At 44.9% G+C, this 72,089-nt stretch overlaps 1 protein-coding gene across 2 annotated transcripts; it reads right to left on the bottom strand.

Annotated features, from left to right (window-relative positions):
• Nucleotides 1–22,577: 22,577 nt before the first annotated feature.
• Nucleotides 22,578–65,220, bottom strand: AGR3 (anterior gradient 3, protein disulphide isomerase family member). Of its 2 annotated transcripts, none has more exons than XM_044293844.1 (8): nt 65,130–65,220; nt 47,003–47,140; nt 46,859–46,922; nt 42,931–42,983; nt 24,500–24,576; nt 23,853–23,916; nt 23,370–23,453; nt 22,578–22,764 (listed from the first exon to the last, which is right to left on the bottom strand). In XM_044293844.1, exons 2-8 carry the CDS (start codon nt 47,106–47,108, stop codon nt 22,715–22,717), a joined length of 498 nt encoding a protein of 165 aa, XP_044149779.1. In that variant the 5' UTR covers nt 47,109–47,140; nt 65,130–65,220; the 3' UTR covers nt 22,578–22,714. The 2 variants fall into 2 exon arrangements, with proteins under 2 accessions (XP_044149779.1, XP_044149780.1); XM_044293845.1 differs by lacking the exon at nt 65,130–65,220 and adding an exon at nt 57,834–57,857.
• Between the last annotated feature and the right edge of the window lie 6,869 nt (nt 65,221–72,089).

The raw sequence follows: 72,089 nt of genomic DNA, 5'->3' as shown, positions 1-72,089 counted from the left end.
CCCAGACTGTGTAATTGGGCTCGTTGGTAAATACCGTATCCTTCATACATTCGCTGTAACTGGGGGCATTAAGTGATTACAGATAAGTCACTGGAAGACGAGCTGGTTGTACTGGAAAGGCCAGGATGAAATGTGCAGATAGGATCACGTAATAATGGTCAGCACACAGACCAGACCGGGGGGACGTAATCTGCGAGGATCAGGGGTAAAGCCGCTCATACAGGGAATGGTGAATAGGGGAAGGCATATACTTACTACATGGACTGATATACTCAGCATTACATACAAATGCCTATATGTATTCACAAGTAACTACATACACACATTATATACACATACCTATAGACACACGACATACACATATCTACATACACATGACATATCCCTACACACAAACCAACACATATAACATATACCTACATAAACATACATGCATAGACTTTTACACACATGACATGCCCATGCCTACATTCATACACATATACACACAACATTCATATACCTACATAGACACACATGATATAACCATGCCTACAGACAGACTTTGCATTTGCTTACACATATCTACATAGCTACACATGCACAGTCCTACACACAGGCTGATACCTATACGCACACACATACATACACTCACCTAAAGAGTTATTAGGAACACCATACTAATACGGTGTTGGACCCCCTTTTGCCTTCAGAACTGCCTTGATTGGCTCAGAGGCTGACAGTCTGATGTCTCTACCAAAAAGCAATTACAGACACAGGCAGCTATCTTACAGATTAGGGACATACTCAGTGGAAAGTTTATGTATGAACTGCAAATTCTACAATCACCAAAATCCTGCACCAATCAAATTTTTCTGTACATAAAGAACCAGCCTTTTTTTTAAAACTTACATTTCTACAATTCATAAGTGTTTTATAGGCTTTTTCCCACCACTTCCAGCACCAGCGGGATGCTCCCAATTAAAAGGTAGAATTTTTCAGGCTTGTTCAGAACCAGCTACTGTTTCTTCTGGCAACTAACACCTGTGTGTGTCATATGGGCAGTCATTCTGACCCCGTTAACACATACATTTTGGACACTTTGTCCCCCAACAAGACAGTGTTTTTTTTCCATAACGCTGTGTGTGTTTAAACATCATCTGCCGATAAACATGTTGTTTGTTAACACCGTAAAGTGTGCGTTTACCCACAGCTATGTATGTCAGTGTCTTCTATCTATCTATCTATCTCATATCTATCTATCTATCTATCTCATATCTATCTATCTATCTATCTATCTATTATCTATCTATCTCATATCTATCATATCAATTCATTATTTCTCTATCTATCTATAACTCATATCTTTCTATCTATCTATCTATCTATCTCCTATCTATCTCCTATCTATCTATCTATCTATCTATCTATGAACATTCGGTAATTTGGCAGATGTCCCCTCTCATGATGAGGTTACATTTGAGCGTTCCATGAACCCTGGCTCCGCGCCGCTGGTAAATATTGAACGCGCGGCAGTATAAGGACTCTTTATTGGAGCAGCCTCTGCTTTATTCTGACGGTTTGTAGATAGTGTTTGCAGGAATGTAATAAGAGGTAAGTGGGTGGTTTTCCCTTAGCGAATTGTACACCATTCATGGAGCCGGCAGCTGATGAGATTAGCATCAAAAGTGTTAAAAGACCGGCGCCTCTTGTTGAATGAAAATCCTGATGAGATTCCCATAAATTGTTATGGAAATACATTATTCTTACTGAGCTGCAGTACCAGGCAGAGCCACTACTAAAAGCATGGCGCTATTTCTCAGACTCTCCATTGCATCTAACCCTGGAATTTCAGCTTGGCGGCTCCGGGCACGCCGATCCCTCATGTGGGCCACCAGAGAGGCCTATCTGCGCTGATACCGGGAGCTGTAATGTAGTTCCTGATGCAGGGTTAATAATTGACAAGTCACCCAACCCAGAATTGTTCAAAGTGCACCCAGACTCCTGGTGTGTGTAGATCCGAAGCAGCCTTAAAGGGCTGGTCCATGTCAATGCCGATTCATCACTGTATAATGGAAAGTTTTACAACTTTCTTAACTTACCTTATGTTATCATCTTTAACCTTGTTCAAGATCTCTGTTTGCTGTCAGTCAATTCAAAAGCAGAAAACCTATACAGTCCTAATACTTTGTCCACAGCTGAAGGTTTGTTACAATTGTATGGAGTCTAGACAATACTCTCCAGACTCCATACTGATACATTGTAACAATCAGGGCAGGATAGAGATTTGTGGGGATGATGTGATCGGCTCACAGTGGATTTTTGCACAGATTTTGCACAATCTGCAACATTTGGGGTTCTGTTTTAAATAAAAAAACTGGCGCGGTGCTTTGACTAGAAGCAGAGGGGGTGCAATGCCACAGTGATATGACCAGTGATGCAAGTGCTGGATTCCCTATGCAGGGGAGGTTAGACCTTTCTGACTGCAGGTGCATAACTATTGGGGGTGCAGCAAACGCCCCCCCTGCCCCGGTGCCTGAAAGTGACGACAATCCCTCTACCACATAAGAAGACCCCGGTATTATAAAAGGACACAGAAGATGGGGGCCACATTACACATTTTGCACTGGAAGCAACACCAGCAACCAAAATGTACCTCTCACACTATCCTTAAAGGGTTTTTTCCGGGATTTTGATATTGATGGTCTATCCTAAGGATAGGTCATCAATATCAGATCGGCAGGGGTCCAACTCCCAACACTCTCTGGTGAGCTCCGTGGCCTTCTTGCAGCACAGCGCCGTCTATTGTATAGTGGCTGTGCTTGGTATTGCAGCCTGAATGGGACTGAGCTGTGCCTAGGCCACGCGACCGATGTATGTTACCGAATGTAACATCACTGGCGTCTCCCTGGCCTTGGTCACAAAGTGCGGAGCTCCTCTTCGTCTCACCTCCAATCTGATATTGATGACCTCTCCTGAGGATTGAGCCATCAATATCAAAATCCTGGAAAATCCCTTTAATCACACGTCCTGTATCAAAACGTTACTGAGAATTCGCTACATAAATAAATAATGTAACTAAAAATAAGATACATTTTACAAATGTAATTTTTTTTTGCCTTTTTGACTTTTATTAACACTAAACACAAAATAGATCGCTATATAAATGGTATAAAAAAACTTAAGTATCCGGATCTTTTTGTGTCACCATGTGCAGAAAGATTTGTATCTTCTACGGGATAGTATCTTCTATGGAACATCAATGGAGCAAGTGAGAGGATAATCTGGATGCTGATGGGGGAAGGGGGTCTATGAGTTGGGACCCCCTGATTGGTAGAATGATCAGACCCAGGGATTCTGGCAGCAGCTGGGTTCCACATGACATCCTCATATGTTATGTATCCAGGAGCAGTGACTCGTCATCACTAGGACAATCGCTTCTCGAGCGCTGATTCATCAGTAGGTGTCTCCTCTCTTCCACCCGGCAGATTCCTGGGCTGAAGTACATCCGGGAAGCTATTTTCTGCTCACAATAACTGAGTAAATACGAGTAGAGAGTCTCAGACGAACACTTAAAGGACCAGAAAAGTCAGGAGGAACAGATAAAGCCGCTATTTACTTGTGGGTTAGGCCTCATGCACATAACCGTGCCTTTTTTTGTGGTCTGCAAACCGCGGATCCACAAAAACGGAACCCGCCGTGTGCCTTCCGCAATTTGTGGAACGGAACGGGCAGCCCATTGTAGACATGCCTATTCTTGTCCGCAAAACGGAGAAGAATAGGACATGCTATATTTTTTTTGCGGGGCCTCGGAACGGAGCAACGGATTCGGACAGCACACGGAGCGCTGTCCGCATCTTTTGCGGCCCTATTGAAGTGAATGGGTCCGCACCCGAGCCGCAAAAACTGCGGCTCGGATGCGGACCATAACTACGTTCATGTGCATGAGACCTTACAAAGCAATTTTCACACTTTTTCTGTCCTATAAATAACTAATAATTGGGTGTCCAGCTGGGGGGACCCCTAGCAGTCAGCTGTAATCTGTGGAGGAACCCAGAAATGTGCTTGATTTACCTACAGCGCCACCAAAGGAAAAATAAAGTATTATACATTTGTCCCTGAAATCAATGACCTGTGTCCCCTGGAATGAGAAGCACATAAAATTTTTTTATTTGGGAGACCCTGAGCTGCCTGCTGATGCCCTCCACCAACGCCCAGCGGATTCCCAGCCTCAGTCCACCTCAGTAGCCATCGCCTGTGGCGGTCCATCCTACTGCACCCCTTATCTAATACATGATGGAAGCTGTGGAGGAGGAAGATGGGTGCAAACAGTCAAAGGCCTCCGACTAAAATAATCCAGACCCCAGATCAGACCACTAAATTAACACAGACCCCAGACCAGACCCCAAGATTACTGCAAACCTTAGACTAGACCCGTAAATAAATCCAGCCAGCAGACTTAACAGTAAATACAGACACCAGATGAAGCCCCTACGTTCAGATCCCTTAAACTAATGCACACCCCAGACCAGGCTCCAAAACTAATGCAGACTCAGACCAGGCTCCAAAACTAATGCAGACCCCAGACCAGACTCCAAAACTAATGCAGACCCCAGACCAGGCTCCAAAACTAATGCAGACCCCAGACCAGACTCCAAAACTAATGCACACCCCAGACCAGGCTCCAAAACTAATGCAGACCCCAGACCAGACTCCAAAACTAATGCACACCCCAGACCAGGCTCCAAAACTAATGCAGACCCCAGACCAGACTCCAAAACTAATGCACACCCCAGACCAGGCTCCAAAACTAATGCACACCCCAGACCAGGCTCCAAAACTAATGCAGACCCCAGAACAGGCTCCAAAACTAATACACACCCCAGCCCAGGCTCCAAAACTAATGCAGACCCCAGACCAGACTCCAAAACTAATGCAGACCCCAGACCAGGCTCCAAAACTAATGCAGACCCCAGCCCAGGCTCCAAAACTAATGCACACCCCAGACCAGGCTCCAAAACTAATGCAGACCCCAGACCAGACTCCAAAACTAATGCACACCCCAGACCAGGCTCCAAAACTAATGCAGACCCCAGACCAGGCTCCAAAACTAATGCAGACCCCAGAACAGGCTCCAAAACTAATACACACCCCAGCCCAGGCTCCAAAACTAATGCAGATCCCAGACCAGGCTCCAAAACTAATGCAGATCCCAAACCAGGCTCCAAAACTAATGCACACCCCAGGCCAGGCTCCAAAACTAATGCACACCCCAGACCAGGCTCCAAAACTAATGCAGACCCCAGACCAGGCTCAAAAACTAATACTGACCCCAGACCCAGGCTCCAAAACTAATGCAGACCCAAGACCAGACTCCAAACCTAATGCAGACCCCAGACCAGGCTCCAAAACGAATACACCCCCCAGACCAGGCTCCAAAACTAATGCAGACCCCCAGACCAGGCTCCAAAACTAATGCAGACCCAAGACCAGGCTCCAAAACTAATGCAGATCCCAGACCAGGCTCCCAAACTAATGCAGACCCCAGACCAGGCTCCAAAACTAATGCACACCCCAGGCCAGGCTCCAAAACTAATGCACACCCCAGACCAGGCTCCAAAAATAATGCACACCCCAGACCAGGCTCCAAAACTAATGCAGACCCCAGACCAGGCTCAAAAACTAATACTGACCCCAGACCCAGGCTCCAAAACTAATGCAGACCCCAGACCAGACTCCAAACCTAATGCAGACCCCAGACCAGGCTCCAAAACGAATACACCCCCCAGACCAGGCTCCAAAACTAATGCAGACCCCCAGACCAGGCTCCAAAACTAATGCAGACCCAAGACCAGGCTCCAAAACTAATGCAGATCCCAGACCAGGCTCCCAAACTAATGCAGACCCCAGACCAGGCTCCAAAACTAATGCACACCCCAGGCCAGGCTCCAAAACTAATGCACACCCCAGACCAGGCTCCAAAATAATGCACACCCCAGACCAGGCTCCAAAACTAATGCAGACCCCAGACTAGACCCCAAGATTTTTACAAACCCCAGATCAGACATTCTGAATAAATCTACCCACCATACTCAAAAATAGAGAGCCCCCAGACCAGTGCGGCAGCAGCTAGAGGTGAATGGACTGCAAAGCTATGAGTGATGATGGCATCTGCATGATGCAAATCATAACCCTGTTACAAAAAAAAAAATCTTCAGGACATTTTGGGAGAAGGCGCGACTCATCAGACCATTGGCAGCGCCTCCTCCATTCTGTGTGTGCGGCCATTCTGATACATGGATTCTCAAAGCAAGAGGTGTTTGTTAGCGGTTCTCCACTCTGAAATATGGAGGGAGGTCCTAAGTGGGTGACATAATGCGGGGGCGACATAATTAAGCCCCAAACATAATGTCCATTTACCCTAATAAAACAAATAGAAAAGAGCACAACCCCTTTTGTGCCCTAATAGGGTGTTTGAAAATATTTCCTCTATGGTTTGTGAATTTGCAAAAAGAGACTCAAGTTTTAGACAGAATTTACAATTGAAGACGTTAGGGAGTGATCATGAAACTTCAAAAATGTCTATGTCTGAATCTTGTAGTGGAACAGGTTTCTATCATTTATATGTTAAAGAGCTGCAGCAAATACCCCTGCCCAATATGTTAATACCCTGTCTGCTGGTGGGGGCGTAAAATCATCTCCATTTATTTTATGGATGTGGTTTACATAGGGTTAGGGGTCACAAACCCTTCCAATAATCTCCAAAATGGTCAATAGACAATGCAAATCTATACTGTAAGTCTAATTAATCACATCAGTAATTGCTGCACCAGTCTGCACCCATAACATCTATCAGACAATCTAAATCCTTGTAATTACAAGAGCTGTTTCATACTACTAATTAGTATCCCAACACAGAGCAATTACAGGAGATTTCCCGTGACAGGTGACATTAGTGTCAATCACACAGTAAACCGTCCTAAATGACATTATAGAGTATTCAATAGATTTTCCTAAATGTGCTCCTATGTACAAGAATATAACTACTATAATACTGCTCCTATGTACAAGAATATAACTACTATAATACTGCTCCTATGTACAAGAATATAACTACTATAATACTGCTCCTATGTACAAGAATATAACTACTATAATACTGCTCCTATGTACAAGAATATAACTACTATAATACTGCTCCTATGTACAAGAATATAACTACTATAATACTGCTCCTATGTACAAGAATATAACTACTATAATACTGCTCCTATGTACAAGAATATAACTACTATAATACTGCTCCTATGTACAAGAATATAACTACTATAATACTGCTCCTATGTACAAGAATATAACTACTATACTACTGCCTCCTATGTTACAAGATATATAATACTATAATACTGCTCCTATGTACTAGGAATATAACTACTATACTACTTACTCCTATGTACAAGAATATAACTACTATAATACTGCTCCTATGTCAAGCATATAACTACTATAATACTGCTCTATGTACAAGAATATAATACTATATACTGCTCCTTGTACAGAATATAATATATAATATGCTCCTATGTACAAGAATATTACTGCCAACTACTGCCTTCTCTGTACAAGATATAACTACTATAATACTGCTCCTATGTACAAGATATAACTACTATAATACGGCCTCCTATGTACAAGAATAAACTGCTATAATACTGCTTCTAGTACAAGAATATAACTGCTATAATACGTGCTCCTATGTACAAGAATATAACTGATATAATACTGCCCCTATGTACACGGATATATACTATAATATGCTCCTATGTACAAGAATATAACTACTATAATACTGTTACTATGTACAAGAATATAATTTCTATAATACTGCCTCCTATGTACAAGAATATAACTACTATAATACTGCCTCCTATGTACAAGAATAAATCTACTATAATACTGCCTTCTATGTGCAAGAATATAACTACTATAATACTGCCCCCTATGTACAAGAATATAACTACTATAATACTGCTCCTATGTACAAGAATATAACTACTATAATACTCTTCCTATGTACAAGAATATAATTACTATAATACTGCTCCTCTGTACAAGAATATAACTACTATAATACTGCCTTCTATGTGCAAGAATATAACTACTATAATACTGCTCCTATGTACAAGAATATAATTACTATAATACTACCTCCTATGTACAAGAATATAACTACTATAATACTGATCCTATGTACAAGAATATAACTACTATAATACTGCTCCTATGTACAAGAATATAACTACTATAATACTGCTCCTATGTACAAGAATATAACTACTTAATACTGTTACTATGTACAAGAATATAATTTCTATAATACTGCCTCCTATGTACAAGAATATAACTACTATAATACTGCCTCCTATGTACAATAATAAATCTACTATAATACTGCCTTCTATGTGCAAGAATATAACTACTATAATACTGCTCCTCTGTACAAGAATATAACTACTATAATACTGCCTTCTATGTGCAAGAATATAACTACTATAATACTGCTCCTATGTACAAGAATATAATTACTATAATACTGCTCCTATGTACAAGAATATAACTACTATAATACTGCTCCTATGTACAAGAATATAACTACTATAATACTGCTCCTATGTACAAGAATATAACTACTATAATACTGCTCCTATGTACAAGAATATAACTACTATAATACTGCTCCTATGTACTAGAATATAACTACTATAATACTGCTCCTATGTACAAGAATATAACTACTATAATACTGCTCCTATGTACAAGAATATAACTACTATAATACTGCTCCTATGTACAAGAATATAACTACTATAATACTGCTCCTATGTACTAGAATATAACTACTATAATACTGCTCCTATGTACAAGAATATAACTGCTATAATACTGCTTCTATGTACAAGAATATAACTACTATAATACTGCCTCCTATGTACAAGAATATAACTACTATAATACTGCTCCTATGTACAAGAATATAACTGCTATAATACTGCTCTATGTACAAGAATATAACTACTATAATACTTCTCCTATGTACAAGAATATAACTGCTATAATACTGCTCCTATGTACAAGGAATATACTACTATAATACTGCCTCCTATGTACAAGATATAACTACTATAATACTGCTCCTATGTACAAGAATATAATGTCTATAATACTGCTCCTATGTACAAGAATATAACTACTATAATACTGCTCCTATGTACAAGAATAAACTACTATAATACTGCCTCCTATGTACAAGAAAATATACTACTATAATACTGCCTCCATGTACAAGAATATAACTACTATAATACTGCTGCCCCCTATGTACAAGATATAACTACTATAATACTGCTCCTATGTACAAGAATAATAACTACTATAATACTCTTCCTATGTACAAGAATATAATTACTATAATACTGCTCCTCTGTACAAGAATATAACTACTATAATACTGCCTTCTATGTGCAAGAATATAACTACTATAATACTGCTCCTATGTACAAGAATATAATTACTATAATACTACCTCCTATGTACAAGAATATAACTACTATAATACTGATCCTATGTACAAGAATATAACTACTATAATACTGCTCCTATGTACAAGAATATAACTACTATAATACTGCTCCTATGTACAAGAATATAACTACTATAATACTGTTACTATGTACAAGAATATAATTTCTATAATACTGCCTCCTATGTACAAGAATATAACTACTATAATACTGCCTCCTATGTACAATAATAAATCTACTATAATACTGCCTTCTATGTGCAAGAATATAACTACTATAATACTGCTCCTCTGTACAAGAATATAACTACTATAATACTGCCTTCTATGTGCAAGAATATAACTACTATAATACTGCTCCTATGTACAAGAATATAATTACTATCGACCCCCCCCCCCCCCCCCACCAGATATCTGTCTGCACAGGTTATTGGTGTTCTGAGTTATGTATGCCACCATTGAGTTGTACTGTGCATACTGATTAAGCTTATACCCAGCTGCGTCTGGTACATGAGATGTATGTTCTTTTACATAACTTTGTGCCTTTCTCAAATAAAAAGAAATTTGATAAAGAATATAATTACTATAATACTGCTCCTATGTACAAGAATATAACTACTATAATACTGCTCCTATGTACAAGAATATAACTACTATAATACTGCTCCTATATACAAGAATATAACTACTATAATACTGCTCCTCTGTACAAGAATATAATTACTATAATACTACCTCCTATGTACAAGAATATAACTACTATAATACTGCTCCTCTGTACAAGAATATAACTACTATAATACTGCTCCTATGTACAAGAATATAACTACTATAATACTGCTCCTATGTACAAGAATATAACTACTATAATACTGCTCCTATGTACAAGAATATAACTACTATAATACTGCTCCTATATACAAGAATATAACTACTATAATACTGCCTTCTATGTACAAGAATATAACTACTATAATACTGCTCCTATGTACAAGAATATAACTACTATAATACTGCTCCTATGTACAAGAATATAACTACTATAATACTGCTCCTATATACAAGAATATAACTACTATAATACTGATCCTATGTACAAGAATATAACTACTATAATACTACCTCCTATGTACAAGAATATAACTACTATAATACTGCTCCTATATACAAGAATATAACTACTATAATACTACATCCTATGTACAAGAATATAATTACTATAATACTACCTCCTATGTACAAGAATATAACTACTATAATACTGCTCCTATGTTCAAGAATATAACTACTATAATACTGCCTCCTATGTACAAGACTATAACTACTATAATACTGCTCCTATGTACAGGAATATAACTACTATAATACTTCTCCTATATACAAGAATATAACTACTATAATACTGCCTCCTACGTACAAGAATATAATTACTATAATACTGCTCCTATGTACAAGAATATAACTACTATAATACTGCTCCTATGTACAAGAATATAACTACTATAATACTGCTCCTATATACAAGAATATAACTACTATAATACTCTTCCTATGTACAAGAATATAATTACTATAATACTGCTCCTATGTACAGGAATATAACTACTATAATACTTCTCCTATGTACAAGAATATAACTACTATATTACTGCTCCTATGTACAAGAATATAATTACTATAATACTGCTCCTATGTACAGGAATATAACTACTATAATACTTCTCCTATGTACAAGAATATAACTACTATATTACTGCTCCTATGTACAAGAATATAACTACTATAATACTGATCCTATGTACAAGAATATAACTACTATAATACTGCTCCTATGTACAAGAATATAACTACTATAATACTGCTCCTATGTACAAGAATATAACTACTATAATACTGCTCCTATATACAAGAATATAACTACTATAATACTGCTCCTCTGTACAAGAATATAACTACTATAATACTACCTCCTATGTACAAGAATATAACTACTATAATACTGCTCCTATATACAAGAATATAACTACTATAATACTACCTCCTATGTACAAGAATATAATTACTATAATACTACCTCCTATGTACAAGAATATAACTACTATAATACTGCTCCTATGTTCAAGAATATAACTACTATAATACTTCTCCTATATACAAGAATATAACTACTATAATACTGCCTCCTACGTACAAGAATATAATTACTATAATACTGCTCCTATGTACAAGAATATAACTACTATAATACTGCTCCTATATACAAGAATATAACTACTATAATACTCTTCCTATGTACAAGAATATAATTACTATAATACTGCTCCTATGTACAGGAATATAACTACTATAATACTGATCCTATGTACAAGAATATAACTACTATAATACTGCCTCCTATATACAAGAATATAACTACTATAATACTTCTCCTATGTACAAGAATATAACTACTATAATACTGCTCCTATGTACAAGAATATAACTACTATAATACTGCTCCTATGTACAAGAATATAACTACTATAATACTGCTCCTATGTACAAGAATATATCTACTATAATACTGCTCCTATGTACAGGAATATAACTACTATAATACTGCCTCCTATGTACAAGAATATAACTGCTATAATACTGCTCCTATGTACAAGAATATAACTGCTATAATACTGCCTCCTATGTACAGGAATATAACTACTATAATACTGCTCCTATGTACAAGAATATAACTACTATAATAATTGCCAGCTCTGTGGAGTCCCTGGGTTGAGGTGAATTATAGTGTATTTTCGGAGAGCTCTGTGTTTTGCTGTAATATAGGGGTGTTCGGGCAGTGACGGGTCCAGCAGGCGGTATTTGACATGTTGTGTCACGTGACTGTATTGCACTTCGGGTCCTGAGTATATTTGTCTTAGATACTTGTTGGCTTCTAGGCCTCGTCCAGCAGTTCAAGTCATTGGGAAGTACTGGCTCCACGTTTAAGGGATTATCACATTTTTACTCCCATTATCTGGAGATATCTTCCCTTTCTGTGGGTGGGCAGCAGCTCATCGGACACCTGCTTCTCCCAGGAAGAATTGTAATTAGCTCCTGTTAACCCCTTCCTCCTCTGCATACGGTCCCTCTCATATAGCCCAAGAGATTCATGGTGTATAATGCCTTTATCATTTCTATCTCCCCTGTCTAGAGAGAGATAATAGAGCTATATATTTCTATGACACAGGATAAACAGCAGGTAGTACTAACAGGGGAGAATATAATGTGCCTAAAATAAAAAATATTATTATTGTATGTATATTCCCAAAATACTTTATTGGGAAACAATGCAACAATGCCCTATCTATTGCATAGTAATACTTTTCCAAGGATAGCCCCTTTAACCCCTTCCCTACCGCTGCCATACATGTACAGTCAAAGTTGGGTCTTTAAATGCTCTAGAGCAGAGATCGGGGGAGCTGTTTGTGTGGTAGTCTCGGTCCCTCTGAACTATCTGAGGCTACCACCACAGCAGTAGTTCCTATAGAGCCCTGACAGTGGGACAAACGATCTAATGACTGCATGTTCAAGTCCCCTATGGGGACTTAATATGTGTTAAAATAAAATAAAATAAAAAATGATATATATATATAATGTAAAAATTCAAATCAACCCTTTATCCATAATAAAAATAAATAAACAGCAAAAAAATAATAATGATCATCTGCACCACCAAGTCCCAAATCGTCTGTACTATTAAAATGTAAATGTATTCGCTGTATAAATGTGTCCTCGCAGTTTTTTCATCACTTCACCCAAAAAATGTAACAAAAAGGGGTCAAAAAATCATACACTCTCCAAAATGGTATTAGTGAAGACTACTGGAAAAAAATTAGCTCTCACACAGCTCCATAAACGTAACTATTAAAACGTTATGGGGGTCAGAGTATAACAATAAAATAAAAAAAATCTATATTTTTATTTTATTTATTAAAACACAAGAAAAACTATACAAATGTGGTATCACTGTAACCGTACTGACCCAGAGAATGATGAAAACCGCACAGGGAACATCTTAAAAATGAAACCCATAAAACGATGGCAGAATAGCATTTGGATTTTTTTTCCATCTTCCCACTAAATTGTATGCAATATTAATTTAGTAAATATTAATTTCCACAACCCCCCCCCCCCTCCCCTTCCCCCTGCATTTCCTCCATAAACCCTTATAACCCATATAGAAAATGCTTCATTTACATGAAACCAAGAAACAACAAACCCATGTGCAGTATAATGAAAAAATATTTAACTGTTTAAAAAAAAATTCACATTTTTCAAGATCTCTGCTTGCTGCGCGCATCCTTGCTTACATATAGAGACAAAACCTAAACACCAAATAACTCTCATAGCTGAGGGTTTGTTACATTGATATCCAGTCTAGACAATCCTCTGAGATTCTGTATATAACCCGACTGACACTTTTTACCTGCACTGATACTTTGTAGCAGGAGAGAGATTTGTGCTGATGATGGGTTTAGCTCGCAGAGGATTAGACTTTGTAGGGTGTACTGTATGGCGGTGTACTGTATGGCGGTGTACTTTACATGAGAGCGTCACCACATCAGGTTCCAGCTCTCGAAGTCCTGCGACAGGTGACTGACCACGAATGGACTGCGAGGCTTTTCTTCTGGAGGCCCTCAGCCAGCTACAGGGCAGAAGACTCGGGACAATGGTCCCCCTGTAATGCCGTAATATAATCTGCAGGGAGAACCACTTGTCACACGGCAGCTTCCTATAAATCTCAGACCCTTCCCCCTACTATCGGTCTGCGTCCTGGGAACCTGGAACCAAAGCCAGAGGTTGACCAAAGTGGACAATTCCCATTATAGAGTCTCTGGAGCCACTTTCTTATACTATGGAATTGTATTACGAGCAATTCTCTACCATAATGTTAGTAATCAGGGTTGGCCTAGGCTGAGATATCAGGACAACGTTGCGTATCCGGAGGTTGGGTGAGCAACGAGGAACTGAAATAACAGCAGGAGGTGCACAGAGGAGAACCTCTGCACGGATGTATCTACTGATTAGAAAAATGGTGCATAGTGATCCATTCTGTGCTGCAAGTGAAATGGACATCACCTCCCAATCCTAGGGCGGCAAACTGTGTCTACACAAACCATCAGAAGACATCTACACAACATGAAAAGGCCTTCACGAGGGAATAGGTCCTACTCCTGCGGTTATGGTGTGGGGTGGCATAATCTTAATCTCTAATCTTTATTTCAGTTACTAACATCTCTGCGTTACATTGATTTGGTCATGGAACCAGTGGTACGGCCTTTTTTCCACAGTGGCCCAGAAGCCAATTTTCAACAGGATAACGCCAGGTCGCATGTTGCTGGTGCTACTGTGAGCAGTCTCCATGGTATAAACGTGCTACCATGGCCCACAGGGTCTCCAGACTTGTCTCCCATCGAGCATGTCTAGGATGTCATTGGTCGGCAATTGTAAAGGTTGCTGCCAGCAGCGGATCTTGATGATCTGTGTGCCCAAGTGCATTCAGCTTGGCAGAACATTCCTCAGACAACCATTAATAACCGCATTGATAGCAGCCAAGGAGTGGAATGTGTAGATCTCTGCGTGGAGCTCATACTCCATACTGAATAAATCAAGAGGGGCGTTCCTGTTATAACATTACGGGGGGCATTGCTATGATAATAATATAGGGGGACATTGCTGTGATAATAATATAGGGGGCATTGCTATGATAATAATATAGGGGGCATTGCTATGATAATAATATAGGGGGCATTGCTATGACAATAATATAGGCTTTGCTATGATGACTTTATAGGGGGCATTGCTATGATGACATTATAAGGGGGCGTTGCTATAGTTACATTATAGGGGGCTTTGCTATGATGATGTTATGGGGGGCATTGCTATAGCTACATAATAGGGGGCTTTGCTATGATGACGTTATAGGGGGGCTTTGCTATAGTTACATTATAGAGGCATTGCTATGATGACATTATAAGGGGGCATTGCTATCGTTACATTATAGGGGGGCTTTGCTATAGCTACATTATAGGGGGCTTTGCTATGATGACGTTATGGGGGGCATTGCTATAGCTACATTATAGGGGGCTTTGCTATAGCTACATTATAGGGGGCTTTGCTATGATGACATTATGGGGGGCTTTGCTATAGTTACATTATAGGGGGGGCTTTGCTATGATGACATTATAGGGGGGCATTGCTATAGTTACATTATGGGGGGCATTGCTATAGTTACATTATGGGGGGCTTTGCTATAGTTACATTATTGGGGGCTTTGCTATGATGACATTATAAGGGGGCATTGCTATCGTTACATTATAGGGGGGCTTTGCTATAGATACATTATAGGGGGCTTTGCTATGATGACGTTATAGGGGGGGGCTTTGCTATAGCTACATTATAGGGGGCTTTGCTATAGCTACATTATTAGGGGCTTTGCTATGATGACATTATGGGGGGCTTTGCTATAGTTACATTATAGGGGGGGCTTTGCTATGATGACGTTATAGGGGGGCATTGCTATAGTTACATTATGGGGGGCATTGCTATAGTTACATTATGGGGGGCTTTGCTATAGTTACATTATTGGGGGCTTTGCTATGATGACGTTATAGGGGGGCTTTGCTATAGCTACATTATTGGGGGCTTTGCTATAGTTACATTATAGGGGGGCGCTTTGCTATGATGACGTTATAGGGGGGCATTGCTATAGTTACATTATTGGGGGCTTTGCTATAGTTACATTATAGGGGGCTTTGCTATAGTTACATTATTGGGGGCTTTGCTATAGTTACATTATAGGGGGCTTTGCTATAGTTACATTATAGGGGGGCGCTTTGCTATGATGACGTTATAGGGGGGCATTGCTATAGTTACATTATGGGGGGCTTTGCTATAGTTACATTATGGGGGGCTTTGCTATAGTTACATTATAGGGGGCTTTGCTATAGTTACATTATAGGGGGGCGCTTTGCTATGATGACGTTATAGGGGGGCATTGCTATAGTTACATTATGGGGGCATTGCTATAGTTACATTATTGGGGGCTTTGCTATAGTTACATTATTGGGGGCTTTGCTATAGTTACATTATAGGGGGCTTTGCTATAGTTACATTATAGGGGGCTTTGCTATGATGACGTTATAGGGGGGCATTGCTATAGTTACATTATGGGGGGCTTTGCTATAGTTACATTATGGGGGGCTTTGCTATAGCTACATTATAGGGGGGCATTGCTATAGCTACATTATTGGGGCTTTGCTATAGTTACATTATGGGGGGCTTTGCTATAGTTACATTATAGGGGGGCTTTGCTATAGTTACATTATAGGGGGCATTGCTATAGCTACATTATTGGGGGCTTTGCTATAGTTACATTATGGGGGGCTTTGCTATAGTTACATTATAGGGGGGCGCTTTGCTATGATGACGTTATAGGGGGGCATTGCTATAGTTACATTATGGGGGGCTTTGCTATAGTTACATTATGGGGGGCTTTGCTATAGTTACATTATAGTACAGAACATTCCTGAACCTTCTACGCTGACTGGATGCTATTGTAATGAAATCTCCGGAGTGTCGTGTCCAGCCACAAATGCTGAGGTGTCCTAAGCTCCGCGCCCCACACGGATTTCTCACCCTCCTTTGTCCTCATCTTGAACAAATATTTACTGTGTCAGGATAGGAAATACATGGAGGTTGTCAGAGTTAACATCTGCTGAGGCGGTCACACCCTGCTGCCCCATGAGACGGATTCCGCGCAGATCCTGTTCCGCCAGTTCACCTGAACACAGATTATGGACATTTCTCTACATTTACAGGATTAGTTACCTGGTTTACTTCAGTGCAGATTATGTATCACATCCAGGAGCATGTGATGTGCAGGGGTCTGGGAAAGCTGGGTGACAATCCGATCCTCACCCCCAATAATAAAATGTGTACAGAAGCCAAAGTGAATGACGATCTGGGCAGAGGCTGCTCCGTCTGATAAAGGAGACGAGACAAGATAAGCCACGTCTCATCATCTGAAGATGGAGGAGACCAAGAGGAGTGAGAGCAAACACCCCGGCCCATTGAGTATATTGTTATGGGGATGAAACACTGTTATGGGGGATCTGCGGATGACACTGTTATGGGGGATCTGTGGATGACACTGTTATGGGGGATCTGTGGATGACACTGTTATGGGGGGATCTGTGGAGGACACTGTTATGGGGGGATCTGTGGAGGACACTGTTATGGGGGGATCTGTGGATGACACTGTTATGGGGGATCTGTGGATGACACTGTTATGGGGGGGATCTGTGGATGACACTGTTATGGGGGGATCTGTGGATGACACTGTTATGGGGGATCTGTGGATGAAAAACTGAATGATAAGACAAAAATTTAAGAAGGTGGAAGAATATAACCATCCAGAGTCTTATTTCAGCTGTTGGTTCTCATCGATGTTCTCCTTTGTAGCGACAGAAGGAGCACCTGGGGACAAAGGGGGTCCAAAGGACCCTCTAGCACAGAGGATGACACCAGTATCATAAATGGAACATGGAAGGCAGGGGCCCAGGAGCTACAAATGACTCCTTGGCTTGGATCATGGCTCCACCTCCAGGCATAAATCCCAAAAATTTAACTCTTCTCAGGAACAATCAGAATTTCTTCAGTTATAGTCAGAAAGAGAAAGAAATTAATTCTACAAATAAAAAATTAAAAAGAATAAAGACAATAAAATCATTTATACCGGAATATTTTTTAACAATTTTATTTCTTTAAATGCATTTTTATTTATTTTTTCCCCACCAAATTTCACACCTTGCAATCAGCGCAGAGAAGGTGCAGAGGGTGGTGTATGACCAGAGGTTAGTGCTTACTACCAACTATTTGAAAAAACTCAATTGAATTAATTTTTTGAAAAATCTGATTACTAGAACTGACAACAGAAGTAGAGATTTTGCCGAGCGAAGCTTTCAGATCTTTCAAGACCTGATCTGACATGTTGAAGTCGAAAACCATTTCTTTTAGTCAGAGATCTGCTTAAGTGGAACAAAGCTCCAAATCCCCTGCACCGACATAGTTACCTAAAAATATTATGTGATCCTGCATCCCCCACTAGAGGGAGCTTATTGTTTATACATCGGAGTCAATAAAAACACAGTATGCAGTAAGCCTTGAGCCACCTATAGTGCTGACTGTATATATCTGTATGAAATAATCTCCTGAGCTCCCTCTAGTGGTGGCTGTATATATCTGTATGAAATAATCTCCTGAGCTCCCTCTAGTGGTAGCTGTATATATCTGTATGCAGTAATCTCCTGAGCGCCCTCTAGTGGTGGCTGTATATATCTGTATGTAGTAATCTCATGAGCTCCCTCTAGTGGTGGCTGTATATATCTGTATGTAGTAATCTCATGAGCTCCCTCTAGTGGTGGCTGTATATATCTGTATGTAGTAATCTCATGAGCTCCCTCTAGTGGTGGCTGTATATATCTGTATATAGTAATCTCCTGAGCTCCTTCTAGTGGTGGCTGTATATCTGTATGACACACTAGTTGAGGAAATAGCTAAAATGACCTTGAAGGGGGAAGTTATCATTATGGGAGACTTTAATCTTCCTGATGTAAACTGGAAAACCAAAATAGCTAGTTATGCCAGGAGTACAGATATTCTAAATTCCCTACTGGGATTATCTCTACAGCAAGTAGTGGAGGAGCCAACCCGGAAGGAGGCCATTTTAGATTTAGTATTCACAAATGGGAATTTGGTATCTGATATTACTGCAGGGGAAAGATTGGGATCTAGTGATTACCAGTCAGTGTGGTTTACTATAAGTACAGTGACTGAGTCACACCACACAAAAACAAAAGTTTTAGATTTTAGAAAAACTGACTTTTCCAAAATTAGATTAGTGGTATACGAGTCCCTATCAGATTGGAACAGTTTCATTGGAGTCCAGGAGAAATGGGACTACTTAAAAGTGGCACTATTGAAGGCAACAGAAAATTGCATTAGGCTTGTCAGTAAAAACAAAAAAAGGAAGAGACCACTGTGGTACTCAGCAGAAGTGGCCAAAATCATTAAAAACAAAAAGATAGCATTTAGTAATTATTTTTAAAAAACCCGAAGATGACAGGCAAATTTATAAGATTAGGCAGAGAGAGGCCAAACAAGTTATAAGAGCTTCTAAAGCACAGGCAGAAGAGAAATTAGCTCAGTCAGGGAAAAAAAGCGATAAGGCATTCTTCAGATACATAAATGAAAAAAGGAAACTAAAACAAGGAATTACCAAATTAAAAACAAAAGAAGGAAGGTATATGGAAGAAGATAAAGAACTCGCTGACTGCCTCAATGAAGACTTCTGTTCAGTTTTTACAAAGGAAAATAAAGAAAAAGGACCTCAGTTAGGAAAGAAGACTAATGAATCTTTTGATGCATGTGTCTTTACAGAGGAAGAGGTTCTAAGTCAGCTGTCTAAAATTAATACAAATAAGCCACAGGGGCCTGATGGGATACACCCAAAGCTATTAAAAGAGCTCAGCGGTGAACTAGCAAAACCATTAACAGATTTATTTAACCAATCACTGGCAACAGGAGTCATCCCAGAAGATTGGAAATTAGCAAATGTGCCCATTCACAAGAAAGGTAGTAGGGAGGAATCGGGCAACTATAGGCCAGTAAGCCTGACATCAATAGTGGGGAAATTAATGGAAACCATACTTAAGGAGAGGATTGTGGAACATCTAAAATCCCATGGATTGAAAGATGAAAAAGAGCATGGGTTTACTTCAGGGAGATCATGTCAAACTAATCTTATAGATTTTTTTGATTGGGTGACTAAAATAATAGATGGCGGAGGTGCAGTAGACATCGCTTATCTAGACTTTAGTAAGGCTTTTGATACTGTCCCACATAGAAGGCTTATCAATAAAGTGCAGTCATTGGGCTTGGACTCCCATATTGTTGAATGGATTAGGCAGTGGCTGAGGGACAGGCAACAGAGGGTTGTAGTCAATGGAGTATATTCAGACCAAGGTCTTGTTACCAGTGGGGTACCTCAGGGATCTGTTCTGGGACCCATATTGTTTAATATCTTTATCAGCGAAATTGCAGAAGGTCTCGATGGTAAGGTGTGTCTTTTTGCTGATGACACAAAGATTTGTAACAGGGTTGATGTTCCTGGAGGGATACACCAAATGGAAAAGGATTTAGGAAAACTAGAGGAATGGTCAAAAATCTGACAACTAAAATTTTATGTTGATAAGTGCAAGATAATGCACCTGGGACATAAAAACCCAAGAGCAGAATATAAAATCAGTGATACAGTCCTAACCTCAGTATCTGAGGAAAGGGATTAAGGGGGTCATTATTTCAGAAGACTTAAAGGTAGGCAGACCATGTCACAGAGCAGCAGGAAATGCCAGCAGAGTGCTTGGGTGTATATGGAGAGGCATTACCAGTAGAAAGAGGGGGGCGCTCATGCCGCTCTACAGAACACTAGTGAGACCTCATTTGGAGTATTGTGCTCAGTACTGGAGACCATATCTCCAGAAGGATAATCGATACTTTGGAGAGAGTTCAGAGAAGAGCTACTAAACTGGTACATGGATTGCAGGATAAAACTTACCAGGAAAGATTAAAGGACCTTAACATGTAGAGCTTGGAAGAAAGACGAGACAGAGGGGATATGATAGAAACTGCTAAATACATAAAGGGAATCAACAAGGTAAAAGAGGAGAGAATATTTAAAAGAAGAAAAACTGCTACAAGAGGACATCGTTTTAAAATAGAGGGGCAGAGGTTTAAAAGTAATATCAGGAAGTATTACTTTACTGAGAGAGTAGTGGATGCATGGAATAGCCTTCCTGCAGAAGTGGTAGCTGCAAATACAGTGGGGGAGTTTAAGCATGCATGGGATAGGCATAAGGCCATCCTTCATATAAGATAGGGCCAGGGGCTATTCATAGTATTCAGTATAGTGGGCAGACTAGATGGGCCAAATGGTTCTTATCTGCCGACACATTCTATGTTTCTAAGTAATCTCCTGAGATCCCTCTAGTGGTGGCTGCATATATCTGTATGCCGTTTTCTCCCGAGCTTCCTCTAGTGGTGGCTGTATATATCTGTATTCAGTAATCTCCCGAGCTCCCTCTAGTGGTGGCTGTATATATCTGTATGCAGTAATCTCCTGAGCTCCCTCTAGTGGTGGCTGTATATATCTGTATGCAGTAATCTCCTGAGCTCCCTCTAGTGGTGGCTGTATATATCTGTATGCAGTAATCTCCTGAGCTCCCTCTAGTGGTGGCTGTATATATCTGTATGTAGTAATCTCCTGAGCTCCCTCTAGTGGTGGCTGTATATATCTGTATGTAGTAATCTCCTAAGCTCCCTCTAGTGGTGGCTGTATATATCTGTATGTAGTAATTTTCTGAGCTCCCTCTAGTGGTGGCAGTATATATATGTATACAGCAATCTCCTGAGCTCCCTCTAGTGGTGGCTGCAAGTAGCAGAATTTTATCATGTTAGTTAAGTCTATGCAGAAGATTTGGAGTGCACTATCAGAAAAAAAGTGTTCTAGTATCATACAATGTTTTTTTTTCCATTTTCTACCCTGAATCTTAATTTTGGTAAGGCCGGTTCTGATACGGTCTTACTTCTTAATTACGTTTATCTTCAGGCCAGTTTGTCCTTGAGTCAAAGACCAGATTGATCAGAGTCAGACTGGTTGCTAGGGACATGCTGGCTGACAACTCTATGGAAAAGGCTACAGTTGTTCCATATTTTTCACCGTTACCAGATTGTCAGACAGGACTCAGTTCATGGCTGGATTAGCACTATACTGACAGAGGAGAACAGGACACCTGCTGCACCTAGGACTGCTCACCTCAGCTGGACTTTGTAATCAGATATTAAAAAAACAACAACAAACACATATTTAAAAATGAAAACCCCTTTTAAAAATGTAAATTGCATTATAAATTCTTGTTTCTTTTTTTTTTTTTTTTTTATTAAAATCCAACTTTACTCCATTGTGTAACAATGTATGCAATTTGAGGAGACTGGTGGAAGCAGTGACAATGGGCCCCCTTCATGGTGCGGGCCCTTCCGAAGCTTCTCCCCTGTGGTGGGTCATAGCTCAGTCTGAGAAAGATGGCGCACTTTCTTCATGTTTTCTATCACTAAGAAGAATGTACGAAAGATTACGTACATTTAGTCAGACTCCTACTCCCATCATTTACGTCCAATGACTGAATGGGTTTAGAAAGTGACAACTTTTGTGAGCCACAAACGTGCTCCGAGTAGTTGTTCTTCTCTTCCCCGTCTCCTTATATAAAGTGAATTACTCAGCAGGGAAGAATGTACAAAAATTACATGATCAGGACAGGAATGTTTCCATTCACTGACAGCAAGAAAATCCTTAAAGGGAAAGTATACCTTAAAAAGCATCCTACATTTCACAGTGAGATGATGCCTTTTATGGATCCTAGAAAAATTTGGAAGGCTGGGAAGGTTGAGTTTTTCTTAAACAGCAAGGCACCCAGCTAAACTGTTATGGGGGAGGAGGTGTCTGTCCACAAGCTTGCTGACTGTTTCCCAAAACAACCAGCAAAATTGTAAATTCAGCTGCAGAGTAGAAAGCATGCTGTAACATAGGACAATGAGAGACAACTATCCTATACATTCGGGTTGTCTGAAAGTGACATTTACCAAACTTCAACGTGGCCACCTACCTATGTTCACAGGTACATACATACGATACTGTCCATGAGAAGACGTGACTTACACAGTGGCATGTCCTGTGATCCATACTCATATAGGCGATTGGAATAACGCCCGGTGATGTCCGCTCTGACTTTGAAGGAAGGATCTGTAAGAAGAAGATGTGCTAACATCAGAAGGCGACAGTAGCCTCAACGGGCAATGCAACAACATTTCTATTGCCCCCTGCAAGACCATAAATAAGGCTGCTATGGGGGCCCCCGGAGAGAGGCCCCTAATTCCACATTGTTCTTGTATATTGATAGTTTTTATACCTAAAATAAAGGGGCGTGGCTAGACAGTGATACAATATTGCAACTAATGTATCAACGTTTCACTCCCAGTTATTTCCACAAAGGTGATCTATAAATAAACCCGCCCTGCGGCTCATGCATCCACTTTAACATCCAGCAAATGTCGCCATCATTTTGAATGTATCGCACCAGTGACACCAGTGATACGTCTAAAGTGGGCAATATAATAATATGGAGTCCCGGACTCTGCTTACCAATGAACAGGATCCTGGGCACGTACTGACCATCTGGGGCCAAGTTTTTGTCCGTTGTCTCGTGCTTGAAAAAGGAGTTTCACAATGAGTGTTCATCTTATATACAGTAAATGCAGCATATTAATTGATAGATTATATGGGGGGCAGACCACAGGGACATCCACGCCCCCCCCCCCCCCCTCATTAAATGGTAGTTTCCAAAGTGCCGGAATTTTAGAGACTGGCGTTGGATCTAAGACCCAAATTATGTTCATAATGCCTCCCATTTTTGTGGGACCTTAAAGAGGGCGCATTGTATGTAAAAATGCCCCAAAGAGGGCGTTTCTGGAAGGATTTGTGGGCATTCCTGAATGGGGCAAAACTTAAAATGTCGCCCAGAGGATGGAAATATTTGAGGGTATTGGATACTGCTGTAAAAAAGGAGCAATTGTGAATGAAAATGGCATAAAAAACACACAAAATATGCATAATTGCATATATCATGGTACGAGCGGGGGGTGCTAATCTACCGCCCTATGACGTATGTGTAATGCCGCTGGTGTACACGTATGGCATTACAGTATGTAGACTGGCACTTTAAAATTTCCCACCAGATGGCGCTGTATGATCAACGCTTTTGGTGCTTGACTCCCATTTTCTCCCCCTACCATGAGATTCAGCATGATGAAGCTTTTCTTCGCCAGTTCCTGGACTTCCGCACTTTTGGAAAACGCTTTTTTCAGGGCTGAGAAAAACATCATTATTAGATTCACACAAAGGGTTAAAATAAACCTAGAACATGTGATATCTGTGCGTCCTGCCCTTCTGAGCCTACACGGTGCAATTGCTAAAATTGCAATTCCTTAATACTGACATGCAGAAGAATTTTCCAGCAGGTAACCTTCTGAAATAGCTTATATAACAATTCCATGATACCACTTTATTAGTTATTAGTTGTCAGTCCTATCTACCCCGATGTGTTGTCAGAAGATTCCTGCATTCTGCTGACCACAGCTGTAGGACAATCTCGAGAAATATGCATATAATTTGATATAAGGGGTCATTCCTAAAAATTGCCATATAGTACGTAATTGCATGATTTTCCTAACCTGTGACGTAAAGTCATGATTTTCTTAAAGACACGGAGGCTCCTATTGCTTTCTAACAATAGTGAAGAAGATGCACAGGAATGCTGATCCTCCAAAATAGGGTGCTCACAGTCCCACAGTGTCACCCCACTGTTAGATAAAGCAAAGTATTATAGATAGAGAGGCTGGGCACACCTAGGATATGAGGTCAAATGCTTTAATTAGTGAATATTATGATAAAAATAGAATAAAATTGCAATAGGATATGGACCACAATATATGTTAATTTAGGACATTCAACATCAATACTCTAAAATGTAAGAAATGTAAAAAATAGCAGCAATATAAAGAACAAAGTACATTAATGACAGTGGGGGTAATGACGATTGATAATAATATAATCTATAGCTTCCGCAATAATGATGTATCCACCTAAGAAAAAAATAGGGAGACTCTGTTGCTTTATAGCATGCACAATGTTTGTGGATCCACCTGTGGAGAATAAAATAGTTTGTAGCCAACACAGTCCTAAGTTAACCCTCGATGTGTCCAGAGAGGGGGGATTTAAAGTGCCGTCAGTAGAGTCCTTCAGTAGAGTATTTACTGGATACAAATAGCCCGTACACTGTGCAATTAATGATCAATGGATGTTTGCATTATGCGCTTTGTGCAAACATGCTGTCGACAATACATACACACCGTGTACCTAACCCGGCGGCGTCCCGCTAGCAATCAGGGTTTAGGTTAGAGTGGTGTGCCGACTTTGACTGGATAACTATACCGGATTTACAAGTAAGAACAGTCTTACCGGTATGATGGATCTCCGGTCTTATCTGCGGATTATTTCTTCTGTCCGGGGGAAGCTTGTTCAGGTTCGTTCTTTCAGTTAGGGAGATGTCGTTTTTACAGCGTTAGATGTTTGCTCCACGTGGATTAGCTTGTGCGAGCAATGACGCTGTACTCCCTTCACCTTACGAGCTGGAGCTTCTCACTTGATTACCGCGATGTCTTTAGGTAGATCCGGAGATGTGGTGCACTCACATAGGTTCGGGGGTCTGACCAGACGCGTTTCGGGGTTGCGGTATCCCCTTCCTCAGTGGTGAAGAAGGGGATACCCCAACCCCGAAACGCGTCTGGTCAGACCCCCGAACCTATGTGAGTGCACCACATCTCCGGATCTACCTAAAGACATCGCGGTAATCAAGTGAGAAGCTCCAGCTCGTAAGGTGAAGGGAGTACAGCGTCATTGCTCGCACAAGCTAATCCACGTGGAGCAAACATCTAACGCTGTAAAAACGATATCTCCCTAACTGAAAGAACGAACCTGAACAAGCTTCCCCCGGACAGAAGAAATAATCCGCAGATAAGACCGGAGATCCATCATACCGGTAAGACTGTTCTTACTTGTAAATCCGGTATAGTTATCCAGTCAAAGTCGGCACACCACTCTAACCTAAACCCTGATTGCTAGCGGGACGCCGCCGGGTTAGGTACACGGTGTGTATGTATTGTCGACAGCATGTTTGCACAAAGCATATAATGCAAAACATCCATTGATCTTTAATTGCACAGTGTACGGGCTATTTGTACCCAGTAAATACTTTACTGAAGGACTCTACTGACGGCACTTTAAATCCCCCCTCTCTGGACACATCGAGGGTTAACTTAGGACTGTGTTGGCTACAAACTATTTTATTCTCTACAGGTGGATCCACAAACATTGTGCATGCTATAAAGCAACAGAGTCTCCCCATTTTCTTAGGTGGATACATCATTATTTTTTCTTAGGTGGATACATCATTATTTTTTCTTAGGTGGATACATCATTATTGCGGAAGCTATATATTATATTATTATTAGGGATGAGCGAACTCGAACTGTATAGTTCGGGTTCGTACCGAATTTTGGGGTGTCCGTGACACGGACCCGAACCCGGACATTTTTGTAAAAGTCCGGGTTCGGGTTCGGTGTTCGTCGCTTTCTTGGCGCTTTTGTGACGCTTTCTTGGCGCTTTTTGAAAGGCTGCAAAGCAGCCAATCAACAAGCGTCATACTACTTGCCCCAAGAGGCCATCACAGCCATGCCTACTATTGGCATGGCTGTGATTGGCCAGAGCACCATGTGACCCAGCCTCTATTTAAGCTGGAGTCACATAGCGCCGCCCGTCACTCTGCTCTGATTAGCGTAGGGAGAGGTTGCGGCTGCGACAGTAGGGCGAGATTAGGCAGATTAACTCCTCCAAAGGACTTGATTAACTGATCGATCTGCAGCTGTGGATCATTGAGCTGCTGATCCTCAATTGCTCACTGTTTTTAGGCTGCACAGACCGTTTGTCAGTCTCATTTTTCTGGGGTGATCGGCGGCCATTTTGTGTCTTGTGGTGCGCCAGCACAAGCTGCGACCAAGTGCATTTAACCCTCAATGGTGTGGTTGTTTTTTGGCTAAAGCCTACATCAGGGTGAAGCTGTCACACCAAGTGCATTTAACCAGCAATAGTCTGTTCATTTTTTGGCCATATACAAAATCAGGGGCAAGCTGCGCCTGTCACCAAGTGCATTTAACCCTCAATGGTGTGGTTGTTTTTTGGCTAAAGCCTACATCAGGGTGAAGCTGTCACACCAAGTGCATTTAACCAGCAATAGTCTGTTCATTTTTTGGCCATATACAAAATCAGGGGCAAGCTGCGCCTGTCACCAAGTGCATTTAACCCTCAATGGTGTGGTTGTTTTTTGGCTAAAGCCTACATCAGGGTGAAGCTGTCACACCAAGTGCATTTAACCAGCAATAGTCTGTTCATTTTTTGGCCATATACAAAATCAGGGGCAAGCTGCGCCTGTCACCAAGTGCATTTAACCCTCAATGGTGTGGTTGTTTTTTGGCTAAAGCCTACATCAGGGTGAAGCTGTCACACCAAGTGCATTTAACCAGCAATAGTCTGTTTATTTTTTGGCCATATCCCAGTCTAATTCTGTCACTAAATCCATACCGGTCACCCAGCGCCTAAATACTAGGCCTCAAATTTATATCCAGCTAAATCTGTCCCTAGTGCTGTAGCTGGGCGAGTTATTTAGTGTCCGTTCAAGCACATTTCTTGTTCTGGGTTGAAATACAATTACCAATTTAGCAATTTCATAATTTAGTGGTTCCTGCTATATCAGAGCTATTTGAAATCTATCCCTAAAAGGGTATATAATATTGAAGGTGCACATAGGGTCATTCAGAATAACTTCACACACACCCGCTACTGTGTATTTCCAAGTCTAATTCTGTCACTAAACCCATACCTGTCACCCAGCGCCTAAATACTAGGCCTCAAATTTAAATCCCTCTAAATCTCTCGTTACCCACCGCTGTACTGTTGTTGCTGGGCAAGATATTTAGTGTCCGTCAAAGCACATTTTTTGTTCTGGGTTGAAGTACAATTCCCAATTTAGCAATTTCATAATTTAGTGGTTTCTGCTATATCAGAGCTATTTGAAATCTATCCCTAAAAGGGTATATAATATTGAAGGTGCACATAGGGTCATTCAGAATAACTTCACACACACGCTTCTGTGCATTTCCAAGTCTAATTCTGTCACTAAATCCATACCGGTGACCCAGCGCCTAAATACTAGGCCTCAAATTTAAATCCCTCTAAATCTCTCGTTACCCACCGCTGTACTGTTGTTGCTGGGCAAGATATTTAGTGTCCGTCAAAGCACATTTTTTGTTCTGGGTTGAAGTACAATTCCCAATTTAGCAATTTCATAATTTAGTGGTTTCTGCTATATCAGAGCTATTTGAAATCTATCCCTAAAAGGGTATATAATATTGAAGGTGCACATAGGGTCATTCAGAATAACTTCACACACACACGCTTCTGTGCATTTCCAAGTCTAATTCTGTCACTAAATCCATACCGGTGACCCAGCGCCTAAATACTAGGCCTCAAATTTAAATCCCTCTAAATCTCTCGTTACCCACCGCTGTACTGTTGTTGCTGGGCAAGATATTTAGTGTCCGTCAAAGCACATTTTTTGTTCTGGGTTGAAGTACAATTCCCAATTTAGCAATTTCATAATTTAGTGGTTCCTGCTATATCAGAGCTATTTGAAATCTATCCCAAAAAGGGTATATAATATTGAAGGTGCACATTGGGTCATTCAGAATAACTTCACACACACCCGCTACTGTGTATTTCCAAGTCTAATTCTGTCACTAAACCCATACCTGTCACCCAGCGCCTAAATACTAGGCCTCAAATTTAAATCCCTCTAAATCTCTCGTTACCGCTGTCCTGTTGTAGCTGGGAAAGTTATTTAGTGCCCGTCAAAGCACATTTTTTGTTCTGGGTTGAAGTACAATTCCCAATTTAGCAATTTCATAATTTAGTGGTTCCTGCTATATCAGAGCTATTTGAAATCTATCCCAAAAAGGGTATATAATATTCAAGGTGCACATTGGGTCATTCAGAATAACTTCACACACACGCTTCTGTGCATTTCCAAGTCTAATTCTGTCACTAAATCCATACCGGTCACCCAGCGCCTAAATACTAGGCCTCAAATTTATATCCCGCTGAATTTGAATACAATACATTGGGCCAAATAATATATTTGTTGTTGTGGTGAACCATAACAATGAGAAAAACATCTAGTAAGGGACGCGGACGTGGACATGGTCGTGGTGGTGTTAGTGGACCCTCTGGTGCTGGGAGAGGACGTGGCCGTTCTGCCACATCCACACGTCCTAGTGTACCAACTACCTCAGGTCCCAGTAGCCGCCAGAATTTACAGCGATATATGGTGGGGCCCAATGCCGTTCTAAGGATGGTAAGGCCTGAGCAGGTACAGGCATTAGTCAATTGGGTGGCCGACAGTGGATCCAGCACGTTCACATTATCTCCCACCCAGTCTTCTGCAGAAAGCGCACAGATGGCGCCTGAAAACCAACCCCATCAGTCTGTCACATCACCCCCATGCATACCAGGGAAACTGTCTCAGCCTCAAGTTATGCAGCAGTCTCTTATGCTGTTTGAAGACTCCGCTGGCAGGGTTTCCCAAGGGCATCCACCTAGCCCTTCCCCAGCGGTGAAAGACATAGAATGCACTGACGCACAACCACTTATGTTTCCTGATGATGAGGACATGGGAATACCACCTCAGCATGTCTCTGATGATGACGAAACACAGGTGCCAACTGCTGCGTCTTTCTGCAGTGTGCAGACTGAACAGGAGGTCAGGGATCAAGACTGGGTGGAAGACGATGCAGGGGACGATGAGGTCCTAGACCCCACATGGAATGAAGGTCGTGCCACTGACTTTCACAGTTCGGAGGAAGAGGCAGTGGTGAGACCGAGCCAACAGCGTAGCAAAAGAGGGAGCAGTGGGCAAAAGCAGAACACCCGCCGCCAAGAGACTCCGCCTGCTACTGACCGCCGCCATCTGGGACCGAGCACCCCAAAGGCAGCTTCAAGGAGTTCCCTGGCATGGCACTTCTTCAAACAATGTGCTGACGACAAGACCCGAGTGGTTTGCACGCTGTGCCATCAGAGCCTGAAGCGAGGCATTAACGTTCTGAACCTGAGCACAACCTGCATGACCAGGCACCTGCATGCAAAGCATGAACTGCAGTGGAGTAAACACCTTAAAACCAAGGAAGTCACTCAGGCTCCCCCTGCTACCTCTTCTGCTGCTGCCGCCTCGGCCTATTCTGCTGCTGCCGCCTCGGCCTCTTCCTCCGCCTCTGGAGGAACGTTGGCACCTGCCGCCCAGCAAACAGGGGATGTACCACCAACACCACCACCACCACCTCCGTCACCAAGCGTCTCAACCATGTCACACGCCAGCGTTCAGCTCTCCATCTCACAAACATTTGATAGAAAGCGTAAATTCCCACCTAGCCACCCTCGATCCCTGGCCCTGAATGCCAGCATTTCTAAACTACTGGCCTATGAAATGCTGTCATTTAGGCTGGTGGACACAGACAGCTTCAAACAGCTCATGTCGCTTGCTGTCCCACAGTATGTTGTTCCCAGCCGGCACTACTTCTCCAAGAGAGCCGTGCCTTCCCTGCACAACCAAGTATCCGATAAAATCAAGTGTGCACTGCGCAACGCCATCTGTAGCAAGGTCCACCTAACCACAGATACGTGGACCAGTAAGCACGGCCAGGGACGCTATATCTCCCTAACTGCACACTGGGTAAATGTAGTGGCAGCTGGGCCCCAGGCGGAGAGCTGTTTGGCGCACGTCCTGCCGCCGCCAAGGATCGCAGGGCAACATTCTTTGCCTCCTGTTGCCACCTCCTCCTTCTCGGCTTCCTCCTCCTCTTCTTCCACCTGCTCATCCAGTCAGCCACACACCTTCACCACCAACTTCAGCACAGCCCGGGGTAAACGTCAGCAGGCCATTCTGAAACTCATATGTTTGGGGGACAGGCCCCACACCGCACAGGAGTTGTGGCGGGGTATTGAACAACAGACCGACGAGTGGTTGCTGCCGGTGAGCCTCAAGCCCGGCCTGGTGGTGTGTGATAATGGGCGAAATCTCGTTGCAGCTCTGGGACTAGCCAATTTGACGCACATCCCTTGCTTGGCGCATGTGCTGAATTTGGTGGTGCAGAAGTTCATTCACAACTACCCCGACATGTCAGAGCTGCTGCATAAAGTGCGGGCCGTCTGTTCGCGCTTCCGGCGTTCACATCCTGCCGCTGCTCGCCTGTCTGCGCTACAGCGTAACTTCGGCCTTCCCGCTCACCGCCTCATATGCGACGTGCCCACCAGGTGGAACTCCACCTTGCACATGCTGGACAGACTGTGCGAGCAGCAGCAGGCCATAGTGGAGTTTCAGCTGCAGCACGCACGGGTCAGTCGCACTACAGAACAGCACCACTTCACCACCAATGACTGGGCCTCCATGCGAGACCTGTGTGCCCTGTTGCGCTGTTTCGAGTACTCCACCAACATGGCCAGTGGCGATGACACCGTTATCAGCGTACAATACCACTTCTATGTCTCCTTGAGAAAACACTTAGGGCGATGATGGAACAGGAGGTGGCCCAGGAGGAGGAGGAGGAGGATGAGGAAGAGGGGTCATTTTTAGCACTTTCAGGCCAGTCTCTTCGAAGTGACTCAGAGGGAGGTTTTTTGCAACAGCAGAGGCCAGGTACAAATGTGGCCAGCCAGGGCCCACTACTGGAGGACGAGGAGGACGAGGATGAGGAGGAGGTGGAGGAGGATGAGGATGAAGCATGGTCACAGCGGGGTGGCACCCAACGCAGCTCGGGTCCATCACTGGTGCGTGGCTGGGGGGAAAGGCAGGACGATGACGATACGCCTCCCACAGAGGACAGCTTGTCCTTACCCCTGGGCAGCCTGGCACACATGAGCGACTACATGCTGCAGTGCCTGCGCAACGACAGCAGAGTTGCCCACATTTTAACCTGTGCGGACTACTGGGTTGCCACCCTGCTGGATCCACGGTACAAAGACAATGTGCCCACCTTACTTCCTGCACTGGAGCGTGATAGGAAGATGCGCGAGTACAAGCGCACGTTGGTAGACGCGCTACTGAGAGCATTCCCAAATGTCACAGGGGAACAAGTGGAAGCCCAAGGCCAAGGCAGAGGAGGAGCAAGAGGTCGCCAAGGCAGCTGTGTCACGGCCAGCTCCTCTGAGGGCAGGGTTAGCATGGCAGAGATGTGGAAAACTTTTGTCAACACGCCACAGCTAACTGCACCACCACCTGATACGCAACGTGTTAGCAGGAGGCAACATTTCACTAACATGGTGGAACAGTACGTGTGCACACCCCTCCACGTACTGACTGATGGTTCGGCCCCATTCAACTTCTGGGTCTCTAAATTGTCCACGTGGCCAGAGCTAGCCTTTTATGCCTTGGAGGTGCTGGCCTGCCCGGCAGCCAGCGTTTTGTCTGAACGTGTATTCAGCACGGCAGGGGGCGTCATTACAGACAAACGCAGCCGCCTGTCTACAGCCAATGTGGACAAGCTGACGTTCATAAAAATGAACCAGGCATGGATCCCACAGGACCTGTCCGTCCCTTGTCCAGATTAGACATTAACTACCTCCCCATAACCATATATTATTGGACTCCAGGGCACTTCCTCATTCAATCCTATTTTTATTTTCATTTTACCATTATATTGCGATGCTACCCAAAGTTGAATGAACCTCTCCTCTGCCTGTGTGCTAGGCCTAAATATATGCCAATGGACTGTTGCAGTGGTGGCTGACATGAAGCCTGATTCTCTGCTATGACATGCAGACTAATTCTCTGCTGACATGAAGCCAGATTGTCTGTTACGGGACCTCTCTCCTCTGCCTGGGTGCTGGGCCTAAATTTATGACAATGGACTGTTGCAGTGGTGGCTGACGTGAAGCCTGATTCTCTGCTATGACATGCAGACTGATTCTCTGCTGACATGAAGCCAGATCCTCTGTTACGGGACCTCTCTCCTCTGCCTGGGTGCTGGGCCTAAATTTATGACAATGGACTGTTGCAGTGGTGGCTGACGTGAAGCCTCATTCTCTGCTATGACATGCAGACTGATTCTCTGCTGACATGAAGCCAGATCCTCTTTTACGGGACCTCTCTCCTCTGCCTGGGTGCTGGGCCTAAATTTATGACAATGGACTGTTGCAGTGGTGGCTGACGTGAAGCCTGATTCTCTGCTATGACATGCAGACTGATTCTCTGCTGACATGAAGCCAGATCCTCTTTTACGGGACCTCTCTCCTCTGCCTGGGTGCTGGGCCTAAATTTATGACAATGGACTGTTGCAGTGGTGGCTGACGTGAAGCCTCATTCTCTGCTATGACATGCAGACTGATTCTCTGCTGACATGAAGCCAGATCCTCTGTTACGGGACCTCTCTCCTCTGCCTGGGTGCTGGGCCTGAATATATGCCAATGGACTGTTGCAGTGGTGGGTGACGTGAAGCCTCATTCTCTGCTATGACATGCAGACTAATTCTCTGCTGACATGAAGCCAGATTGTCTGTTACGGGACCTCTCTCCTCTGCCTGTGTGTGTGCTGGGCCTAAATATATGCCAATGGACTGTTGCAGTGGTGGCTGACGTGAAGCCTCATTCTCTGCTATGACATGCAGACTGATTCTCTGCTGACATGAAGCCAGATCCTCTGTTACGGGACCTCTCTCCTCTGCCTGGGTGCTGGGCCTAAATTTATGACAATGGACTGTTGCAGTGGTGGCTGACGTGAAGCCTGATTCTCTGCTATGACATGCAGACTGATTCTCTGCTGTCATGAAGCCAGATTGTCTGTTACGGGACCTTTCTCCTCTACCTGGGTTCTGGGCCTAAATTTATGAAAATTGACTCTTACAGTGGTGGGTGACGTGAAGCCTGATTCTCTGCTATGATATGAAGACTGATTCTCTGCTGACATGAAGCCAGATTGTCTGTTACGGGACCTTTCTCCTCTGCCTGGGTTCTGGGCCTAAATTTATGAAAATTGACTCTTACAGTGGTGGGTGACGTGAAGCCTGATTCTCTGCTATGATATGAAGACTGATTCTCTGCTGACATGAAGCCAGATTGTCTGTTACGGGACCTTTCTCCTCTGCCTGGGTTCTGGGCCTAAATTTATGAAAATTGACTCTTACAGTGGTGGGTGACGTGAAGCCTGATTCTCTGTTATGATATGAAGACTGATTCTCTGCTGACATGAAGCCAGATTCTCTGTTACGGGACCTCTCTCCTCTGCCTGGGTGCTGGGCCTAAATTTATGACAATGGACTGTTGCAGTGGTGGCTGACGTGAAGCCTGATTCTCTGCTATGACATGCAGACTGATTCTCTGCTGACATGAAGCCAGATTCTCTGTTACGGGACCTCTCTCCTCTGCCTGTGTGTGTGCTGGGCCTAAATATATGCCAATGGACTGTTGCAGTGGTGGCTGACGTGAAGCCTCATTCTCTGCTATGACATGCAGACTAATTCTCTGCTGACATGAAGACAGATTCTCTGTTACGGGACCTCTCTCCTCTGCCTGGGTGCCGGGGCCTAAATATCTGAGAATGGACTGTTCCAGTGGTGGGTGACGGGAAGCCAGATTCTCTGCTATGGAACCTCTCTCCAATTGATTTTGGTTAATTTTTATTTATTTAATTTTTATTTTAATTCATTTCCCTATCCACATTTGTTTGCAGGGGATTTACCTACATGTTGCTGCCTTTTGCAGCCCTCTAGCTCTTTCCTGGGCTGTTTTACAGCCTTTTTAGTGCCGAAAAGTTCGGGTCCCCATTGACTTCAATGGGGTTCGGGTTCGGGACGAAGTTCGGATCGGGTTCGGATCCCGAACCCGAACATTTCCGGGATGTTCGGCCGAACTTCTCGAACCCGAACATCCAGGTGTTCGCTCAACTCTAATTATTATCAATCGTCATTACCTCCATTGTCATTAATGTACATTGTTCTTTATATTTCTTTATATTGCTGCTATTTTTTACATTTTAGAGTATTGATGTTGAATGTCCTAAATTAACATATATTGTGGTCCATATCCTATTGCAATTTTATTCTATTTTTATCATAATATTCACTAATTAAAGCATTTGACCTCATATCCTAGGTGTGCCCAGCCTCTCTATCTATAATACTATTGCTTTCTCTTTCTTTACTGTGACCAATAGCAGCAAAGAAAAAATACAAATCATATAAGTTACCAAGGCAACCAGGGCCCTCCCCCATATGACCCAGTATAATAGCTCTGGATCCCAAAGACTCTTCCTCTTTCTTTGATGGTGACTCTCCACTTGAAAACTGAACATTCCAACTTGAAAGCCCCTCCGTTACAGGGGCTGAAACAGGATCCACGTGCCTAACCACACACCACTTAGTCCAAGATTTCCAGGCCACACGATAGGATCGTCTGGTTCCGGGAGCCCATGCGTCTTCCGACAGACGTCTAGTTGAGTCCGAAATTGCTGAGACGTGCCAGGGTTCCCCGAGACTCTGCAGGCTAGGAGCTGCAGGGATTCCTCTAGTATGAGGGGATGTTGTAGACCCGAAGGATCTAATAGGAGGTCTGGTAACATTGGGAGAAGCAGGGGATACTGTATCAGGCATTCCAATAGCTGAGGAAACCAAGATTGGGTGGACCAGAACGGGACAATCAGTACTAGTTCGGCCCTCTGTTGGCGAACCTGAGCCAAGACTCAGGGAATCAGAGCAAATGGTGGGAAGGTATACATGAGATGTCCCAACCAGTCTTGCAAAAAGGCGTCTATCGCTTCTGTGTCCGGATCCGGACGCCAGCTGTAGAAACGGAGAAGCTGAGTGTTCAAGCGGGACGCGAAGAGGTCCAAATAGAAGGGTCCCCAAAGGGAGGATATGGAAGAGAATACCGTCGTGTCTAGCCTCCAATCGCTGGAGTCGGAGAGAAAACGTAAACTCCAGTCCGCGTGGGTGTTGTGGAGGCCGGGCAGATATTCCGCAACTACGGTGATGTCCCTGGAAAGGCAGAAGGTCCAAAACTCCCGAGCCAGATGGGACAGGGTCGTCGAATGCGTGCCTCCCATGGCGTTGACGTAGTGAACTGCTGAAATGTTGTCCATCCGCAGCTTGATGCAGGTCCTGGCCAACCCATTTGCAAAACTGCGAATCGCGAAAGTACCCGCGAGAAGTTCCAGAGCGTTGATGTGTAGGGTAGATTCCTCCACAGACCAGCGTCCTCCGGTGGTCACTCCGTTGCAGTAAGCTCCCCATCTCAGCAGGCTTGCATCCAAGTCGATCGTAAAATCCGGATGAGGGCGGAAAATCGCCTTGCCATTCCCGGCCTCCAAATTGTGGATCCACCAAGTTAACCCGTCCCTGGCTTCCCTGTCCAGGGTGATCAAGTCCGTATAAGAGAGACCCGCTTGAAGGTGGGCGATCTTGAGGCGTTGCATGGTACGGTACTGTAGGGAGGCTGGAAAAACCGCCTGGATAGAAGCCGAGAGCAGGCCTATGATACGGGCCAGTTGACGTAGTGAAACTTGCGGGAGGCTCGGATCTTGGAAGACGGGAGGCTGAGCGTCTCTGTATTCGAGCCTATCGTGAAGCCCAAAAATTCCATCTCCTGTGCCGGAGTTAGGCAGGATTTCTCCAGGTAGGAACCCTAGACGGGACAAGGGGTCCATAGTCCAGTCTAAGTGCGTCAGTAGGGTTGCTCGGTCTTGAGCCATTAGGAGGATATTATCTAGATAGATAATTAGATGGATCCCTCAGCTGCGGAGACAGGAGACAACAGGATGTAGCAACTTTGTAAAGGCCCAAGGAGCTGAGGAAAACCCGAACGGAAGACATGTAAATCGCTATATCTCCTTGTCCCAACGGAAACTAAGGAGATCCCTGGATGCTTCGGATACTGGGACCGTTAGATAGGCATCCTTCAAGTCTAACTTGACCATCCAATCGCCTTGAAGGAGCATGTCCCTCAGGAGGTGAATAGCCTCCATTTTGAAATGGCGACAACGGACGAAGGTGTTTAGCGGCCGAAGGTTGATAACAGGGCGCATCTGGCCCCCTTTTTTGGCCACTAGAAACATATTGCTGAGAACTCCCTCGGAAGAGGATGGGGCCGGTTCTATAGCGCCTTTCAGGGAAAGGGCCAGTAATTCTTTGTGCAAAAGAAGATGTTTTGGTGTTGGGAGGTAGTAAGGTACAGGAGGGGGAATGTAAATACGAGAGTTGACTAGCTCTATCTGGAAACCCTGGATGGTCGAAAGAACCCATGGGTCTGAGGTAATTGTTGACCAAATGTGGGAAAAACTACGGAGCTTGCCCCCTACCCAAGTAATTGAAGAAAGGGACGGGGTTGGTAGACTTACCAAATGGGCGTCTTGAAGTTGAAAAACCTCTGGCTCCTCTGGATCTCCAAGCAGGACCGCGGGTGGGGAAAAAGGCAGACGGCTGTCTGGTTTCCTGGTTCGGATCACGGTACAATAAGGAGCCTCGACCCGATCCGCGGGTCTGGAATAATGATCGGCCGGACAGGCGGCCCCTAGAGCTGCCGGCCCTGGTGGAGACCCGTCCCTGAAAAACGCGCCTCATAGACGTTTGGGCTTTGTCTAAGGCTGTAAAAGCTCCAACAAAACGGGAGAGGTCCTTTATAAAAGAATCCCCAAATAGGAGGCCCTGGGCGTCCTTCCCTGCCTCCGTCAATGCCAAATTTGAGAGTTTAGGCTCAATCTTAAAGAGTATGGCTTTCCTTCTTTCAATAGAAAGAGAGGTGTTGATATTGCCTGTGATACAGACAGCACGCTGCACCCATCCAGGGAGTTCTTCCGGGTCTACCAGGGTGTTTTGAGCCTTAGCGGACTCAGCCAGCTCAAAAATCTTTGTCAGGGGGCCTAATATATCTAGAACCTTGTCTTGACAAGCTTTTAAGGCCGATTCAAGCCCTTTGCGGGGATTCCATCCCGACTTAGATAAATATTGGGTCATTTTCGGGTCCACGACTGGGGTCTCACAGACCTTATTTGGAACAATTGGTCTGGGGCATTCAGCCCTTAACTTGTTTCTTGACTCTATACTAAGAGGTTGGCGAATTTGGGCCTCCAAGTATCTGGTAACATGGTCAGATGGAAGCCACTCCGCGGACCTCGGATGGTGGAGAGCATCCGGGTCAAAGAGCGGTTCACCAGAAGGGTCTAGGACGGCCGAAGAGGGTTTCGAAGGAACCGTCAGCATTAGTGGTAAGGGATATGGCCGGGGTAGTAGATGGCCCCTGGGGGTCCATATCTAAAAGGTCCAAACCTTCCTCTTATGCACTGTGGGAAGATTTTTCCTGAGCCTCCTCATCCGAACCGTGATCAGATTCTGAATCGGTGTCATGCTGCGCTCTGGCGCATTTCCAGTGCCTCGCCTTTTCTGCCTGGCGGGCGTAGGCTCTTTTGCGCGAACGCAGTGCGCTATCTTGGGTGGCAGGTATCTCACCTATGTTAATAATTCTGGAGGCTGGTACATCAGGGGCGGCCGCCCGTGAACTAGAGGGTACAGGATGGCTACTGGCCTTTGAGGACGGATTATTTGACAAAAATGCTTCAGAAATGGAGTGAGAGATGGCAGTAGCCATGGACCCCATAGCTGATTGAATGGCCATAGCTACAGAGCGCTGAATTGCCAGCGCCTGTTCATCAGTCTGTGCAGAGGTAGACTCCTGGACAAGTGATAACTGCTCCATGTCCTCAGGAGTGGGGGGGGGGGGTGCCGATTGTGGTCAGACATGCTGACAGCACCAAAAGGGAGTACTAAGCCTTATTTATATATATATGTCCTGGGACTTGAACTTATATATTAACGTCAGGTCACTAAATCACTGGGCTATAGCCTTACCACTGGGGAGAAGACAACCTATTGGCCGGCAGCAAAAAACTCACAGGGGGGGGGAGCAGAAAAAATGGACACGGACGCTGCACCAGAAAAAGACCACCAGACTAGCTGCAAGCACAGCAAGGGCAAGAGCGAGATCTCGCGATACTGTGGGCAAAAGCGTGCAAGATCTCGCGAGAACAATGAGAAAACGCGCGAACCCAGCCGGGAGAAGGAGAGGGAGGAGAAGGACAGGACCGGTAATGGCGGCCCAAGTCCCGCGAGACTACGGCTGCCCGGCAGACGCGCACAGGAGAGCACCTCAGAGCTGAGGTAAAGGATAGGAGAAAACGGCGTAGAGGGAGAGCAAAACAATGGGGGACAAACGGGCAGGAGCGGGACAACCTGTAAAAAAATGTAAATGGGAAGAAAACCCACAGACCGAAATATAAATATACTAAATATATAAATTCAGAAACACAGAACCTATAGAGATAGGAGGGGAAATACTAAGTCCCCGATAATACCAAGTTCCCCAAATAATCTGCCCACATAATGGTACTTATCTGTGGACAGCAGCAGCAAAGAAAGAGGAAGAGTCTTTGGGATCCAGAGCTATTATACTGGGTCATATGGGGGAGGGCCCTGGTTGCCTTGGTAACTTGTTTGATTTGTATTTTTTCTTTGCTGCTATTGGTCACAGTAAAGAAAGAGAAAGCAATAGGAGCCTCCGTGTCATGTAATAAAATGAACATTTGACAGCTTATTTATCAATATCATCTGCAGGTGAGTAACTTTCTAACTAGGGATCAATAATGTCATGTGCCTCCAGCCTGCATTATACTCCAGAGCTGCATTCACAATTCTACAGGCTCCAGAGCTGAAATATCTGCTTGATCACCGCGCTTGCATTGGTGATTTGCATTCTGAGAAGTGTTTTCTTTGCACTGATGATGGAAAAAGTAACTGCCCACCCCTGCACAAGCTGGGCTAAGCTGTAAGGGGGGTGTCCGATGACAAGCTTGGTGACTGTTTCCAATAACAACCAGCAGAATAGACACTATTAAAATAGCTCTGGAGTATAATACAGGATGTAACTCAGGATCAGTACAGGATAAGTAATGTAATGTATGTACACAGTGACTGCACCTGCAGAATAGTGAGTGCAGCTCTGGAATATAATACAGGATGTAACTCAGGATCAGTACAGGATAAGTAATATAATGTATGTACACAGTGACTCCACCAGCAGAATAGTGAGTGCAGCTCTGGAGTATAATACAGGATGTAACTCAGGATCAGTACAGGATAAGTAATGTATGTACACAGTGACTGCACCAGCAGAATAGTGAGTGCAGCTCTGGAGCATAGTACAGGATGTAACTCAGGATCAGTACAGGATAAGTAATATAATGTATGTACACAGTAACTCCACCAGCAGAATAGTGAGTGCAGCTCTGGAGTATAATACAGGATGTAACTCAGGATCAGTACAGGATAAGTAATGTATGTACACAGTGACTGCACCAGCAGAATAGAGAGTGCAGCTCTGGAGTATAATACAGGATGTAACTCAGGATCAGTACAGGATAAGTAATGTAATGTATGTACACAGTGACTGCACCAGCAGAATAGTGAGTGCAGCTCTGGAGTATAATACAGGATGTAACTCAGGATCAGCACAGGATAAGTAATGTATGTACACAGTGACTGCACCAGCAGAATAGCGAGTGCAGCTCTGGAGTATAATACAGGATGTAACTCAGGATCAGTACAGGATAAGTAATGTAATGTATGTACACAGTGACTGTACCAGCAGAATAGTGAGTGCAGCTCTGGAGTATAATACAGGATATAACTCAGGATCAGTACAGGATAAGTAATGTAATGTATGTACACAGTGACTGCACCAGCAGAATAGTGAGTGCAGCTCTGGAGTATAATACAGGATGTAACTCAGGATCAGTACAGGATAAGTAATGTAATGTATGTACACAGTGACTGCACCAGCAGAATAGTGAGTGCAGCTCTCGAGTATAATACAGGATGTAACTCAGGATCAGTACAGGATAAGTAATGTATGTACACAGTGACTGCACCAGCAGAATAGTGAGTGCAGCTCTGGAGTATAATACAGGATGTAACTCAGGATCAGTACAGGATAAGTAATGTAATGTATGTACACAGTGACTGCACCAGCAGAATAGTGAGTGCAGCTCTCGAGTATAATACAGGATGTAACTCAGGATCAGTACAGGATAAGTAATGTATGTACACAGTGACTCCACCAGCAGAATAGTGAGTGCAGCTCTGGAGTATAATGCATGATGTAACTCAGGATCAGTACAGGATAAGTAATGTATGTACACAGTGACTGCACCAGCAGAATAGTGAGTGCAGCTCTGGAGTATAATACAGGATGTAACTCAGGATCAGTACAGGATAAGTAATGTATGTACACAGTGACTGCACCAGCAGAATAGTGAGTGCAGCTCTGGAGTATAATGCATGATGTAACTCAGGATCAGTACAGGATAAGTAATGTATGCACACAGTGACTGCACCAGCAGAATAGTGAGTGCAGCTCTGGAGTATAATACAGGATGTAACTCAGGATCAGTACAGTATAAGTAATGTATGTACACAGTGACTGCACCAGCAGAATTGTGAGTGCAGCTCTGGAGTATAATACGGGATGTAACTCAGGATCAGTACAGGATAAGTAATGTATGTACACAGTGACTGCACCAGCAGAATAGTGAGTGCAGCTCTGGAGTATAATACAGGATGTAACTCAGGATCAGTACAGGATAAGTAATGTAATGTCTGTACACAGTGACTGCACCAGCAGAATAGTGAGTGCAGCTCTGGAGTATAATACAGGATGTAACTCAGGATCAGTACAGGATAAGTAATGTATGTACACAGTGACTGCACCAGCAGAATAGTGAGTGCAGCTCTGGAGTATAATACAGGATGTAACTCAGGATCAGTACAGGATAAGTAATGTATGTACACAGTGACTCCACCAGCAGAATAGTGAGTGCAGCTCTGGAGTATAATGCATGATGTAACTCAGGATCAGTACAGGATAAGTAATGTAATGTATGTACACAGTGACTGCACCAGCAGAATAGTGAGTGCAGCTCTGGAGTATTATACAAGATGTAACTCAGGATCAGTACAGGATAAGTAATGTAAAGTATGTACACAGTGACTGCACCAGCAGAATAGTGAGTGCAGCTCTGGAGTATAATACTGGATGTAACTCAGGATCAGTACAGGATAAGTAATGTAATGTGCACAGTGACTGCACCAGCAGAATAGTGAGTGCAGCTCTGGAGTATAATACTGGATGTAACCCAGGATCAGTACAGGATAAGTAATGTAATGTATGTACACAGTGACTGCACCAGCAGAATAGTGAGTGCAGCTCTGCAGTATTACATAGGATGTAACTGAGGATCAGTACAGGATAAGTAATGTATTTATACACAGTATAAATGTGTAGGAAACAGACAGAGCGACAGCCGGGCCTGGTCTGCGAGAGTGCTTGTGATCTTGCTTAGCCTCAGCAGTGGGGTTTGCTAAAAAAAATGTGCTGTGCGGCCCAGTTATTCCTGGTTACGCCATTGTAAGTAATGTACACAGTGACTGCACTTTTCATGCTCATTTAGTGACACATCTTTTACCTTGACACTGCTGACAATCCTCCGAATGATGAATCACCATAAGAGGTTTTTTACTGCAAGAGAAGAGGACATTGAACTCCTCATTAATCTGTGCAGAATGTGCAGTAAATCTGTAAACACTTTGCTTGTCCAAAATATGTTTTTATCTTTTATTCTCTATTCACATCCAAAGCTGCGTTCAGGATTCTGTAGAATTCTGTTACCAGTGCAGTGACACAGAGGAAATCTGTTAGGTCTCATGACTGTCGATATGGTTTAAATTAATTGCTGTCTGTTTCCGAGGGCAACCAGCAGACTTTGGTAAGTGGATGTGGATGGAGAAAATGCCATGACATAACATAAAATCAGTACAAGATCAGTATACTTTGAAACTATTTTAACATTTTGTCTAGGGCTGAATTTTTTTTCTTTTTTCTTTTCTGCTTCTTATGCTGAATTTGGTATATCTCAGATCCACATATATGGAATATCCACACACACTAGGAGTGTATAGGATCTTGTCCAGTATACTGTACAATGCTATGTTTGGAGAAGATTCCACCTAATGGTCACAACTGGTACTGCAATCACATTTGTATTATGTTTAGTAATGTTCCGTCTTGTCACTACAGAACCCCCTCTGACCTCAGCATACTAATAGTTCAATTACTTATCCCCGATCCACAAGATGGGACTGTCGGCGACAGCAGAATACAGTGCTCGGCTTTCTCCAGCATTGCCATAGAGATAAGTGGAGTGGTAGTGTGTAGAGTTGACTGTTTCTCCATTCATATGGGGGAACACAGGACCCTCATTCTCATGACTTGAAGGGGTCCCTGTGGTTGGACTCCATAAACCAGGCACTGATCCCGTATGCGCTTCTTATCCCCTATTTGCTTCTACATGAAATGCTGCTTTCACGAGCAAGAGCCCTGGTGGTCTAGGGTAGTTGAGGGGTTAATGGTAACATCTCTGATGGGCTAAGCAATAATCTGGTTAACAGTAGAAATCCTGGTGGTCTGGAGAAGTGTAGGGATTAATGGTAAAACCATAGCTGAATATTAACATCCCTTGGGAAGGGGTCCATGATAACATCCGTGGTGGTCTTGGGTGGTAAAGGGGTTCATGATAAGGTGATGGTCTTGGGTGGTGAAGGGGTTCATAATAACATCTGTGGTGATCTTGGGTGGTGAAGGGGTTCATAATAACATCCGTGGGGGTCTTGGGTGGTGAAGGGGTTCATAATAACATCCATCCCTAGTGGCCTTGGGTTGTGAAGGGGTCATCTCCTTGTACAGACAGGGGTCTGTCTGTCCACTGTGCAGACGCTTTGATATAAGCAGCAACACAAGACATTTATACAGGATGATCGTGGCTGTGCAATGGGGTCCATTACGGCCCCCGAACCGATTCTTCTGAGGTTTCGGTCACTTTTCCATTAAAGCTTTTAAAATCAGTCGAATGTCGCCATCTAGTGGGTGAACTTTGAATAACACTACAGACACTGACAACATGAAAAGTTTCCAGTAACGCTAGGTGACAATACCAAAATTACTCGCATGCAGGGCCGGCTCCAGGCTCATGTGAGATCGGGGTTAGCACTCTGCCCTAAAAGTAAGCCGCAGCCTGTACTAGGCTTCTAGTCTTATTATTAGTATATCCCAGTTCAGGCCACTAGGTGGCAGCACTAAACTGGGAAATAGTGATTTCAATACAGAATAATAAGTTGCAATCTGATGAAAATTAATTTAAAAAGAGTAAAAATAAATAAATAAAAAAAAGGTTTGAAAATATAAAAAAAACTTAGAAAGTAAAATCACTCTACTTTCCCCAAAATAAAAATAAACAAAAAAGAATAACATTATGGGCATCGTCACATGCAAAAACACCCATACTATTAAAATAAAAAATAAAAAGTTAGCCCATATGGTGAAGGGTGTAACAGAAAAAATAAAGGCTGAATTGCCGTTTTTTCATCACTTTATCTCCCAAGAAAACTGAATAAAAAGTGATCAAGTCATACACACCCCAAAATGGTATTGTCAAAAAAGACAGATTTCCCCCAAATGAGCCCCCACACATCTCCGTAGACATAACTATAAAAAACTTTATGGGGGTCACTGGGGAGCAGGGGTTTTGTTAGGGTTACCACCTTTCCCTACAAAAAATAATAGTTACACAAATTAAAAAGGTTGGTGTGTCTATTTAAGTTTTCTTATGATTCTGGTGGGATTTAAACTCACAACCTTCTACATTCAAGTCAAGAACCTTAACCACTGGGCTATAGAGCTCCATGTTAACCTGCTGCAACTATATTATGGCTAAAAACCTCAGTAGTAGTTTCCCACATATTATGCATTCATATATATCAGAGGTATGATTTTATATATTCTTTTTTAGTAATTACACATTTATTTTGTGCCATACATTTTTTGACAATAAAAAAATAAAAATAAAATGATACTTCTGGGACGGGGAAGGAATTTAGAGGGTAGAGAATTGTTTAGAAAAATGTGAAAAAAATTAAATAAAATAAATAAAAAAGAATCAGGATGTATCTGTAATGAAAAATGTTATCTATGTTATGTATGCTACCCTATTGTAATGAATATATCTGTTATATCTCATGATTACAATAAGAAAAATAATTTTAAAAAAAATGACACTTCTGCTGTATAGCAATACCTAATAAATGAGACTACTATGAGGTTTTTCCTGTCACAGATTAGCATTGAGCTCAATAGCTCGGTGGTTAAGGTTCTTGCCTTTAATGTAGCAGGTTGTGAGTTCAAATCCCAGCGTTGCCATACTGACAATGCTTGGGGATACCCCCTTCATGGTCACAGCACTGACTCCATATATGGACATATCCATATATGGAGTCAGAGCAGGGACTCCTAAGCCAAGAAGAGTCCTGACTCTCCCCCACATGCCCTTGAGAAAGCTGCAAGGCAAAACTGCTTGGGCAGTATAAGTTTTATATGCTAAATACCAAGTTTTAATCTTGTGAGTACAATCAGATCCTACCCAGGGTGCGTGTCTTCTGCTTCCAATCTATATAGAGGGCTTTCCTGCTGCAGACAAACCGGCCAGGAGGAATAATAGAGGAACAATCCTGTATTGTATAGCTGGCTGCTCGGACTGCGCAGGGGTCACTGGAAACTTAAGACAGGACCCGATCTGGACAATTCATATGCGTGAATAGACCTCACCGGTCAAGTAATCAGGACTTCTTGCTCCAAGTCCGGCTATTATTGATGTCTGTTGTTTCTTGGTCCATTTCACAAGGACTTACTGGGACTTAAGAGAGCGCCATTTATGATTCTATACTGTTTTTGCTCTTCTTAATAATTTCAACAATGAAAAGTTCTGAAACCTTGTCATACACTTTCTATTCTCGAATATACCATATTTAAGACCTCCGCTTGCTGTCAACACAAATCTCTTCCCCTGGCTTGGACCCCAGTCTGATCGCTCTTACCTACAGTGATACATTGTAATGAACTCACAGCATCATGAGCGGAATTTCGTCAGGAAAGGTTCTCCGGCCTCTGAATGCAAATGTTTCCATTCACTGACAGCAAGCAGATGTCTTGAAAATGGTGAGAAATGGAGAGACTAAGTATATTCTAAATGTTCCCATTAAACTTTTAGAAAATGTATTTTCATGAAAAACTTCATCGTTTGAATATTACCCGACATGGCAGATGTAGCAGAGCTGGGTTTGCGACGTGGCACCGTGCGTGGTGATGTCACCTGTATAGCGCATATATTTCATGCTGCCTCAGTGAGTCATCATGGTGGACACACAATGCAGCGAGCTGAGGTTGGAGGGTCTCATTGCGGGGCCCCTGCCATCGACCTGTCTCCAAGTGAACGGTTCAAATCAAGTCGCCCCTTTAAGAAAATGCATATACAGTGATATAACAAACTCAGTGGCGCCCCCTACCTCTTTTTGGCATTGTACAATCCTTCTTCATAGGACGGCACCCAGGAGAGCTCATCTCCCCAACCTAGAAGAAAACGGGACATTGAGTCAGGCTTTTTTTTAACCCTGTATTTTCCTAACTGGAGACTTTTGAGGACACAGGACCTCTGGAGAGCATCCGTGGTGAGGGGATCTCCTTCTTCACCGCCACGGCCAAGTTAGAGGATAAGGTAATAAGGACCATCGACACCGCCAGCGTTGACATATACATTATGGCTCCTCGATTTTGCAGTCGGCGACCTCCTGTAATGAGAGAATCCTCCATCAGCGCAGCGATCTTATGGGGGCGGCCTGAACGCTGCGACTGTACTGATTATTACAGTCACTGGGATGTGGCTTGGAATTATTACTCTAGATATAATCAGCACAATAAAAGGGGTCTTCCAAAGTCTTAAAGGGATTGTCCATTTTCTGCTCAAATTTTAGAAATTCCGCACCCTGATGTGTAATGGGCATTAGACGCACTGAGAGGCTTTATCACCTACCTTAGACCCCCAGTGGCCTTCACCATTCAGGGTAAGGTAAGCCCTGGAGAGTTTTATCATTTCTTTTGGCATTTTGTGGACAACCCATTCAAAATGGAAAGGTCAACAAATTTATAATATACTTTGTGTTTCAGTTCCTTGCCGTTTGCAATAATTCTGCATGCTGTCAGTGAATGGGAACACTATTATCGACAGTAAACCTGTACACAGCGAAGCAGATGAAATGGTATCTATTCTAGACAATGCTCTGTGACTCCAGACTGAGACATTGTAGCAAAAAGATGTAATTGTATCAGCTGAGAGCAGGACTAGCTGTGGACAGGTTTAATACAAATAATAGTGTTTTCAATCACTGACTGCAAGCACAGATCTTGGAAATGAGATGGAAACAAATTGTGTTACAAAGTTGCAGAGCTTTTATATTATACCGTCATCTACATAACCCTAGAATTTCCCTTCAAGGTGTAAAGAGGCCCCTTTCACACGGGCGAGTATTCCGCGCGGATGCGATGCGTGAGTTGAACGCATTGCACCCGCACTGAATCCGGACCCATTCATTTCTATGGGGCTGTTCACATGAGCGGTGATTTTCACGCATCACTTATACGTTGCGTGAAAATCGCAGCATGCTCTATATTGTGCGTTTTTCACGTAACGCAGGCCCCATAGAAATGAATGGGGTTGCGTGAAAATCGCAAGCAAGTGCTAGGAGACCCGATCATTATTATTTTCCCTTATAACATGGTTATAAGTGAAAATAATAGCATTCTGAATACAGAATGCATAGTACAATAGCGCTGGAGGGGTTAAAAAAATAAAAATAAAATGTAACTCACCTTAGTCCACTTGATCGCGCTGCCCGGCATCTCGTCTGTCTCCTTTGCTGAACAGGACCTGTGGTGACATCTTTTACCATGGTGATGGATCATGTGATGACCGGAGTGACGTCACCACAGGTCCTGTTCCTGCAATGAATGCTCACCACAGGTCCTGTTCAGCAGAGGAGACAGAAGGAGATGCCGGCTACGCGATCAAGAGGACTAAGGTAAGTTAAAAATTATTTTTATTTTTTTTAACCCCTCCAGCGCTATTATACTCTGCATTCTGTATTCAGAATGCTATTATTTTCCCTTATAACCATGTTATAAGGGAAAATAATACAATCTACAGAACACCGATCCCAAGCCCGCATTACAATGTTTTGAACTTGCGCAGAAAAATCGTGGCCGTTCCCGCAACGCACCCGCACATTTTCCTGTTACCGAAGTTTCGGGTTCGTGCAGTGTTTTACAGTCTACCTAAGCCGCACAAACAGAGCACACTGATGAAAGGCAGGCCCATTGTGCCCGGTATTGGTAGTCCCACGGCCAATGTTAGTACATACATTGATGTGATACTGAGGCCATTTGTGGCAAGTCTACCATCTTTTGCCCGGGACACCATGGATGTCCTACAACGCCTGGAGGGTATTCAGTGTGATGAAGACACTTGGCTTGCTACCCTAGATGTGGAGGCCTTGTACAGCTCCATTCCACATGACACTGGTTGCTTAGCTGTAAGGGCCTTCCTTCAACAGAGGGGTGAACATCTGAATCAACACAATGCTTTTGTGATGGAACTATTGGACTTTGTCCTGAGTCACAATGTGTTCCTCTTTGACCGTCAAATTTTCCACCAGCTCAGGGGAGTTGCGATGGGCAGCTCTGTGCCCCTACTTACGCAAATCTCTGCCTGGGCTGGTGGGAAAGAGAGGTCGTCTTCAGTGAAGCTATGGAGCAGTACACGTTGTCGATATTAATCTGGATCAGATATATCAACGACGTGTTTATACTGTGGAAGGGGACCAAGGAGTGCTTCACCCAATTCATAGCCGAGCTTAACAACAATCAGCTAGGTTTGTTCTTTACGTCTGACATCAATGAGCGTGAAATCACGTTCCTAGATCTGACTGTTGCTGTGGGGACAGATGAGAAGATCACTACTAATCTGTTCCGCAAGCAGACTGCTGAGGTGGGATAGTGGCCATCCCCTAGCCCTCAGGAGTGGCATTCCCAAGGGCCAGTACCTGAGGGCCAGGAGAAACTGCTCAGACATGAGGGATTTCAAGGTGGCCGCAAATGATCTGAGGACACGGCTTATGCGTAGGGGCTACCCTCAGCAAACACTCAAAAGAGCATATCATCACTCCATGAGTGTTAGCCATGATCAATTACTGGTCCCCAAACAAAGGCCGCATAGTCAGAATACTCCAAGGATTATAGCCACGTACGATAAAGCGGAGAAACAGGTACGTGAGATCCTTCAGAGACATTGGCCTACTTTGCAGTCAGATCCTGATATTGGTGAGTTAGTGTCAGATCGTCCTCCCATCACATATCGGCGCAGTTCCAACATACGCGATCGTCTGGTTCACAGTACTTACCTACACCCAACACCTGACACATGGCTTAAAAATACACTAACTGGGACCTTTCCATGTGGAGCATCATTTGTGGGAATATCATGAAGGGGACATACTTCACTAGTCAAGTGACTAAGGAAAGATCATCATGGCGGTAATCCAGATGTGCTGAGGGTCCAGGGGATTGAACACATTGTTACATCCATTTGCGGAGGGGACATTGATGCGCCATTGCTCCGCAAAGAAACCAAATGGATCTTCAAGTTAGACACTGTATACCCCAAGGGATTAAATGAGGCAGTTTCATTTTCCTGCTTCATTTAAGAGACTATGGGTCAGTAGACATGGTCCATCACTTTGTTACCGCCAGATGTTCTGGTCGTCACATATGCAGAGTGTGTCTTGAATTATGTTATCATCTCGCATGATGCACGGGATGGAATTTTGCAGTTTGTTCCATTATATGGCTGTCTGTGGTGCTAATTGTTGCATTAAATGGTGTTACTTCTCCTATATCTGGCTTCCTTTATACATCATGAGCAATTCTTCATAGCGATGTCACTCGATTACATATACCGCATATAAGTGTTCCCCCATATAATCGAGCATACTTGCGCTCCGCCCCGTGAGTGTATTACGCTGTACTGTGCGACGGTCACGTCAGGGAGCGCGTCAGAGGACGCGCGTCCGTCTCTGATTGGAGACCTATGCCGGCACACACTCTCGGGGGGACGGGTCTTAGATTATTTATATCCGGCGTGTGTTTGGCCGCACACGGCCATCACAGCGCCGATGCATGCACGCTACAGTGCGGCAGCTTCACCTCATCTGACACTGTGACGAATTATGTTCGCTCCTGATGATACATGATACACACAAGTCATGTTGAAACGCGTAGAGCGATTTGCTGTGTCATTCATCGCTCAATAAATAGGGCAGTTTGAACAAGTGATTATCTATTCACACAGGCTGTCCTACTTTGAGTGCATTTGTGCTCCCCTATAGTAATATATATATATATATATATATATATATATATATATATATATAACAAATCGATTATTATGATAAATATATAAATAAATAAATAAATAAATGAATGAATAGATACTCCATTTATTTATTTATATATTTATCATAATAATCTATTTGTTTGTTATATATATATTACTATAGGGGAGCACAAATCTTGTGTTTCCCCAAACACATGTTTCTCTGTTTTTACTTAATCTTTATTTTAGACTTGATAAAGGGGACCTTAGCACCCCGAAACGCGTTGTCTTACGAATAAATGGAACACTGCTGAACCCAAATATTGCCTTTGATCGGTTGTTTCATGCGCCTTCTGTGGTCCACACGCTCGACCTAAGGTCCAGCGTACTCTTCTTCATACCGTTACCCAAGTGGCAGGGTGGCTCCTGCCCAAGGCGATCGGACGAATCTAGGCTGCACCAACCGTCACCTATCTACACTCGATCAACATTGCAGTTGCGCCCAATTGATGCAACCGCAATAGGTGAGCAAACCATTTCTTTTATTAGAAACCTGATTTGCTGAATTTACTTACCCTATGAGCGCCTTCTCTATCCTATTGGCCATTATCTGCGATACAGGTTACTAGTCAGGCTTTCAGAGTGTCGGATGGTCTATTACTTGATCCCTCTCCGCACTTCTGATTTCCTGTATGCCTGATTTTATCTATACCCCTTTTGACTGAGTTTAATAAAAAGTTTATTATTTTCACATTTAACGTTCTATTAGGCTGAGATTTAACGTGGTATAATGTCTCTTTATGTGTGTCACGGTGCTCCTACCTGGATACCGCTGGACCCCAGGCTTTGGCTCTTAAGCAATAAATAGGAGAAATAATTGAGGGATTTGAAAGAATAACTTGAGCCCAGACCTTGAGATGACGTTCAACAGCAGCTTTACTTGAATCTGCGTTTCTTCTTACAGTTTACAGGCTTTGTCTTGGTCCCAGCAGGCTATAGCATGAAACTGGCAGGCAAACTCAACTCTGTTTCTCTCTGACAGGCTGGCTGTATAATTCAGCTTCTTATGTATGCTCCACTTCTTCTCTGTAGTCTGACTCTAGGTTATGCCAGGGAACTTTTCTCCTGGCTCCTGAGGCTTCAAGCTTAAGCCTCTGTGGCCAGCAGAGCTTAAGGTGCTCTGGCTGGCGTGGGCACATCCAGCGGAGACGTGCCCCTGCACACCCTTCCCCTGTCTAGGGAAGACCTAAACTGGAACTAACTGGTTCCCACCCTTCCTGCAGGAAATAGGACTAGCCCACTTCTCTCCAGAGGGCGGTTAGAATAGAATGGTAAGTTCCATTCTATCTAACTATAGCGCTGCCGTGTTTGCTGCCACCTGCTGGCAAACCAGGCACATTACATGAACAGTTACATAACAACATTATTAGGAATGCACAGTATGGAGGACCTGGAAATAAATGCATAAGATGACATGAGGATAGACCAATAAAGACAGTAGCAGGGTGCAGGATTGGTAACATTACTCTGGGGTGTTTCAAATGGTGATCTGCCAAATTGTTCTATAGTTCTGGATCTATCATGGGAATCAAAATCAATATGACATGGATGGAGAAGTATGAAGATTCAGAACCTTAGACAAATAGTAAGAACCTAGAGCATTAGATGGACACGTGGACGAACCTCCAAAAATAGCTAGAATGCTAAACAAATTTTTGAATGGACCATAATAATCCAGATTTTTACAAAAATTTACTGATGAACTATAAAAGTCCAGATTATCAGATGTAAACAGACCTGGACAATGAGAATCTAGAACCATACTGGAATTTATCCATATACAGCAGAGCCATAAATCTATGCATGAACAGTAAAGATCCAGAGCATTAGATGTGCTGGATAATGAGAATCTAGAACCATACAGTAATTTAGCCATATACAGGAGAGTATCGGATACACACATGGGAGGCCCAGGAAAATGTAGAACTTTACCTTTATTAATGAACCGTACAAATAATCCAGAATCATAAATCTATGCATTAATAGAGATGTCCCGAACTATTCGCCGGCGAACATATGCGATGTTCGGTCCGCCCCCTATACATCATCATTGAGCAAACTTTGACCCTGTACCTCACAGTCAGCAGACACATTCCAGCCAATCAGCAGCAGCCCCTCCCTCCCAGACCCTCCCACCTCCTATCAAAAAGCAAGGACAGCATCCATCTTAGATTCATTCGGAAGCTGCATTCTCAGTGAGAGCAGGGACAGTGCTGCTGCTGCTGCTGATCTAATAGGGAAATCGATAGCTAGGCCAGTGTATTCAGTGTCCACTCCAGTCCTGAAAGACTCATCTGCTGTAAGGACAGCGTCCTGACAGCACCCCAAAAAGCCCTTTTTAGGGCTAGTACATCAGTCTGCTTTTTTTTTTTTTTCTCTGTAATATAATTGCAGTTGCCTGCCAGCGTGTGTGTCAGGCCCACAGCGTGTACTGTGCCCACTACTGCCAGTGCCCAGTGCCACCACTCATATCGGGTGGCACAGTACCTTGCATGTATAGTACCACTAATCGAAAAAAAAATGACAGGCAGAGGCAGGCCACCCCGCAGGGGCCGTTGTGGTCGTGGTGCTGTGATTTCCACTGGCCCTGGAATAATGCCCAGTGTTCAGAGGCCACGTACCCTGAACTCGAAAAGTTCTGAGGACACAGTTGACTGGCTTACACAGGACACCCAATCTTCTACAGCTTCCGCTAAGAACCTTGACGCACCATCCTCCTCCAGCTCAGCTTTGGTCACCACTCTCCCACCCGCCGCCACCACCACCACTACCACCACAGCCACCACAGCCGCTTTACTTGATCCCTCAGAGGAGTTATTTACACATCAGTTGGATGAAATGAGTGATGCGCAACCATTATTGCCAGAGGATGTAGATAACAGGGATATGTCTCAGTCAGGCAGCATTACACACATGGACGTACAGTGTGATGATGATGATGATGATGTTGTACCCGCTGCTGCTTCCTTTGCTGAGGTGTCAGATACAAGTGAAGTGGTTGATGATGACGATGTGTCCGTGGATGTCACGTGGGTGCCCGCTCGAAGAGAAGAAGAAGCGGGGGAAAGTTCAGAAGGGGAGACAGAGAGGAGGAGGAGACGAGTTGGAAGCAGGGGGAGGTCGTCGCAAGGAGCTAGTGGCACAGTCAGACAGCACAAACAAAAAAGAGTGGTAGGACAGCACCACTTACTTGAATTCATTCAAGAGGCTTTGCGGCGGTGCTCGTGACGTCAGGTCCCGGCCTCATAGACCCCACAGATACCAGAAAAAACGAAGAAGGTCACGGCACTCCAAAGGCTATTCAGTGTTTTTATTACACCACAAAATCAGCAGCTGATTTTGTGGTGTAATAAAAACACTGAATAGCCTTTGGAGTGCCGTGACCTTCTTCGTTTTTTCTTTTTCACAGTCAGACAGCATGTATCGGCACCCGGGGTCAGCCAGACAGCACGCCAATCAACGCATGCTGTTGCCACCACCAGAATGCCGTCATTGCAAAGCTCAGCAGTGTGGCATTTATTTTGTGTGTCTGCCTCTGACAACAGCGATGCCCTTTGCAACCTGTGCCAAAAGAAACACCCACCTAGGTACAACTGCTTTGCGAAGGCACATGATCGCACATCACAAACGCCTATGGGATCAACACATGAGTAAAAGCAGCACACAAACTCAAAGCCACCATCCTCCTCCTGGTCCAGCATCTTCAGCCACGCCAACCACTGCTGTCCTCCTTGCCCCCTCTCAACCACCCGCCACTCCGCCTCTCACCTTTAGCAGTTCCATCTCATCTGCCCACAGTCAGGTGTCTGTCAAGGACATGTTTGAGCGTAAGCAGCCAATGTCCCAGAGTCACCCCCTTGCCCGACGTCTGAGGCCTTCAAAAAATTTGTAGATATTGGGACACCGCAGTGGAAGGTACCCAGCCAAATTTTTTTTTCACAAAAAGGCAATCCCCAACCTGTACTCTATTGTGGAAAAGGAAGTCATGGCATCTCTGGCATACAGTGTTGGGGCAAGGGTCCATCTGACCACTGATACCTGGTCTGCAAAGCACGGTCAGGGCAGGTATATCCCCTACACTGCGCATTGGGTCAACCTGCTGACAGCTGCCAAGCATGGAATGCGTGGCTCTGCAGCGGAGTTGGTGACACCGCCACGACTTGCAGGCAGGCCTACTGCCACCTCCTCTACTCCTCCTACTCCATCCTCTTCCATAACCTCCTCGGCTGAGTCCTCTTCTGCTGAGGCGTCTGGCTGCACATCAACTGCACCCCCCCAGCTCCCCAGGGGCTATTCCACATCCCGGATACGACAGTGTCACGCTGTCTTGGGGTTGACTTGCCTGAAAGCAGAGAGCCACACCGGACCAGCACTCCTGTCCGCCCTGAACGCACAGGTGGATCAGTGGCTGACCCCGCACCAACTGGAGATCGGCAAAGTGGTGTGTGACAATAGAAGCAATTTGTTGGCAGCATTGAATTTGGGCAAGTTGTCACATGTGCCGTGCATGGCACATGTGTTGAATCTGATCGTACAACGCTTTGTGTCTAAGTACCCAGGCTTACAGGACGTCCTCAAGCAGGCCAGGAAGGTGTGTGGCCATTTCAGGCGTTCCTACACGGCCATGGCGCACTTTTCAGACATTCAGTGCCGAAACAACATGCCAGTGAGGCGCTTGATTTCCGACAGCCCGACACGTTGGAATTCAACACTCCTAATGTTCGACCGCCTGCTCCAACAAGAAAAAGCCGTCAACGAGTATTTGTATGACCGGGGTGCTAGGACAGCCTCTGCGGAGCTGGGAATTTTTTTGCCACGTTACTGGACGCTCATGCGCAATTCCTGTAGGCTCATGCATCCTTTTGAGGAGGTGACAAACCTAGTCAGTCGCACCGAAGGCACCATCAGCGACCTTATCCCATTTGTTTTCTTCCTGGAGCGTGCCCTGCGAAGAGAGCTGGATCAGGCTGTAGATGAGCGTGAAGAGGAAGAATTGTGGTCACCATCACCACCAGAAACAGCCTTATCAGCATCGCTTGGCGGACCTGCGGCAAGAGGAGTATGAGGAAGAGGAGTGAGAGGAGGAATGTGGCTTTGAGGAGGAGGAAGACCAACCACAGCAGGCATCCCAGGGTGCTCGTTGTCACCTATCTGGTACCCGTGGTGTTGTATGTGGCTGGGGGGAAGAACAGACCGTCAATGACATCAGTGAGGAGGAGGAACGGGAAATGAGTAGCTCGGCATCCAACCTTGTGCAAATGGGGTTTTTCATGCTGTCATGTCTGTTGAGGGACCCTCGTATAAAAAGGATGAAGGAGAACGACCTGTACTGGGTGGCCACACTACTAGACCCCCGGTATAAGCAGAAAGTGGCGGAAATGTTACCAAATTACCGGAAGTCAGAAAGGATGCAGCAGTTCCAATACAAGTTAAAAAGTATGCTTTACACAGCTTATAAAGGGGATGTCACAGCACAACGGGAATCTAACTGGGGAAGAGGTGAAAGTAATCCTCCTCCTACCACGACCATGGCAGCAAGGACAGGACGCTTTACAGATGTGTTGTTGATGGAGGACATGCAGAGCTTTTTAAGTCCTACGCATCGACACAGCCCTTCGGGGTCCACCCTCAGAGAACGACTCGACCGACAGGTAGCAGACTACCTCCCATTAACTGCAGATATCGACACTTTGAGGAGCGATGAACCCCTTGACTACTGGGTGTGCAGGCTTGACCTGTGGCCTGAACTATCCCAGTTTGTGATAGAACTTCTGGCTTGCCCCGCTTCAAGTGTCCTGTCAGAAAGGACCTTCAGTGCAGCAGGAGGCATTGTCACTGGGAAGAGAAGTCGCCTAGGTCAAAAAAGTCTAGATTACCTCACCTTTATTAAGATGAATGAGGCATGGATCCCGAAGGGACTGACAGTGGGGGATACATTTCACTAAAAAAGGCCTGGTGATGAGATGCCTTGGGCTAAAAATGGTCCCCACGCGGCTGTATTTTATCTCTGCATGCCGGATGACTTGCGTGACTTCTCCGACACCAACTAGGGTTCAAGTCGCAATGTTTTAGTGCACTTTCTGTCTGGAAAACATCAATTTTTCCGGCCGCTGCTGAAAACAGCGGCTGCAACAATACCTAATTTTTCAGGCATGTGTACAAGCCTAATTTTTCTGGGCTCTGGTGCTGCACTGTGGCTGCAAAAACCAAACAAAAAAAAAGGCACATACAAGTGTCAATTCCCCTTCATGATCGTTACCTTGTTGTGGTGAAGGGGCTTGCGTATCACAATGAAGCGATCACCTCTATGAGTGTGTTAGCAATGGCAATGTTGGCACACCGCAGATGATAAGGTCGTTGCTTCAGTGTGAACAGACCAAAAGTGATCGGCTGGATAATTTTGCATAGAAAAAACATTAATTTTCTTTGTGATCATCTAAGGTGATCATTAAAGCCTACTAGGCCAACAATGGGCCCACACTGCAGAATCATTGTTTTCTGGGTCACTTAACTGTCACTGAACTACCTCAGCACGACCATAGGCTTTGAAAAACCGCCATCGACTGCAATCTCCCAAACGTGCGCAGGAGCACAGTCATCACTACACCACGATTGACGCATAGAGGAATAAGATTTATGTCATGAGGTTGTCTACAATCTATTCGATACAGGGATTAAACTGATAGGAATAGTACTACTTAACACACCACTCATATCTGGTGGCACAGTACATTGCACGGCGCACGCGCAGTGCCCCAAATTGGAAGTAAGAGGACCAACCAAGCATCTTTTTCCATCTCCCGGTTCCTAAAATCTATTCCATACACCGGCCCCTGATAGGGGACAAAACAGAGATTAAACTGGTAAGAACAGATTTTTTTAATAAAAAAAAAAAAAAGAGGACAGCCTCTGCGGAGCTGGGTATTTTTTGGCCGCGTTACTGAACGCTCATGCACAATGGCTGTAGGCTCATGCGTCCTTTTGCGGAGGTGACAAACCTGGTCAGTCAAACCCAAGGCAACATCATCGACCTCATCCCATTTGCGTTTTTTCTGGAGCATGCCCTGCGAAGAGTGCTAGATCAGGCCGTAGATGAGCATGAAGAGGAAGAGTTGTGGTCACCATCACTACCAGAAGCAGCCTTGTCGTCGTCAATTGCTGGACCTGCGGCAACGCAGAGAGAGGGGTCTGAAGAAGAGGAGTCAGAGGATGAAGGTGGCTTTGAGGAGGTGGAAGACCAACCAGAGCAGACGTCCCAGGGGGCTTGTTGTCACCTTTCGGGGACCCTTGGTGTTGTATGTGGCTGGGTGGAGGAAGAGACCTTCAATGACATCAGTGAGGACAAGGAACGGGACATGGCTAGCTTGGTATCCAACCTTGTGCAAATGGGGAGTTTGCGGTTGTGCAAATTGACTGTTTGCGGTTGTTTGCGGTGCGTTAAACGGGGAGTTTGGTCTGTCAATGTCTGTGAAGCGGGCGTAACCCTTACACTACCTGATCGATACAACATCATACCTGATGTTTTAAAGCACATTATTCCAAACAATTTAGGAATGTTAGGTGATTTATGCCCTTTATGGATTAAAACCCGACTCTGCCCTCCCCTACGTAATTTTCCATGCCACAGTCCAGGTGTAAGTCCCCTTGAAAGAACTTTTCCATCACTATTGTGGCCAGAAAGAGTCCCTGTGGGTTTTAAAATTTGCCTGCCTATTGAAGTCTATGGCGGTTCACCAGGTTCGCCAACATTTGCGGAAATTTGCGTTCGCCGGTCGCGAACGGAAAATTTTATGTTCGCAACATCTCTATGCATTAACAGTAAGAATCCGGAGCAGGGCAAGGTGAATCTAGAACCTTCCACAATGATACAAATCCAGAACCATAATCCAAGGATCACATGGAGAGATCATAAGAATCTAGAACCGCAGACAAATGTATGTCTAATGTGAGATTGAGGGGGGACCAACCAGATACTGTACTGATACATTGTAACAAACTAGCAGAGAGATTTCTACGGCTCTCACTGATGTCTTTAGCTCGCAGAGCATTGTGTAGACAAGTATATAACAGCGGATGCACCTGTAGCAATGCCTACGCCAGAACAGAAACTCTGAATTTTATTACAAGACACGGAGGCTCATATTTGCTTAACTCTTTCTTTACTGAAAAATAGCAGCAAAGACAATTGAAGAAAAAAACCATAAGAATATCCATGGTAACAGCTCCACCCCTTCTACCCCTATATAAGGGACATCACTGGCTGGACACTTCCTCTTTCTTTGCTGCTCCAGCTCAGATAAGTGGTCTAAAATTTATTTCATGATATTTGTCTTATTGATTTCTCCTTTTAGTTTCTGAGGGTACCCCTTTGGGAGATTGTGTTTGGATTATATCCATTACCCCAGTTCCTTTGGGAACAGGGGTCCTAGTGCTATCTTCAGGGCCATTTCCTTATTGTGGACCCTGTCGGTCTGTCTCGCCTTGTAGGGGTTAATTGTACCGCTTGCGGTCCCCTCCGTTTCACCCCTGTGGCACCGGGTCGGTCTCCGGCTGTTCGGTGCCGTTTTTTTCCTTAGCCCTTAGTCATATTTCGGTCATTTTAATTTCCATTGTTCCCTCTCCTTACCTGTGCCTTCCCGCGCTGTTTTCCCGGGCTTCGGCGTCTCAGATCTCGTCGGACGGGATTCTCAGGCGCCATCTTTGATTTTTTCCCCTCAGACGCCAAGATCTCGCGTTTCTGGGCGAGATTCTCGGGCGCCATCTTTCTCCTCCCTGTCTTCTCATTGGTCTCTCTCTGGCAAGGGGAGGAGTCTTACCCCTGCGCTCCTCGTCGGCTCACTGTATCGCAGTGCGCTGTCCGCATCGCTCGTCGGTTCCTGCTCTCTGTGCCAGCGTTTTCTCTTATTATTCTATCTGGTGGGGTGACCTACTCCTCAGGTATATATTGCATAATGTCTATGGTCCCTGTGTCCCCGGCCAGCTCTGTACAGGTGAGACGAACCAGTCAGGTTTCACCTTCCCCCCCTCATAGGGTTAATGATGCCCCTGTTCATGAATTGCAGGCTGCTAATCTCCAGCAGTCTATTTCTGATGCAATAGTTGCTGCTATGGGGACAGTTTCAGAGTCCTTATCACTCACTATATCCCAGGCCCTAAGGGCTCAAACTAACCCCGTTATGCCCCCTCCTGCCTCCAGAACAAATGTGAATGTGGGTTCTGGCCCATCCAATGAATGCGCAGTTAAATCGCGCAAAAGAGCTAATTCACGCCCGGCAGAAAGGGCACGTGCATGGAAGACCGCCCGGTCCTTACCGGAGCAGGTATCTGATTCGGACGCAGAGTCCGTTGAGGAGGCATATGATGATTACCCCCTTTACTCTGGGGATGATAATTTACATGATGTGGCAGTGGATCCTGCTATTGAGGAGGACCCGTCTAAATCAGCGGGGACCGATACAGACCCTTTAGAGTCCGGCAAGGACATTATTCTGGATCCCATGGGCGATCCCCTATTTAATCCGGACCAGTTACACCATCCTAGGTCCTCAGAATGGCTTCCCGCCACTCATGTGGCGCAATACTTGGAAGCAAGGATTCGTACTCCCCTCTCCAAGGAAGCTCGCAGTAAGCTTCGGGCGGAGTGCCCACGTCCCCTGATCCCCCACAAAATTTGTGAGACACCTAGTGTGGACCCAAAAGTGGTGCAATTTCTAGCCAAAACGGGGTTCAACCCGCGTAAAGGCTTAGACTCTGCATTAAAGGCCTGTCAGGATAAATTACTGGATATGACAGGTCCGCTGGCCAAAATTTTTGACCTAGCCGAATCTGCTAAGGCAGCGGGCACCCAGGTAGATCCTGAGGATCTGAGCGGTTGGGCCCAAAGAGCAATTTGCCTAGCTGGCAATGTTAATACTTCAATAGCCATTGAAAGAAGAAAGGCCATTTTAATGAAAATCGAGCCTAAATTGGCAAATTTATCCCTGACTGAATCCGGGAAAGAGGCGCAAGGCCTATTGTTTGGGGACCCCTTCATAAAAGAGTTGGGGAAGTATGTTGGCGCCTTTACGGCCCTTGATAAAGCGCAGAGCTCCATGCGCCGCGTCTTTCAGGCGCGTTTTTCCTCCAGGGCCGGCAATCCTAGGGGCCGATTGTCCGGCCGCTCCAACTTTCAGCCTAAAGGCACGGGCCGTGGCTCCTATACTTATCGACAGTCGCTGCAGGACTCCAGGTACCAACCCACCTTCTTTCCGTCCCGCGGAGGTCCTTCCCGTTCCAGAGGTTTCCGTGGCACTCCGGGCTCAAGGCGCCCATATGGTAAGTCCTCCTTGTGTGCCACCCCTGAGTTCCCAGCAGGTTGGGGGAAGACTCCGTCACTTTTTCCATGTGTGGTCAGGAATCACCTCAGACCAGTGGGTCCTGTCTACGGTCCGGGGTTTTACCATCGAGCTAGTATCCACCCCTCAGGGCCTTCCCGCTGTTTGGGGGGGTCCGACCTCGGACCAGTCGCTCCTGGATTCGGAACTGTCATCCCTTCTATTCAAAGGGGCCATAGAATTGTCTCCCCATCCCTTCTCAGGGGTTTTGAGCAGTATCTTCCTGGTACAAAAGAAAGGCGGCCAGTTTCGGCCGGTCATAAATCTCAAACATCTCAATGTCTTCGTTCGCTACAGGCATTTCAAGATGGAGGGCATCCATCTGCTCCGGGATATGCTTTTGCCGGGAGACTGGTTTGTCAAACTGGATCTGAAGGATGCGTATTTAACGGTCCCAGTAGCTCCTCCATCTCGAGATCTCCTGCAATTCTTATGGAACGGACAAACTTGGCGGTTTACGTGCCTCCCGTTTGGCCTGTCATCCGCCCCGTGGTGCTTTACGAAGATCATGAAGCCGGTAGTGGCTTGGCTCAGGGCGAGAGGGGTGCGTCTAATTATTTATTTGGACGACATCCTGATCATGGCCCAGAAGCCTTCCCTTCTATTGTATCATTTAGAGATGGCCAAGTCCCTGCTTCAGGGGCTGGGTTTTGTTCTCAACTTAGAAAAATCATGTCTGGTCCCGGACACCTCGGTGGAGTTTCTCGGTTTCTCCGTGAACTCTTTGGATCAGTCCCTCAGTCTCCCCTTAGCCAAGGTCAAATCAATACGCAAGGAGATTCGGCATGCTCTCTTGCTTCCTCAGTTATCTCTCCGTCACCTTGCTCGACTGATCGGTCTCCTCACTTCCTCCATTCAGGCGATATTCCCTGCCCCTCTTCATTATCGGGCTCTACAGAGGCTGAAGATTGCTCACCTTCGGGCAGGGGCCTCTTATTCAGACACTCTTGTCTTGGACACGGAGACCAGGGACGAATTGACGTGGTGGATACACAACTTGTCGGTATGGAATGGTCGAGCGATATTCGGTCCTCTTCCAGATCTGGTCATCGAGTCAGATGCCAGTCTGAGGGGGTGGGGAGCACACTGTCAGGGAGTATCCACAGGTGGAGCATGGTCTCCAGAGGAGACTCATCTTCACATCAATGCCCTCGAACTCTTAGCGGGTTCTTTCGCGATCCGCAGCTTTGCCCAGGGGTCCGTACGGGCGTGTATTCGCCTTCGTATGGACAACGTCTCTGCGGTCCGTTATGTGAATTGCCTGGGGGGAACACGGTCCAGGGTTTTGGCCTATCTGGCCAAAGATTTTTGGGAGTTTTGTCTTTCCAGGGGAATTTCGGTGGTGGCGGAGTACATTCCTGGACTCCACAACACATTGGCCGACTGGAGTTCTCGTTGCATTTCGGACTCCAGCGACTGGAGGTTGGATCCGGGGGTCTTCCGAGATATTGTGTCTCTTTGGGGCCCATGTTGCATCGATCTGTTTGCGTCTCGCCTGAACACGCAACTGCCCAGGTACTTCAGTTGGCGTCCGGATCCTCAGGCAGAGGCCGTGGATGCTTTCCTCCAGAACTGGGGGGGTCCGCTCCATTATGCCTTTCCTCCGTTCGCTCTCATCCCTCGGGTACTCGCCCAGGTCCGTCGCCAGATGGCTCAGTTGGTCCTTGTGGTTCCCTTCTGGCAAACACAATCGTGGTTTCCTCAGTTGCTGCATCTTCTTGCGGAGGAGCCTCGACTCCTACCGTCGTTTCCACAGCTTTTGCTCGACCCTTTTGGTCGCCTTCACCCTCTTCTGCTAGACGGCTCTCTACAGCTTCTAGCTTGCCGGGTTTCAGGGGACCCTGGGATTCCTCTGAGTTTTCCACAGCAACCAGACAACTGTTGGAGTCGGCTTGGGCTCCAGGCACTAGGCGAGCCTACCAGGCGGCTTGGGACGTCTGGGTTCGTTGGTGCGATCCACGGGACTTGGATCCCGTTCACGCCCCTGTAGTCGCGGTTCTTCAGTTCCTCACTTCTCTCTTTGAGGCGGGTAAAGCTTACCGTACCCTGAACGTCTACCGCTCGGCGATTTCTGCTAGACATTCCGGTTTTGATGGTTGCCCCGCTGGTCAGCACCCGTTGATCTGTCGTCTGTTGCGGGGGTCTCGATTGTCGCGTCCTCCTAGGCCGCGTTTTTCTACCACTTGGGACGTGGCGACGGTTCTCCGGTTTCTGGAGGGTTGGCCCGTCAATTCATTGCTGTCTCTTCGGCAGTTATCTGCCAAGTTGGTGACCCTTCTTTGTTTAGTATCTTGTAAGCGCGTCTCGGACGTACGAGCTTTAGATATTGACGCACGATATTTTACGCCTCATGGGGTACTGTTCAATATATCCCGTCGCACTAAGACGGGTATCAAGTCGGTTACTTACCCGTCTTTTCCTTCTTCTCTGCAGCTGTGCCCCGTGGCTTGTTTGCGGGAGTACGAGTCTCGCACCGTAGCTTTTCGCTCTCGGGATGCCCCGCAGTTGTTCATCTCTTTTCGTCGCCCTTTTTCCCCGGTTACCAGTGTTACGCTTTCCCGTTGGGTTAAGTGGATCCTTTCCCTCTCTGGTGTTGATACTTCCATTTTCACCGCGCATTCGGTGCGGGGAGCAGCGGCTACTTCTTTGTCGGTGGCTGGTGCCCGTTTGGAGGATGTCATGCGGTTGGCAGATTGGTCCCGAGTCTCTACCTTTCGGGAATTTTATTTCAGGCCAGATCCTCATGTGTTTGCTTCAGTTATTGCCCAGCTTTAAACTTGCAAATATGAGCCTCCGTGTCTTGTAATAAAATTAGAGATTTTCCTAAGTCATGACGTAAAGTCATGATTTTATTAAAGACACGGAGGCGAGTATTTCCCGCCCATTGCTGTTTCACCCTCCCTGCTGGGTTTTTAGAGTCTTTATACTGTTCCATATTATTTATCTGTCTGTTACGGCATGTGAAGTACTTGGGCTGTTGTGCTTGTTCGGAAGCCATGCAGTTGGGTGAGTTGCTGCCATGATGTTTGTTTTTCTTCCCTCCAGGTTGATGCACTTTGATCATCCATCGTCTGATGTTCACCTTCCAGAGGTTCTGTTTGACTGTTCTACGGCTGCTGTTCCGGTTGTTGCTGTCCGTTCCAGAGTCCAGTTTTCGCCGTTGAAGACTGCAAAGAAAGAGGAAGTGTCCAGCCAGTGATGTCCCTTATATAGGGGTAGAAGGGGTGGAGCTGTTACCATGGATATTCTTATGGTTTTTTTCTTCAATTGTCTTTGCTGCTATTTTTCAGTAAAGAAAGAGTTAAGCAAATACTCGCCTCCGTGTCTTTAATAAAATCATGACTTTACGTCATGACTTAGGAAAATCTCTAATTTTAATCTGTTACGTTCCTTTAAGGCCTTATGCACACGACCGTTGTTCTGGTCCGCATCCGAGCCGCAGTTTTTGCTGATCGGGTGCGGACCCATTCACTTCAATGTGGCCACAAAAGATACGGACAGCACTCCGTATGCTGTCCGCATCTGTTGCTCCGTTCCGTGGTCCCGCAAAAAAAATATAACATGTCCTATTCTTGGCCGTTTTGCGGACAAGAATAGGCATTTCTACAATGGGCCGCCTGTTCCGTTCGGCAAATTGAGGAAGGCACACGGGCGGCTTCCGTGTTTTGTGGATCCGCAATTTGCGGACCGCAAAAAACAGAACGGTCGTGTGCATGAGGCCTAAGAACCCGTAACCCCTGCCCCAATGTCAGTCGAGTAGGTGTCAAACCTTTCCTCCTAAAGTCGACTTTACAATTCAGAACTACAAATCCCAGCAGGTAAACAGACTGCAGTTACAATGTTTCCTTATACAGAAGGACGATCCCTTCCAGAAAGAATTTTTGCAAATAAGAAAATCACAACGGAAGAATGCGGACTCACCTTCAGGCGTGCCTCTGCTGATACGTGCACTGCCTGATCCCTCGCCGAGCGAAGGTTGTTTTATAGCTGCACATTGAACAGGTGACCTGTGCCTCCGAGTAACTATAGCAACAAGGGAATAAATACCGGTCAAAAAAAATAAAAAATATTATTTTCTTCTTGTTGGTTCCCATGAGTCCAGGGACTGTATAGCAATAAATTAGGAAGCGGCTAAAAAGGATCTTATGTGGACGGGACTAGGTCAGATCCAGAGAAAAGTAATCTAGAAGGGGTGAAAGGAAAGTACAAAAAAGGAGCTGTACATACATCCCGTGTCTGTGGTGATTACAGTAGTTATATTCTACATACAGTGCCTTGAAAAAGTATTCACACCCCTTCAACTTTTCCACATTTGTTCATGTTACATCCACAAACTTAAATGTATTTCATTGGGGTTTTATGTGATAAACCAACATAAAGTGTCAATGAATTCAAAGTGTTTAATAAATAAAAATCTGGAAAGTGTGACGTGCATTTGTATTCAGCCCCCTGTACTCTGATACCCCTAAATAAAATGCAGTGTGACCAAGTCTTCAGGTCACCTAATTAGTACATAGAGTCCACCTGTGTGTAATGTATTCTCAGTATAACTCCAGCTGTTCTGTGAAGTCCTCAGAGGGTTGTTAAAGAACATTAGTGATTAAACAGCACCATGAAAACCAAGGAACACATCAAACAGGTCAGGGATAAAGTTGTGGAGAAGTGTAAAGCAAGGGTTAGGTTATAAAAATATCCCAAGCTCCGAACATCTCACGGAGCACTGTTCAATCCATCATCCGAAAATGGAAGGAGTATGGCACAACTACAGACCTTCCAAGATATGTCCGGCCACCTAAACTGACAGCCCAGGCAAGTAGAGAACTAATTAGAGAAGCAGCTATGAGGCCCACGGTGACTTTGGAGGAGCTGCAGCGATCCACAGCTCAGGTGGGAGAATCTGTCCACAGGACAACTGTTAGTCGTGTTCTCCACAAATCTGGCTTTTATAGAAGAGTGGCAGGAAGAAAGCCATTTTTGAAAGCAAACCATAAGAAGTCCTGTTTGCACTCTGTCACAAGCCATGTAGAGGACACAGGAAACATGTGGAAGAAGGTGCTCTGCTCAGGTGAAACCAAAGCTGAACTTTTTGGCCTAAATGCAAAACTCAATGTGGGACAGAAAATGAACCCTGCACATCGACCTGAACAGACCATCCCTACCGTGACACATGGTGGTGGCCGCATCATGCTGGGGGGACAGGGAAGCTGGTCAGAGGAGATGTGAAGATGGATGGAGCTAAATACAGGGCAATCCTGGGGGAAAACCTGGTAGAGGCTGCAAAAGACTTGAGACTGGGACGGAGGTTCACCTTCCAGCAGGACAATGACCCTCAACATCCATCCAGAGCTACAATGGAAGGGTTTACATCAAAAGTATCTTCATGTGTTAGAACGGCCCAGTCACAGTCCAGACCTAAATCCCATTGAGAATCTGTGACAAGACTTGAGAATTGCTGTATATACAAATGAAGAGAAAGGAGCTGATATCTGTGGCACTGGGGTTGTTAGTACATCAGTAATATACTCACTTGGCTAACTGTAGATATGCTATTTAATTTATTTATTAATGATATTGAGGATGGGATTAATAGCACCATTTATATTTTTGCAGATGACACTAAGCTGTGTAGTACTGTACGGTCTATGGAAGATGTCCATATACTACAAGCTGACGTGAACACTGAGTGATTGGGAATCAATTTGGCAAATGAGGTTCAATGTGGACAAATGTAAAGTTCTGCATCTTGGTAGTAATAATCTCTGTGCTTCATATGTCCTAGGGGAGGTAACACTGGGAGAGTCACTTATAGAGAAGGATTTGGGTGTCCTTGTGGATCATAGATTAAAAAACGGCACACAATGTCAATCAGCTGCTTCTAAGGCCACCAGGATATTGTCATGCATTAAACGAGGCATGGACTCGCGGGGCAGGGATGTAATTCTACCACTTTACAAAGCGCTGGTGCGGCCTCATCTGGGGTATGCAGTTCAGTTCTGAGCACCAGTCCATAGAAAGCATGCCCTGGAGCTGGAGAGAGTACAGAGGAGAGCGACTAAACTGATAAGGGGCATGGAGGGTCTGAGTTATGAAGAAAGATTAAAAGAATTGAATTTATTTAGTCTTGAGAAGAGACATCTAAGGGGGGACATGATTAACCGGTACAGGTATATAAATGAGCCATACAAAAAATAAGGTGAAAGACTGTTCTATGTAAAATGTCCTCAAAAGACAAGGGGGCACTGCCTCCGACGGGAGAGGAAAAAGTTTAGTCTTCAGAAGCGTCAAAGCTTCTTTACTGTAAGATCTGTGAATCCGGGGAATAGACTTCCTCAGGACGTGGTCACAGCAGGAGCAGTGGACGGGTTTATAAAGGGTTTAGACGAATTCTTAAAAGTAAAAAACATTAATGCTTATGAAAACGTGTAGAAATCTGAGTCTCACTTCCTTCTGGGATTCGTGTCCCCATCTATCCTTGTTTGAACTTGATGGACTTATGTCTTTTTTCAACCGTATTAACTATGTATCTATGTAATTTCAGCCTCTATAGATATTCAAAGCTGATAGAGACAAACCCCAAAAGAGTGCAGCTGTAAGTGCAGTGAAAGGTGGTCCTACATAACATTGACTCAGGGGGGACTGAATACAAATGCACGTCACACTGCCCAGATTTTTATTTATTTTGAAAGCCATGTATCATTTTCTTTTCACTTCACACATACTTGTTACTTTGTTTTGGTCTATCACATAAAATGCCAATAAAATAAATTATTGCAGATGTAGACCACAAATAGCAGTCCGCGGATGCAAACCCATTCACTTAAATATTTTTTGAAGGCACTGCAGAAGAATTTTATAACAAGACACGGAGGCTCATATTGCATTAACTCTCTTTACTGTCCACCATAGCAGCAAAGAATGAACAGTACAATCATGAAGAAAAAACCATAGCAACCGGTCCCACCCCCACATTCCAGTATATAAGGGAACAACCCTCTGGAATCCTCCTCTTTCTTTGCTGCTACTATAGCAGATAAGTACCTAGGTTCCTCAGCTGTTAATTGTGATATATATATGTACAGTTGGGGGTTTTTATTCTCACTTCTGTGTTATGGTTTTTTCTCCTTAATGTATTCCGTTTATGTGTATGGTTTGTTCTCTTAGCCCTTATTTGAGTTTGGTGAGCTTTTTAGGGTTTTTCCCCTTCTGGGGTTATCCTTTCCCCCTTTAGACCCCTTTTTGTTCTCCTCTTGCCGCTCGTCGGCGTTTTTTCCCCCGGCAGTTCGTTCGCGCGCCTCCTCTGTGTGTCTCTTTTACACACACCCTTCCCTACTCTCACCTCTGTTAGCTCCGTGGCATTGCGCTCCTCCGCTCGGCCATTTTCTTATCCCGTCTCGTTGCGCCCGTAGTCTCGCGAGAGCGAGATTTCGGGCGCCATCTTGGTTTCCCTCGTTTAGCCGCGATCTTGCGGCAGTGTCCTCTCCCCTGATTGGCTATCTCGCGGGAGTTGCGGCGCATTCTCAGTTCCCCTCACGCTGGTCCTGTCGGTACCGTCGCCATCTTCTCTGCCGCACGATTCTCCTCACCATTCGCCTGTTTGTGCTCCGGTGAGTTATTTCTTCCCCATTTTTGCCTGCATCTTATCCTTCTCCATCGCCTGTATCTAGTTCGTTTTTCTCTTTTCTTCACAGGTTTTTCCTCTTGCCACTTACTGAGGTCTGGGGTGACTTACTCCTGCCACAGTTCTAGTCCTATCATGTCTTCTCCAGCCCAGATTAACCTTCCAGCCTCCCAGGTGCCCCCAAATATAGATAGTGCAACGGATGCTGCCCATCCTACTGTGCAGAATACTACCCTGCATCAATCTATTTCTCATGCGATTCTCGCAGCCATGGGACCCATGTCCTCTGCCTTAACACAGTCCATATCTCAGGCCATCTGTGCGCAGGCTAGCATGTCAGCACCAAATGTGGGGACCCCCTCAGCCTCCAGAACACCTCAGAATGATGGTTTAACTCCATCCCAAGGTAACGCGGTTGTCCCGCGGAAAAGAGCCTGTCCACGCCAGGCAGAACGCTCTCGTGCGTGGAAGTCGGCCAGGACCCTGCCTGAGCCAGAGTCTGATTCCGAGAGGGAATCCCTTGAGGAGGCATTTGACGAGTCGGCATATGACTCACACGGAGAATTGGCCGATGTCAGGGTAGTCCAGTCGCCTTTAGGGGCTTTATCGGCTTCAGCTACTCCGTTAGAGGAGCAGACTGTTCAGGGGGACCTACTGATGGATACTTTAGGAGAACCTCTCTTTAACCCCGAGGAGCTCCATCATCCCCGTTCCGCTGAGTGGCATCCTGCAACTCACGTGGCACAGTATTTGGAGTCCAAGATACGTGCTCCTTTAACCAAGGAGTCTCGTAATAAATTACGTGCGGAATGCCCACGACCTTTAATCCCACATAAGGTGTGCGAGACGCCCACAGTGGATCCCAAAATGGTCCAATTTCTCGCCAAGACAGGGTTTAACCCAAAAAAGGGATTGGATTCGGCCCTTAGGGCCGTCCAAGATAAACTCCTGGACCTTACTGGCCCACTTACAAGGATCTTTGATATGGCGGAATCCGCCAAAGCCGAAGGCAGGCAGGTAGATCCAGTGGAGTTAGGAGGCTGGATCCAGAGGGCAATTTGTTTGACGGGAAATGTCAACACTTCCCTGGCCATAGAGAGACGCAAGGCCATATTGATGAAAATAGAGCCTAAGCTTTCCAATCTGGCTCTCTCTGAAGCGGGCAAAGAGGCCCAGGGCCTATTATTCGGAGAATCCTTTATTAAGGAATTAGGGAAGTATGTCGGCGCGTTTACGGCGTTAGACAAAGCCCAAACTTCCATGCGGAAAGTCTTTACCCATCGTTTTTCTGGACGGGCCGGCAGCTCCAGGGGCCGTCTGGCCGGCCGTTCCAACTTCCACTCCCGCGGCGCGGGAAGAGGCTCCTATAATAACCGGTCCTCCATTCAGGATCAGCGGTACCAGCCGTCGTTTTTCCCGTCCAGAGGCTTCCAGGGACGATCTAGAGGATTCCGTGGAGCTCCCAACTCCAGACGACCAGTGGGTAAGTCCCGATCTTCTACTTCTGTTGCTTCTTTGACAAATGTTGTTGGGGGCAGACTCCGTTTCTTTTTCCAAGCTTGGTTAAAGATTACCTCAGACCCCTGGGTCCTGGATACCGTCAGGGGTTTTGTGATAGAACTAACAGATGTTCCGTCGCGCCTGCCTCCTCCCCCCCCAGTTCGTTTGTCCAGGCCGACCTTTCATCAGCTCCATACAGAGCTGACGGTATTGTCCCGCAAGGGAGCGATAGAGCGCACGACTACACTCTCCGGAGGGATTGTCAGCAACGTCTTCCTGGTGCAAAAGAAAGGGGGTCAGATGCGCCCCGTCATCAATTTGAGACCACTGAACTCTATCGTAAGGTATCGTCACTTCAAGATGGAGGGCATCCATCTGCTACGAGACATGCTGTTGCCCGGCGACTTGATGGTCAAATTAGACCTCAAAGACGCATACCTGACTGTCCCGATATCTCCGGTTTCCAGGGACCTGCTCCGCTTCAAGTGGGGAGAGGAGATGTGGCGGTTTACTTGCCTACCTTTCGGCCTATCCTCTGCCCCGTGGTGTTTCACCAAGGTGATGAAACCGGTGGTGGCCTGGCTCCGCAGCAGAGGAGTCCGCATGATAGTCTATTTAGACGACATTCTCATCATGGCCCAATGTCGCTCTATGCTTCGCAGGCACCTCTCCATGGCTGTCACCCTTCTGTCAGATCTGGGATTCATCGTCAATCAGGAGAAGTCCTGCCTGATTCCCTCCACTTCAATGGAGTTCCTGGGGTTCAGAGTAGATTCGGTTGCCCTTACGCTCAGCTTGCCCCTCACCAAAGTGCGCAGCATCCGCAAGGAGCTTCGCCATGCCTTGCTTCGTCCATTTTTGTCCCTTCGCCATCTGGCTCGGTTGATTGGCCTTCTAGCCTCCTCCATCCAAGCGGTGTTCCCTGCCCCCTTGCATTATCGGGCCCTTCAACGGCTCAAGATCGCCCACCTTCATGCGGGTGCCTCCTATGCCGACACCATTTCCTTAGACAGGGAAACGAAGGACGAATTGCGGTGGTGGATCCAGAATCTCTCGATCTGGAACGGCAAGGCGATCTTTGGGCCTCAGCCCGACCTGATCATAGAATCAGACGCCAGCCTACACGGTTGGGGGGCACACTGCAATGGGGTGTCCACAGGGGGTCCTTGGTCTCCAGAGGAGTCCCGCCTCCATATCAATGGCCTGGAGTTGTTGGCGGGTTCGCTAGCGATTCGCAGTTTCGCCAACGGCGTTGTCACTACTTGTATCAGACTGCGGATGGACAACGTCTCCGCGGTTCGATATGTCAACGGTATGGGCGGGACACGCTCCTCAGTATTAACCTACCTGGCGAAGGATTTCTGGGAATTCAGGGGCATTATGGTGGTGGCGGAGCACCTTCCGGGTCTCCACAACGTGTTGGCGGACTGGAGTTCGCATTACATTCGGGATTCCAGCGATTGGAAGTTGGATGGAACGGTGTTCCAGGCTTTGTCATCTCGTTGGGGTCTTCCATCTGTAGATCTGTTTGCCTCCAGGTTGAACGCTCAGGTTCCCAAATTCTTCAGTTGGCGGCCGGACCCTCTCGCAGAGGCAGTGGACGCGTTCCTGCAGTCTTGGGAGGGGGCTCTAATGTATGCTTTCCCTCCATTTGCCCTCATTCCACGAGTGCTGCTTCAAATACGGCGTCAGTCTGCGGAGGTGATCCTGGTACTTCCCCTGCGGAGGTCTCAGTCTTGGTTCCCTCAACTGTTGGACCTGCT

Source organism: Bufo gargarizans, chromosome 5, assembly GCF_014858855.1.
Source record: "Bufo gargarizans isolate SCDJY-AF-19 chromosome 5, ASM1485885v1, whole genome shotgun sequence".
Classification (NCBI taxonomy): domain Eukaryota; kingdom Metazoa; phylum Chordata; class Amphibia; order Anura; family Bufonidae; genus Bufo; species Bufo gargarizans.
The sequence above is the reverse complement of the archived record's forward strand: the minus strand, read 5'-3'. Positions and strand labels throughout refer to the sequence as shown.

Bases quoted from the DNA above. Each gene is read 5' to 3' on its own strand.
- AGR3 (XM_044293844.1), bottom strand. From the start codon at position 47,108: ATGTATATGTCAACGCTGGCGGTGTCGATGGTCCTTATTACCTTATCC. The intron at 24,577-42,930 runs GTAAAAGATGTG...TGTTTTTCTCAG, and splicing joins GGATTGTCAGCAGTGTCAAG to CCCTGAAAAAAGCGTTTTCC. The intron at 22,765-23,369 runs GTAAGTCACGTC...CATTCTTCTTAG, and splicing joins ATCACAGGACATGCCACTGT to TGATAGAAAACATGAAGAAA.